Source organism: Electrophorus electricus, chromosome 25 (assembly GCF_041902795.1).
Source record: "Electrophorus electricus isolate QZ-2024a chromosome 25, ASM4190279v1, whole genome shotgun sequence".
Classification (NCBI taxonomy): Eukaryota; Metazoa; Chordata; class Actinopteri; order Gymnotiformes; family Gymnotidae; genus Electrophorus; species Electrophorus electricus.
The window spans coordinates 308,549-369,496 of NC_137521.1; the positions used below are offsets into that span (position 1 = coordinate 308,549).

The 60,948-nt window shown below is 39.4% G+C and overlaps 4 protein-coding genes across 15 annotated transcripts; 2 read left to right on the forward strand and 2 right to left on the reverse strand.

Moving 5' to 3' along the window:
- Positions 1–6,097: 6,097 nt before the first annotated feature.
- Positions 6,098–19,638, reverse strand: znf335 (zinc finger protein 335). Of its 10 annotated transcripts, none has more exons than XM_026995521.3 (28): positions 19,184–19,638; positions 16,745–16,976; positions 16,285–16,555; positions 16,037–16,114; positions 14,902–15,825; positions 14,518–14,661; positions 14,208–14,372; positions 13,167–13,422; positions 12,879–13,056; positions 12,572–12,684; positions 12,378–12,396; positions 11,968–12,105; positions 11,669–11,745; positions 11,378–11,538; positions 10,847–11,064; positions 10,598–10,694; positions 10,420–10,508; positions 9,956–10,263; positions 9,587–9,728; positions 9,196–9,402; positions 8,973–9,115; positions 8,643–8,782; positions 8,339–8,439; positions 7,978–8,064; positions 7,483–7,566; positions 7,192–7,293; positions 6,961–7,066; positions 6,098–6,710 (listed from the first exon to the last, which is right to left on the reverse strand). In XM_026995521.3, the coding sequence occupies exons 2-28, from the start codon at positions 16,934–16,936 to the stop codon at positions 6,586–6,588; spliced, it is 4,665 nt and encodes a 1,554-aa protein (XP_026851322.3). In that variant the 5' UTR covers positions 16,937–16,976; positions 19,184–19,638; the 3' UTR covers positions 6,098–6,585. The 10 variants fall into 10 exon arrangements, with proteins under 10 accessions (XP_026851322.3, XP_026851323.3, XP_026851321.3 ...); XM_026995522.3 differs by having other exon boundaries at positions 11,968–12,084; positions 13,167–13,425; positions 19,184–19,637; XM_026995520.3 differs by having other exon boundaries at positions 9,587–9,725; positions 13,167–13,425; positions 19,184–19,637.
- A 1,521-nt stretch (positions 19,639–21,159) lies between these two features.
- Positions 21,160–26,067, reverse strand: mmp9 (matrix metallopeptidase 9). The gene is made up of 13 exons (XM_026995530.3): positions 25,764–26,067; positions 25,284–25,522; positions 24,698–24,846; positions 24,244–24,372; positions 23,870–24,043; positions 23,597–23,770; positions 23,263–23,436; positions 22,990–23,145; positions 22,587–22,791; positions 22,295–22,434; positions 22,061–22,211; positions 21,817–21,920; positions 21,160–21,661 (listed from the first exon to the last, which is right to left on the reverse strand). Exons 1-13 carry the CDS (start codon positions 25,902–25,904, stop codon positions 21,552–21,554), a joined length of 2,046 nt encoding a protein of 681 aa, XP_026851331.1. The 5' UTR covers positions 25,905–26,067; the 3' UTR covers positions 21,160–21,551.
- A 13,594-nt stretch (positions 26,068–39,661) lies between these two features.
- Positions 39,662–40,840, forward strand: LOC113567495 (arrestin domain-containing protein 3). The gene is given in 5 exon segments (XM_081707990.1): positions 39,662–39,790; positions 39,942–40,051; positions 40,235–40,330; positions 40,332–40,485; positions 40,730–40,840. Coding segments are annotated over 5 exon segments (600 nt in total).
- A 4,709-nt stretch (positions 40,841–45,549) lies between these two features.
- On the forward strand, positions 45,550–60,209 carry LOC113568542 (TOG array regulator of axonemal microtubules protein 1-like). Of its 3 annotated transcripts, none has more exons than XM_081707891.1 (19): positions 45,550–46,986; positions 48,874–48,937; positions 50,208–50,339; positions 50,590–50,847; positions 51,418–51,602; positions 52,178–52,410; positions 52,915–53,000; positions 53,131–53,286; positions 53,564–53,629; positions 53,859–54,028; positions 54,313–54,478; positions 54,574–54,795; positions 56,338–56,455; positions 56,674–56,779; positions 57,054–57,289; positions 57,673–57,831; positions 58,158–58,284; positions 58,749–58,819; positions 59,042–60,209. In XM_081707891.1, exons 1-19 carry the CDS (start codon positions 45,952–45,954, stop codon positions 59,208–59,210), a joined length of 3,759 nt encoding a protein of 1,252 aa, XP_081564017.1. In that variant the 5' UTR covers positions 45,550–45,951; the 3' UTR covers positions 59,211–60,209. The 3 variants fall into 3 exon arrangements, with proteins under 3 accessions (XP_081564017.1, XP_081564018.1, XP_081564019.1); XM_081707892.1 differs by having other exon boundaries at positions 50,214–50,339; XM_081707893.1 differs by lacking the exon at positions 50,590–50,847.
- The last annotated feature ends 739 nt before the right edge of the window (positions 60,210–60,948 follow it).

The window sequence follows — 60,948 nt, forward strand, 5'->3', positions numbered from 1 at the left end:
TTGCACAGAAAGACTGAACTAGCATCTTATAAAAACTCATCAAACCTGAGCAAGCATATACTGTATGGTCTATGAACTTATGTTGGAAAATTATATCCCATTGTCCCGCTCCCACTGTTAAAAAGGTAATAAAAGTAACTTTTACTCTGAGTAATTTTTAAACGAGCTACTTTTTACCTTTACTTGACTAGATTTTTAGACAATTGATTTTTACTTGTACTTAAGTAAAATTTCATCAAAGTAATAGTACTTTTACTTGAGTAGAATATTTTAGTACACTTTCCACCTCTGAGAGCTCCTGACCAATGATGCAAATTTATGTTAAACTAAATCACATAGGGTGGCTAAATGTTTGTTCTTATATTCAGACATGGGCTATTTGCATTGAGCATACGTGTCATGGTTTGGATTATAAAAGTATACTTAAAACACTAGTATGAAAACCAGGATATGGATTCTGGCTCCACTAATCTGCAGAAGCCTTTTGTGTACTGCTCAACTCAGACTTGACATAAGTATTGATTTGGGTTTATGAGACAATGAGACAGCAGTTATATAGTGTTAAACGTCTTGTGAATGAGTGACTAAAGATCTTTCCACAAACCCTCTAAGATTCTGGGTTAGCTAATATATCTGTCTTTATATACGTGGCACACAAAAACAAGTCAAATTTTTGTTTTCTTTAGATGACCATCTTCAGTTCAGCCCACAGTAGTCCAGCACTTCATAGAGCACTAATGAGGCTCTCTCCATTCAGTATGACACTGGCAGAATGACTGGACTCCTGGGTTATGACACTACGGTGGTAATTACCCAAATTAGAATTGTCCTTCTTTGACAAATTTGATATGTACAACATAATATTCAGTGAAATTTCTGGAGTACAACAAATGAAGTTTAGCGTTTTTCCTAAGCATAAATATTTGTATTAAGTGTAGGACTCATAAACTCGTGGATTTAAGCTTGAAAGTTGCTGTCCAAAGCTTTACACAGAAAGCCTGTGTGGAGGTCTTTGTCTTAGACATTTTCTGTAGGATAGTAATCACTGCTTGGTCACTTGCTTGCTGTAATCTAAATTCTTTTTTTGTCTCCTATTTGACAAGAGGATTTCCACAAATTAAAAAACTTAAATGCCTTTTACATTTTCATTATCTTCCAACTCTTTATGAATCTTACACTTACTAAAATATACTAGACAAGACTGATTTGATTAAAGTAACCCAGATTAAATCATGCTTTGTACATGGAGATTGACTGGAGAGGTTTGCTTACATTGAAAAATATAACTTTGGGAGATGCTCCTTTTGTACTATAGGTTGCTAAATTTAGTGCTAAATTAGATATTTGGACTGAGCCAGACTGAGACACCCTTCATATCCACCATGTCTCCCAATGGAAACCTTGGTCTGGCCTACCAAGCTGTTTTGGTATCTCCCATTACTGTATCCACTGTGAAAACACGATGAGCCAGGGCTTGGTCTGCCATGATATCTGAGCAGTGAGTAATGTGGCCCCTTAAAGTTATCTTCTGTCTGTTAGTATTTAGTGAAAATGCAATGCTTAGTAAAATCCTAGTAACAGCAAAGTAGGTACCAGTCCAGTTTAACATTGTTCAGCTCCATGTAGCTTTTATAGGTTTGTGCATTTCCACATGTAGATTTAGTGGAAAGCAAGGTTTGGTTTACTATGAGAAACTTAAGTCTGTTGAACCTTTTTGGTGCAGGTCAGCATGTTATTCTTGCATCTTATTCCTGGGTCATCTGTCTGGCGCCAGTGGCAACTGCGTGGCTTTTGTTTATGTCATCTCTTTTGATTCCTGTGTTTTGTTTTAGTTTTGTGCTTTGCCCCACAAAGATGGCATGTGTTCCCATCTCATTCACCACGCTAACTGTGTCATTATTTCTTTATTATTTCCTTTAAAACCTCTTTTTGTTTTAACTGCTGTGTCAGTTATAATGCTACTTTGGGTTTTGTTCATTTTTGTTTGTGCACTGGTTTCTGCAGTATGGGGACATTCCTTACCTCTCCTTTCCTCTTCCTCCTAAACTCCTGGGCCAACCCCAAACATGGGCCTTTAATGGAAAATTTTGAACACCCACACATGTGTTTGTTTTAATTTCATATCAAAAACATTTAAATATTTTCAAGATGTAAATTAATTTTCCTGTTTCCATGCCCACCCCCCTCACACACACACACACACACACACACACACACACACACACACACACACACACACACACACACACACACAAAGTTAACTGCAGCAAAGAGTAATGGCAAGCAAGAGGTGTCTCAAGAGAGCAATTTTTAGTTCTTGTTAATTTTTTGACCAGTGATTTGTTGTTAAGACCATTAAATTTACTTTTGGGTTGGGCCCATTTTGTTGCCCAGGAGTAAACATAACTCTACATCAATGGTTATATCTGTCCTTTGAGGGTCCCCAGCCAGGTCACATATTTACTCTGCTCCATCTGCCAACACACCTAAGCCTACAGCTCTATAGCCCATAACTTAAGTCCCACGTGGAGTTCTGGTGTGTAAGGAGCTGGAGTAAACCAAAATCTGGACTGGATCAGGGTTCCCTGAGGACTGTATTGAAAAGTCCTCACTCTAAACTGTTTTTATTCTTTCCTTTCCTCCTTACAGGCTTTTGGAAATCAAAATGTTCTGGAAGATTTTAAGGAGGTTGCTTGCTTTTGGTAATTGTCAAGCAATTGGTGATACTGATACTTCCGTTATTATATTTCCAAATTGTTACATCAGCAATCTGAATGCCATCAGCCAAAATTTAAGGAGTCCAGAATTTACTTTATTGGCAAACCCCAAAATGATCCCACAAATTGATCAGTCATTATAAATCATCACTTCATACAGTCCATTGTTAACTCTAGCCGTTAACATGCCCTCCATTACCTACATCAGCATTTATGCCTTCTTCTTCTGTCCTTCATCCTTCAGAAGAAAGGGTGATTCATTAACTCTTGCAGCAACAATATGCATGTGAATGAACTGTTTAACCCACTGTTCCACTTTCAAAGGTACTATGGCTGCCAAACAGGATTTTTGACACAACTTTGGGAGCAGCTTATCCCGGATCCTGTGTGATGTTTTCAGGAACTGGTACATCAACTTTCACATGGAAAACAAGAGTGTGTTTCAGGCAGTGAAGATTGCTTTCAGGTGGAAAGACCAAAACAGCTCTCTTTGATTATCAATAGAATTTCCTGCTTGAAGAATAAACAGAAATTTGATTATGCATATGCATAAGATATTCTATACAAATATACTGAAATAACAACAAAATAAGATCATTTTGTGTAGTTTATTATGAACTGTAAAGGCTATTAAAAATTTGTGCAAATATATCTTAGGTTTAGCTTTTAACTTTATTATATTGTATATCAGACAAAATATTCATATTACACTCATTTACATGAGTGTAATCCTCTACCCTCTGAAAGCAACATAATACCATCCAGATAACAATGGAATCCACTATTCATATGAGACTGTTCAGTTGTCCTCTGATTTAACTTTTCATAGGTGGTGAGAAAAATCTATAATCAATTGCTTATATAACATTTCAAATGATTAATATTAAATCGATTTAATGGAAATGCATTGATCATCACAGTCAACATCTCAGATGTTTAGCCTACAATTCTGGCTACAGTAGAGTATTCCACATTCTCCTGTTTCTTCAAAGTGATACCTGAATCAGATCTGACAGCTCCTAAGTTGTAGCTGTACAAGTTGGCGTATAGTTCAGATGCTTCTTCATAGGGCTTGAAATCCACCGTAGTGTAGATAACGCTGTTGACCTCTTCATGAGGCTGTTTGGACAATGGGAACAATATTAGTGGTGAATAATGTGATGATTTGTGACCTATGTGAGATCTACACTCCTGAGCCAAATCCAAAATTGCAAAATATTAAGCTTTTAAAGGTTTCAACAGCAAGTATTTGGGGAAAAAAATGAACACACAGACATGTGAACACAAACATTAAATCTTTTCATGGTTTTATGTTTGTGTACAAGAAGAATATACAAGTGAATTTCCTTGTTTGGCATTTTTTTGGCCCAGGAGTGTATATATGTAGTAGGATTTAGTGAAAGACACCAGAAATGGGATGAATTAAACTTTTTTATAACAGGACTTTAAAAGTCTCACATCTTTATAAGGTTTTTTTTAAATAATAGAAAGTGGTATGAACGTTGGGTTAAGAATGTTGCCAAACATCCATGTGTAATGTTTCCACTGTGAGATGTTTCCAAACAACATGCAGTTGCATCAAGCATGTGAGCATGAGTCAAATGAGGAAGAACTTACTTGCATGATATCGGGTGCACTGGAACAGCTTCCACATTTTCCTGTGGAACCAAAATCATGCTAGCAAATGGTGGTACAGGTCTCCGGAGTGTATGTTTTTTTGTTTTTGTTTTTTTTTAAGCTCTTTCATTTTCTGACCATTGATTTGTTGTTGGGTCCATTAAATTTAGTTTTTTTTGTTTGTTTTTTTTTAACCAAGGAGTGTATTCTGGTACTGGTTACTACACAACAATTGCACGAACACTTTGAGGATATTATCTGTCTTATTTATAGAAAATCTAATCCACCCCTTACCTTCGGCTTTCTTTTTTGTGGAAGATCATTCCCAGTATGACTGAGATAATGATTATAACAGCAGACATTGTTCCCAATGTGAGTTTCAAGCGCCATGTTTTACTGCTTGAACAAAATAGATAGAGTAAAATAGAGATAGAGTGATAGAGTAAAACTGGATTTAATGAAATAGGTTTTGAAGCACTGTATTCCCATGTACTGTAGTTAAGAGCAATTTGATTTATTATAGAAAATCTTGAAACCATACTTAAATTGAATCACTTTTAAAATACCATGCCTTATATGGCAAATAGACATGCTAAGTGTTTGTGGGAATTAACCTGTTCTCTTCATTGTCTTTCTTTAAGAGGTGATGCACTGATGTAACTGATGTTGAGAGAGTGGATTTTAAAATGGGCAACAGTGGCTTCAACTCAGTGCTTCTGTCTGCAACAAAATGCAACACAACAAGGTCATGCTGGAAAGGTGAAGAAAACATTCAGCATTAATCAGCCTTAAAAATATTAAAATGCTAGCATTCTGATATTTCTTCTGCACACAAACAGTAAAGCAATTTGCTCAAAGTATTGAAAGAGGCTACAGCATATACATATGTAATTGTCAAAGACTGATATAAGTGAAATGTGATAATGTGATTATTAAGACCTTATCAGCTACATTTACCAAAAAATCTTTGTAGATGGGGTATTGTGACCCTTGGCTTGCACATCTGTATAGTCCAGTATCCGTTAGGTGCAGATTCCAGATTCTTATATCCAACCTTCCAGAGTATTCCTGACTTTCTATTCTTCCTTTGTAGGCATCATGAGCATATCCTTTGTTGTTCACAAAGATTAGGCATTCAGACAGAATAAACTTACAGCAATACTTGACAAATGTATTGACATATGGGTAAAACTCAAATGTCAGAAGCACTTCACTTGACAGCTGCACATTTAGTTGTCCTTTTGTTGGATTCATACCTGAAAAGTGTAGGAACACATTAGGGTTTTTGGAAGTGTTCCTTTAGCAAAATCCACTGAAGTGTACACAAACTCACCACTCTTGAGAAGGACAATGAAAAAGAAAAAAAGCTTCATATTGGCTTCTCGTCTCTGAGAAATAAGTCTCCTGTACAGGATTACTCAGTCACTGAAATGAGGAATCAAACAGAAGGAGCAAAACTGCTGGGGTGGAAAAAAATAGCATATTTTTAAACTTTTTTCAGTAATTTTTACTTCCTCTCATTGTGGTTCCTTGAGCTTAAACAATTCATTGCTATATTATTAATACATTCCCACATTTTGAAAGTTTCTTACCAAAGCAGTACAGACATTTATGAATGAATGTTTGCTGATCACCTAGTTACCACTAGAGCTATGCCAGTCAACATTTACAAGTAATGCATTATCATTCTAATGAGAATATCATAATTTTGAGTGAAAATGTTGAAAATTATCACTTGCAAAAAAGGCAGTTACTCAGACATCTTAGGTAAAGCAGCTGTAATTTATTTGGTTATAGCTTTATGAGTGCCAAAGCAAAATTGTCTTGGAAAACTACTCCATCAGAGCTTAGAATTTTGGAACCTTATCATAAAATAAAGCCCAAACATTTTATTCTAAATTTATTCAGCCCCATACAGAGAATCAGTACCTTGTCATTATGCTCTACCATTCCCTACAGCATACCAAAGAAACATAGATAATTAATTAAATACAGAAACTTTAGTCACCTTTTGATACTTCTTTTTACATAGCAGAACAGTGGAGGCACAGTGAGATGAATAAATTGTTACAGATCTGGCATCCATTACTGTATGACTCCACTGATTCTGTAAATGTACTATACAGAATATACAAAAAAGAAAGTCTTTTGCACATTTCCCCTTATCCCATGAGGACAGTAACAGCAGGCTGCTGATTTCCACCGCAACCCATATGAGCGTGTGAGACTGCAGGCGTCGGGTGTATGATCTCTATTCCTCTGTGAAGGTGATGACATCATACTGGATGCCCTGCTGCTGCATCTGCTCCAGCTGTTCCGGGGTGGCCTCTGTGGCATAAACCGCCTGAGCCTGGGCCATGGCTGCATCAGCTACAGCTGGACACATACACCCACGCTCGTGTGTCGCATTTCCCAATGACAGACACTTCACTGTCTTTTTGTAACGACTCAAATGGCAATGATTATACTATCTACTTTTGCCTAGTCTGCAGTTTTACCATGGCTGAGTAAGCTAGGCTACATCAAATGACATATGTGGATTGGTGGGGTGAATCTCTATTCGCCTCTTTACACCCAAAAATAAGGGCATTCATGGAAAACAGTGAAGATAAGACAAATGTCATACCAGTGACAGCGGAGTGGGCAGCAGCCTCTAAGTCCTCTGGGTTAACTATCTGCTGCTCAGTGCTGATGGGGAAATACTGAATTTGTCCATCGTGACTTAGAGCAATCTGCGGACATAAACAATAACGTTAGTTAATAGTAAGCTATCAGTAAGCCTGTTTAACACACTGAAGAACAACAGTGTACTCTGCGTTAGTTTTCGTTTGTAGAAGAGTCTTCTCCTATTCCTTACCTGCTGTTCCTGCAGGAACGAACCATCATGCTCATACTGAATATGAGCTATCTGGCCATCCTCCATCTGAGAAAGAACGTAAACCTCTTCAGAGCTTTTTCTCTGAAAATGCACCAACCTCATTTTCAAAGACTTCCAGACATGTAGGACAATAAGAGTTTGTTCATGGGCGGAACACTGCTTTTCTGACCCATCCAAACATAAATTTGTATTTAGATTTCAACCTTGCTGACATAAGAACAAATGCAGAAGTAGAAGTTGATCACATCTTGTTTTAAAGTGCAAGCTGACCTGAATGTGGTTACTATTGGACACCACTACGTATTCCTGTGGGATCAAGTGCTGAACGCCATCCTGTGATATGATATACTGGACCTGATTGACAGAAGAAAGAGGAAGAATCAGCATTCTCATACACACATCAGACATTTAAAACCTTGCCCTGTCCTTGAGATGACTTAGAGAAGCTGATTTCTTCCCAAAGCTGGGCTGCAGAGCTGACACCACAAGAGAAAGAAAACCTATATAGCTTACATAGGAAATCAACAAGAAAACCAACTTTCCTTATTACTTTAGTCCGATAATCTTATTTACACATCACTTACATTTTGCATTCTGTTTGCTGTAAAAGAAAGCTCCGTGAGTGATACAAATCTTGGCTGAAGAGGAAAGCATTTAAAGTTTCATAATTTTAGCAGTTTTGCACCACTGCCTACAAATACAGCCTGTACCAGAGTGCAAGATTCTGATCCTGCCCATCTCTGGCCGATGAAGAGAGAGCCATACCTCTGTAACCTGATTATCTGCTGTCATCAAGTGCTGCACAGTCTGGCCGTCCACTGTAGTGATTTGCTGAATGTACGTAGCCTCCTCCTGAGGGAGCACACATTTATTAAGGAGTCATGAAGAAACGAACATGACATTTAGTGCCAGAAACCTTGTGAATATGAAAAGTCAGGAATTTTTAGATTAATTATAATATATATGGGCAGTCATGTGCTCTTCTTGCCTGATGATAGTCTAACAAAACCATTAAAGTAGATTACATTAATGGTCCTCCAAACATTTACTGGCTGAACACCTATTTAACCCCTGACAGACCACATGCTCGTTGTAATAGTACTAAAAGGAGTGTGGTTGGCTGTACCTGGTCAGACAAAGCCTGCTCCTGTGCCACTATTATGTGCTCCTGGCCCAATGCCTGCTGCAGTCGTTCTGGACTGATCACTGTCTGACCTGCCTGCAAGGCTGTAACGCACATGCATTCACACGCGCACACACACACCACACCCATACACACACACACCAAATCAACATCTAAGTCAACACAATTTCGTGGAGATCTAACTTGAGCAGTGGCTCCTCCTGATAAAGGAACACTGAAACCCTTGTCAGGCAGAAAGCAGTGTCCCGAGCGTCCAGCTGCAGGTGAGCTGGAGGCGTGGACTCACTCTGCAGCGTGGCTAGGGCTTCCTCATCACTGTTCACTATGATGGTCTGCTGGGAGGTGCCGGCTCGGGCCTTGCGAGGGGGAGGGTCCTGTGTGTGCAGCCTCTCCATGTGAAACTTCAGGTGGCCATTCCGATTAAACCTGATTGAAATACACGTATATGAGAGGCTAAGAAAAATGTATGGCACACCACTGACTTATCAGTATAACATCAGTATAACACAGCCAATCAGTTGTGCTTGTTCACACAGAAGAAAGACAGACTTGGTCCTATTCCTACTTAGTAATACTAGCCAAATAGTAAATAAACTGAATATGAGGGTTCCATCACCTCTGGCCACAGACTTCACATGAGAAAGGTTTCTCATTAGTGTGCGTCATCATATGGCGTCGCAGGTCTTTTTTGTTCTTGGAAGCGAAGCTGCAGTGTGGGCATTTGTGAGGTCGCAGGTATGCGTGCATGGCCATGTGAGCCTGGAACGTACAATCAAAGCAACCACATTACTACTGATGGCTACTCTTATACTTAATAAGGAGAGGAGTCATATTCATACTTTGACTTCAGGCCAAGAGGGAGCAGTGAAATCACAGTCAGGACATTTGAACGTGTTGGGGTCCACGTGCGCCCTCTTGTGGTTCTCCATGTCTGAGCGGCCGTGGAAGGACTCCATGCAGACGCGGCAGGAGAAGCGCTTGGGGTTGGGCTGCTGGGGCTGGGAGGAGGAGCTCTGTGTCGGGGAGCCTGGGCTCTCACTGCTTAGCTACAGAATTTCATCATTACAAGCAGATTTAGGGGTACTGTTAAGAATAGAGTACACATACACTGTCTACTTTGTGTCCTAATAATACAGAAATAAGGGTTTCATTAGGACTATGAGTGTCCATCCTTAATGCTTCCATTTAAATGCAGTGCAGCTAAGCTTGTGAATAGTGTGAGGCTCTCACCTCCACTTGCTGCAGCACTCCGTCGGCCAAGCTGGAGCTAAGGAAGAACTTGTCTTTGTGATTTTTCGGTGGGGTGGGGACAGCTGAAGAATCGCCGCTCCCCTCCACGGCTGGAGGATCTGCAGAGTTTTCCTCCATGCTGCTGACAAACACACGCAGACACACAGGTATCGATGTAAAGTGTAAACACCAGACCTCTAGTGGAAAAGTTTACCAAACGTCACAATTTACAGAGATAATTTAAAAGAATTCACATGCAGGTCTAAATTTGAGACTATACCGCATAGTTTTTTTTTTTTTTTTTTAATATGTACTGCCCAACGCTGAACCATCAGTGCTGGTGGTGTTGGGAGTGGGAATCAGCAGTACCTATATGCAGTGCCTGTGCAGTGGATGCCCTCAACAGCCTGCTCCACCACACTGAACTCGCCAGTGCTCTCATAGGCGCTGATGGCAATCTGTGTGAACTCCTGGCCGCCTTCGCCACCCACCCCCTCCTCTGCTGCTGCTCCCTCCACTGTCTCAAACGCCTCCTGCACAAGAGTTGTTTCTCCATTCTCTGACACATGGAACGTGACTACCTTCTGCGGCTGCGTGGACGAGCCCTGCGTCCCCTGTCCTGTGGTGGGCCACGAGCCAGCCTCCAGGGTCTCGCCATCCGACTTTAACACAGCCACCTGGAAAGAATGATGGTTAAATGTGAAATACCATTTGGAGTTGGGTGTTCCTCTCTGGAAGTTTCATTTTCTCAAAGCTGGGACAAAATGATTCTTAATCATTTGGGAGAAATATCACCCAGCACTTTTTCTGTGTCAGATATCTGCAGTGCATACCTGGACCGAGTTTCCCACTAACTCTCGGGCATTGCTCACATTCAGGAGCAAGTCCAATGCATTCTGAGCAGACAGATCTGATGACTGGGCTACAGAATGGAATATAAAAATTGAATTAACAATAAGTTTACAATATGGAGTAAACCATTCTGTGCACAACACCAAGTGCTCTCCAAACCTTGCTCATAGATGATGGTGGTGTTTCCCAATGCATCCTGGGACACGGAGGCATTGCCCAAGGACTCGATGGTTTGTAGGTCCAATGGTTCTGAGACCTATGGAATGAAACCTGGATGATCCACTGATACATGCGCCATTGCAGAACCAATTCCCAACACCAACTACCACCATGACCACCAAAAATCAACCTTCTCTGCGAATGAATCTTCCTGGACACGCAAGCTTGCCGCTCAGTCAGGGCACTCACGATGGCGCTCGGCAGGGCCTGGCTCTCGTGCTGCTGCTTGAGCTCCTCGATCTGCTGCAGGGTGAAAAAGGGCCTCCGGCGGCGCCTCACGGGCTCTTCGGGATGTGCCTGGCTCCACTCCTCAAAGGCGTCCGGGTGGCGACACTGCATGTGCAGCCGCAGATTCTTCCTGTGCTTGGTCATGAAGTGGCACATGTCGCAGGAGAAGGGCTTCTCCCCTAAAGGAACACACCAAGACGGTGAGATGGGCTTTCTATCGGTGTTAGGCATCACACTCCTATGGCTCTACAAGTTTCGACGAGTGTCAAAAATGTGTACATATTGTGTATGGTGTATTTTGGCTGTATAGCGAGTGGATGCACGCTAAAAAAGATTCAGCATTAACAACAACAAGCTTCAAGGCAGTCAGAAAATTCAAAGTAAAGAATCAGAGTGCAACTTGAAACACTAAAGCACAAAAAACAAAAGAATTTCCTCCAGGATCAAATTTTACAAAAATACAAGTATTCTATATAGATATCTTCATCTCACCAGTGTGTTTGATTGCTATGTGAGACACCAGGAAATCCTCTTTGCTTGTAGAGTACTTGCAGTAGTCACATTTAAATGGCTTGTCATTGGTGTGGGATAGTTGATGGTTTAGGAGTTGCTTCTTATCACTGCATGTGATCTCACAGAACTCACACTTAAACCTGAATCCCCGCCCAAAAAGGCAGTGTTATTACAGTACTGTAAACAATTTCAGTGTAAAATCTATAAGAAATAAAAATGAATAAGGAAAATAGAAATGAGTATAGAATAATGCTGACGAGACCAACTTACATGCTATTTCCACAGTTTTGGATATGTGTGAGAAGATGCATCTTGAAGGTGTAACGTTTCTTGAAGGACTTCCCACACTACAAAATGGAGATGATAAAAATTAGATTCCTGATACAAGTTTTCTGTGAGTTCCCTTACTGAGTGGCTTCCAACATTTTCTTATAGGAATGGACTGGATATTCTTATAGGAATGGACACAGAGTTCATGATAACTAATTTTAAAACTCTTTATGCTACTCAACTGAGTAGTGCTAGGTGAACTGACCAGCAGCACTGCAGGACTCTACTTGTGTGCGCACCTTATCACACATGTGAGGCTTTTCTGTGCTGTGTGTCTTCAAGTGCTGCGTGAGGCGCTTCTGCATGGGGTAGACACGGTGGCAGATCGGGCACGGGAACTCGGACACTTTCGGAATCTGCGGAGCACCATCACAAGACTGCCATCGCATGAAAAGCTGACACGTGTCCGCCTCATGCAGCTTCAACGGTATATAAACTTATGTGACCAACATTTGACTAAAGGACATGTGATGCTGTGATTCTTTTTATGTATCTATTCAGTGCAGACACTGGGAGCCTGATATTCTGGGGACTGATGAGGACTGCACTGAGTTCAGCTGAATTTGAATTGGTGTGTTAGTACCATGCATTATTACACAATGATGAACTGGTATGGACTGGATAAAAATTGAAAAAAAGCAAATCTTACCACATCGGACTTCCTTCTCCTGAGGTGAAAAGGGAAAATGGAAGAACATCAAAAAACACTGTTTTTGTAACTTGTAACTAAAACTTGTCGTCCAGTTACATAGTTAAGTTACATAGTAAGTTCAATTGACATTATATCTTGAAGCTTTTAGAATTTGCAAAAATAATGTTGATGCTCCATTTTTGGAATCTTACTTGTCTTTGTTGTGAACAGCAGAATGTCGGATCACATCCTTCCTGTAGACACTCGAGTAATCACAGATTTCACACTTATACGGCTTGGTGCCCTGGTGGTTGAACATATGCTCCTACAATGCAAAGCATAGGGGCTGGGTTATACCTCAGTAGAAGACTCAAAGTCTTTGAGTCTTTCTAAATGCCTCTCTCTTGGAAAAGCTACACATTTATCTGTTTTCAAACTATCACAAAGATAACATGGAATGATCATGGCTAAGTAGAAGATGTTTATGGGAAAAGACAAAAACCTTTTAGACCTGCTTACCTTGAGAGAAGACCAACGTTTGCAACGGTAGCTGCACTTCAGGCACTTAAAACGTTCTGGATCATTGCCTTCATGAGAATCCACATGGAATCTGAGGTCTTCTTGAGACAGGAAACGTGAGCCACAGATCCAGCAGTTATGAGGTCTCAGCAGAGGCTTGAGGGATTTGTAGTACTTGCTTTAAAAACAAGGAAGAAGACGTGGTAAATGAAAGCTTTTATTGGTCAGGAAACTGAGGAATCAACTGAGGAAATACAGTTTAGACATGAAAAGTACAAATGAACTTACTTCCGATTTAGGAACTTTTTATACTTTTTGCGTAGGAACCTCTTTGATGGTCGTCCCCTCTTCCTTGGAAAAAACTCATCATCATCTGGGCCTGTGTTTGAAGAGGGGTCTTTGTTCTCCGAATCTGATTGGCTGACACCTGGTTCCGCAGCACACCCATTGGATAATGAAACGGTTCCACTCTCCTGCCCAGAGGAAGTGGCCTCTTCAGGAGCCTGAGAATCCATTGTATTGCTCATCTGAGACACAGGCGTCACTGCTGATTCAAATTAAGATTAAGAAGTTTTTATTGTCATCATATTTGTGTATAATTAAATTTTGTATTTATTACTTAAACATGTAGATTTCGGTTAGGATTAGCACAATAATGGAAAATTTAAGAAAAGAACTCGTCAAACTTTCACTAAACTTGTTTCAGAAATGGCATGTAAATTTGCATTGAAAACTTACTGACTGGATTATTAGAGCTGATTATCATTGCATTTGTGTGAACTAAAGAGCTGTTTGTTTTTTTTGCAAGCGTGGCCAATCAATTTAAAGGCTTCTGCCATGAGTCTTGTATTGAACTTTATTTTTTATTGTGATGACATGGACAGCAGACTCAAAGTAAACTACACAGCCATGCTAAGCTACTTTCAATAAGGCACACATGGAGGCATTTAACCAGACTACTCCCAGTCCCTAATATATACTGTCAAAAACAGTCAAGACGTTTAGTGTTTCTAGGTCAAAAGATGGTTGAGAATCACATTAATATCACCTTTGCAAGCTACACTATCAGTATGAGCAAGAGTCATCTAGGAAGTTGTCAACTTCATATATGGACTGTGTATTTTTAGCCTGAGGTGCTGGGTGCTTCAGAATCAAATTTTTTTTTCAGGTTTCAAGTACAAGTAACTTTATACTTGAGTTTCATGAACTCATTTTTTCCTGTAAACAGATGTACAAGGAACAAAGAATGTCTTTGAACAAGTAGTATTGATACTGAGATACAGAAAAGCATTAGAAAACATTGCAAAAATGTGCTGTGGTATGACTGACCTGTGTAACTCTGGGGATAAAGAAATTTGCGGGGTGGGCCCACCATCCGGCGAGGCCGTTTTCGTGAGGTAGCGGAGGAAGAGGAAGAGCAGGAGGGAGGGGCTGGCCGATGTGCAGATGCTCTGGGCCTCAGCTGCTCATCCGCTGGGTTATAATCACTGTCCTCTAAAACAGGAAACAGAAGTACAGTGTTAGAAGTAAAATAGTCTAAATGCAATCAACTGTGTACAGTTCTCTCTGTAAATACATGAGTACTCAACTATGAAATGAGGACAAGTTCAGCCAGATACTAAGCAAAGGCATCACACACCTTCAGGATCATCGATGGCACCCGCATCCATGATGTCATCTTCTTCTTCTTCTTGTGGCTCTTCTTTCTTCACTTCGGCTAGCTGTCGGGCCAGCGTTTCTGATTTTCTAGGCCGTCCCCGCCCTCGCTTTTTTGGGGGTTCACCTGGGAGACATGCAACACAGCCAGTGATAAAAACATTTAGCAACTGAAGGAACCAAAGTGTGGTTGGTACAGTTTCTCCACTAGCTCCCCAAAGGTCTTACTGCGGATCTGTATAAACTGAATATATCTTCTTAGGCATAGAGGAATGTCACAGCACCCAAACAGTATTTCTTAAAGATACCCCCCGAACCCCTTTCTAGCAATTCAATTTACAATTAAGGGATTTTCAGTACTTCTTACCTGCAGGTTTAAAGTGCTTGTCTCTCATGTGGTTAATAAGTGTGTCTTTTGACACACTTTTATATGGGCACATCTTGCATTTGAACTGCTGTACAATGACCACCTCCATCATCTCTTCGAGCTCAGCCAGGTCTGGTGCTCTTTCCCCAGGCCCTGCTGCCACTCCGGACTCCACCACGACTGCATCATCCTCCCTGGGCCCTGCCGACCCACCTGACTCAGGTGACCAGCGCTCCGCCGCCTCAGGCTCAGGGTTCGCAGAGTAGGTGCCACTGCTGCTGATGTATGGCCCCGTCTGGCTCTCGCTGCACTCCATCTGGTCAGGCAGGTGGGAGTTGCTGGCATCTGCCAGCCCCTCCCCCATGCTGCCTGCCCGCTCCGAGGCAGAGACACGGCTGGGCTCACCATCGTCCACGCTACTGTCGATGTAACGTGAGTGGCGGGGCTCTGCGAGGCAGCCGTCGCTGCATTCCACGAGGTAGTGTGGGTGGGGACTGTGGGCTGTGCCGCTACACTCAGCCGCATAGCCACGTAGAGACTCCCCTGGGTCGTCGTCTGTGTAGCTGGTGAAGCGGGACTGGCGCGGTGCCTGGTCTGGCTCCGCTCCGGGGAACTCGATGCAGTGTGCCTCGCCTGTCTGGTCGGGGTCGTCCCCCCCTCCACTGCACTCCACATAGCGTGAATGCTCTGGCTGGTCGGGGCGGCTACTGCTGCTGCTACTGCTGCTGCTGCTGCTCCCGTCCTCGTGCTCCGGATAGCCGGAGTGGCCTGGCTGGTCGGGCTGGTCGGGCTCCAGACTGCCCTGCAGGCTCTCCGATAGGTCTGCCTGATCCAGGCAGGTGGAGGTGGGCCCATCGGCCAAGGTCTCGATGGCAATGCGGCTAGACAGTGCTGAGGAAGACATCTGAGCAACCATGGGAGCTCCTGTGTACAGAAAGGACAATGATATTCGTGTGCCACACATTTTTTTCAAAATAATTATACTCTGTTCTTTAACTAAAATGCAAACTGGACTTTGGGATAGAAAAGAGTTTCAGAAAAGATAAAGATTTTATTGCGGAGAAGTTGGATGGTTCAACTGAGAAAGTGAGATACAAGTAAAGATACAAGTAAACATGGCTCCAAAGTGGCTCACCATCATCTGGTCCCTGCAGGATCAAATACTGTGTGGTCTCTGCATTGTCATCTTCTGCACTTGTAACTGCAATACACCCTGTAAAACATTGGGAAAGGGTTCAAGTTTATCTATGTTTGCAGAATACATACACAAAATTGTCAGGGTAATTACACAGAAGAGTACATTATCAAACTCCCACTTAACTCCTATATATCCACACTATCCTACTTAATTGTTAATACAATTGAAAAGTAAGATTTTCCCACCATTCATTATGTCAGGCCCAATGGTGGACTCAATTATCTTGTCAATGGCAGAGCCTAGGTCTGAAGAGGTGGAGGCTGTTGAGTCAGAAACAATCATCCCTCCCTCAGACACAGCACTGGAGTGCACTAGAACCTGAGCAGACTCTGACACCAAGACTGACTGGGTCACTGTGGAGACACTGGAGACACTGGTTGACTGGGCAACAGAGGAGGAATCTGGAAGGTGGATCCCACGCACATCTGTACTGGAGCTTGTTTCGGGAATAAAGACCTATGGCCACAGTAATAAATAATTATAAGGTTGAAAAGAGTTTGATACAGTTTACTTGACAAAAGTTAGTATGACTACATTTGTTTTAATTACCATCAATCAATCTTGTTTTTGCACACACATACACACACATACACACACACGCACACACACACACACACACACACAGAGAGAGCCAACTTTTTCTACCACAAGGCCCTCTGAGCTCTGTCCAACGTGGCAGTCAGACTCTGGGGCCTGGGCTGGGAGTGTTGCTGTGTCACTGCTGTCGGCAGACATGGCCTCTGATGACTCCATGCCCATGCCACTCTCAGATGGCTCCTCCATCCCTGAATGACCCACATCACTGCTGCTCTCCACTTCAATCTCCTCTGAATCCATCTCAGCTCAAGGGGTGAAGTTGTTCTTGCTTGGCCAATCTCTATACAACAGTTTAAATATTTAGTATCGCCACAAAGCAAAAGGACATAAAGGAGTGTAGACAAGTACAGTTGTTTATAATTGTGATATATTAACGTGGAATGGAACTGACAATATTCCAATTATACATTTTTATCTTATCTCTTATCTCTACTTTTTATGATGCACATATGTAGCTATCCAGCAAGCTGCCAGTTTAATAAGTACATGCTCCCTATAGCTGTACCTACAGGCCACATATCATTTTTAGTTGACTAGGGGTGACTTGTCTTGTTGTCTGCTCAATAATGCGATGCTTCCAATAACCTCTTTCATTAATTAATATAACCTTAATATAATAAGCTTATTTGTGAAGGACAAGCCAAGTGATATCTAGACACACCACTTAGATTTAACTAAGCAAATAGGTAAGAGCCTCCCATTGCATAATGACTGCATGGGTGGTTATGTTTCAGGGCCCAACAAATTATTTAAACCTAACTGATGCAGAGTAGCTTCTCATTTGTTAAACAACCATGTCGAAAGACACATCCTGTGGTCATGGAAAATATGTTACTCTGTTTCAGAAGGGTCAGATTATTGGCATGCATCAAGTAGAGAAAACATCTATGGAGATTGCTGTAACTATGATCTGGGGTTGCTGCAGTTGGTCAGGACTAGGTTCAGTAATTTTATGTGCCCGAAGAATGAGGTCAGCTGACTACCTGAATATACTGAACAATCAGGTTATTCCATAAATTGATGTTTTCTTCCCTGATGGGAAGCATATTTCAAGATGACAATGCCAGGATTCATTGAGCTCCAATTGTGAAAGAATAGTTCAGGGAGTATGAAACGTCATTTTCACACATGGATTGGCCAGCACAGAGTCCAGACCTGAACCCCATTGAAAATCTTTGGGACGTGCTGGAGAAGACTTTGCGCAGTGGTCCAAATCTCCCATCAATACAGGATCTTGGGGGAAAAAATTAATGCAACTCTGGACAGAAATAAATGTTGTGACATTGCAGCTTGTGGAAACGATGCCACAGCAAATGCGTGCCGTAATCAAAAAGGTGGTCCAACAAAATATTAGTGTGACTTTTTTTTGGCCAGGCAGTGTATTCTGTCCATCATGTGAAATTCCTGTCTTAATGTTTTGGTATGTAAGAGACAGAGAGATTCAGAATTGTAGTAAAATAAAGCTCACAGTGAAACAGAACGTTTTGGACAGAAGTCCTCAGTATTCAATATTCAACTGAAAGCATGAAAACATGCTGGCTTGAATTATCACTTTTACTCAGGACCTTTAACAATCACCAGTCGGGTCATGATAGACACAAAATATGCTGATGAGATGAGTCAAATAACTTGTCATTTAATTAATCAATTAAAAAGTCTGATTAGGTCAATACGATAGAATTGCACCCAGATTTATTTGTAAACAGGTCAGAATGTCGTAATCACAAAACACAAAGAACTAATAAAAACATATTTTTATGCCAATGCATTACGTCCCTAAACAGACCTGCACTAAGAGAATGTTCCTCAAAGACTGTTAGCTGCCTACCTAGCTAACTAAACTGCTTTGTTTGGATCAGTTCAGGAAAAAAAAGTAACTATGGTTAGCTAGCTAACTACGATGCTAACCTGACTTCGTCTTCGCATTAGCTCACTAGCTACCCAGAACTAACCCAACTGCTTAAATATCTAGCTAGCTAACACTACTGAATTATACCAGCACGGGGTAATTCCATACATGGCGTAAGTCTGTTTTAGGTTCATATGACGACTGTCTAAAACTGACATATAATGGTTTCGGCCTCACATTATGTCGCTGGGTAGCAAGAAGATCAGCATGTGAGAGCTTTTTTGCTTGGCACGGCGAATTGTACAAGGGTAACCAGAAGGCCACATTATGTCTTAATACCCTTGCAAGACGCTCGTCGAACCGTTAAAATGTTTTTTATTTTAACGTGCCACACACAGTTCACTCCAACCAGTACCAACGGACGCGTGTCCTAATTTGAACAAGACGAGCTGCCCTCCCTCCTGCCTGCCGCGTAACGCCATTTTCGTGCCTTGCCATAATTTTCCACTCAGGCAATGTGAAAAACTGCTTAGGGACCTCGAGGGCCTGCACACCGAGACCGACCGCCCGAATTTCGTCCCTGAGAAAAATAAAAGTAAACATTTAGACAAACGGTTTACTCAAAATATTTTTCTTACCGCGAACACCTTTATGGTTTGTTTTCTTTGTGGTCGATGCGCTGATATAAATACGTATTTGTAACCGATACTTGCTAATGCTTTCTAGTCGGGCGCCATCAATATCTCCTCGCTTCCTGTTTCATCAGACCGGATCCCATTTATTTGAGGGAGAGATGATCGAAACAGTGTAGTCTTCAGTGCTTTCGTATTTGAGCTTAAACATGTTTATTCGTCTACAATAAATAAAAATTAGACTCAGTTAACGAAATATTAAGTGATAAGAATGGACTAAAATAAAAATAATGTTAAATGATATGTTAAACTGAAGGACTATTATTCTCCAAAGATGATATTCTTTTTGGCGGATTAATATGAGTGTAAAGGTAAACGGATAGCTGGGTAAAATCATACTGTATAACGACAGATCTGTACCTGGTGTTATTACGCAGCCGAGCTAGTGACAAGTCAGTTTTAGCATATTTCTTACATATGCAGTTTCCAGCCGTCCAGTTGTATTTAATCGTTATTTAATATATGAAGCAACCGAGTTGGCACTACAGTGCTGGCTAACCACTTGCAAGAACTCGACGACTTAAACTATAACTTTACATTTCAACTAAACAGCGTTAGCTAGTGGTTAGCTGGGTCTGTGTGAAAAAAATTAAATTACAGAATCTGGCACATGGGAAAGCCCCAAATAAAAAGATGATCAAAGCAAAGATCGAAAACAACTAGTTGCTGTGAATATTTATTAACTTAAATCTGGAATATCTGCTGCGTACATGTTCTGAGCATTTCATAGACGGCACCTTGCATTTCATTCACCAGCTAAGCCTTCTTTATTAGAAACACCGGTGTATGGTTTAAAATCCCCATCTGATGCCGTGCACAGTTTGTTAGCCCTTCACCAGTTAGTTTCTGCCCACAAGGCTACTGTTGGCTGTTTTAGGATGGAAAACCACTCAACACCAAAGTAACAGAAAGACCAGCCCACACTGCTGAGCCTGATAAACTTGCACTAGCTCCAGCTATGTCGGGAAGGGTTTGTCACTCTGCAGTGGTTCTGTGGTCAGAAACTGTACAGTGTGGATGTGGCTGATAAATTGTTCATGCCCAACAGATGGGCTGCGGTCTGTAATGCATCCATAAAATGCATCTATAAATAGGTAAGATATGTGTAACTACTAGAGTGGCCAGTGAATGGAAGTAAGCCAGCTAGTTAGCTATCTTAGCCTGCTACGGTTGCAATGAAGTGTTTGGTGATAGTACATAAACAAATGTATAAATATGTTTATCTGTTGTTGACAGCTAATTCATTGCTTGTCTTTAACAGTCAGATTTTCACTCTAAAATAAAATTTAATTTTGACAATTTACTACACAGTGTGTAAAGTAGGCTGAATAAACAAGGTAAATCTTTATAAATCATTAATTTGAATATGTGTGAAAGTCAACAACTTTCTGTTCAATGCCTTAATGGTGTGGTTCAGATGATTAATGATCTGAACATGATTAGTGCAAAAATACCAACTCTACTCACAACCATAAGTTTTCAAGTGATGTTTGGGGTATATATATTGATTTGATGTTTAAGATTTTATTAATGGAACAAAATAAATTTGTTAATTTTGAAGGGTAGTTTGGGAGATATTATCTTAAGACTGTTGAACCTCATAAACTAATCTCTGAACACATGCATTGGATAGTATCATGTTAAAATGAAGGAAAAAAATGTAAATCTTATGTACAAGCCAAGAAAATGCTGTATGTGAAATTAAAGAGAGCAAGGTCTAGGTTATGTGATTTTGTAGTGCAGTAGTTGGGTAATTGTGCTCTTGGTGTAGCAGATATTGTGTATGGTTTTGAGTGATCAGTATAAGGATCAAAGATTTATATATCAAACATTTTTAGTCATAGTTCAAACTTAATTTGAAACACTAAACATTTTCACAAATTATGTGTGACACATAAAAAAGTTCACTTAATCATCCATGATGAAATACAAATTATTTTATTATTCATATGACAAAAAACTAATGATTTATACAAATAAATTAAACAACTGGGAAACATTCACATGTGCAAATTTTGGCTATAAGGCAATGAAAATACAAACACAAACATTTTCACATCATACATTAAATGATTATAACCTTATTTGATGAGTTATCTTTTGCTCCAGGCAAAAAAAAAAAAATCTATTAATTACAGGGAAACAAGTTTGTCTGTTAATTTTACTTAAGTTAATGTTCAAATATACATTTTATTAACTGCACAATACTGTAACTTCTTATCTCAAAGACAAATACATATATATCTGGGACAGATTTGCAGTCCCAGTCAAATATACTGTCCTGTTGTAATATCTAATTCTAAAGGGCACAGATTCAGTAGTCAGAACAAGTCAGGAGGTCATATTTCACGTATCCAACTCTGTCCATCTGCCGTCTGCTGTTCATTCTCCAGTAGAACCTTTCTCGGCAGAAGTAGTAGTGCCCTGAAATTATATCAATAATCAATGAGTAGAAGCCTTCAGCCTTTAGTGACCAATAAAAAGAGTGACAGATTGTAAGTAATTCGGAGTCTGATATTTAATTATTGCTTGTGAAAAGGAGCACGTTGGCCAGACTATTTAACTGAAAAGAATCATACCCTTGTAGAGGAACACATCATGGGAATCCACTGGAACCCCACCAAAGACTTGATCAGTGAAGCGAGGGTATCCCTTATCTATCTGCTGAGTTGTCATATCCAGCCTAAGAGGACAAGGGGCATGAGTAAATAGGTTTATTTTTCTAGTCAACGTAAGAAAATGATAAAGCTGAAAACTGTGTTATTTTTGTTGATACTATTTGTTTGTAAATAGATTTTCTAAATATCTTTGGAAAGAGCTTACCTCCAGAAATTTTCCCCACTAAAGAGGAGCACCTTGCTTTTTCCTTTTTGCACGGCTCCCTCCACATTCTGCACGTTGCTAGGCAAGCCAAGTTTCTGGATTTTTCGTGGCCCTATAACTTTCTTTCCACTATGCACCCAGAACTGAGTGTCTAAGGATAAGAGACAAATAGAAGCTGTGAATTTGAATCTTGCAATTATGCGTTTATAACAAATTATCTGACAGACCTTTTACCTGCAAAGAAGTAAATATTTTTGGAAAATTTGTCCTCAAAAGCAGTGTCAATCTTGGCTGGCAGTGCAGGCCATCTCTCAGAGACCAGGAAAGGGCCTTTGTGTTTCTTGTCAGCATTATTTGATGACTGCCAGTAGTACCTAAAAATGAAGTTATTTGTTTTGTTACGATATAATTGATTAATTTTTAGTGACTAAAGATTAGGCATTAGGAACACTTCATATACATTTGCAACTGTACCCAAACTCAGCAACTATTGTACATTAGTAATATACAAGCTACTTGTACTTACCCATCTTTGAAGAAATGAAGAACTCCCTGGATCTCAGTGATTGTGTCAAATTTGTCCACTTGGCATGCATCCACTGAGGGGTCCACAGGTGTAATCACAGGGTCAGTGGGCTCTGGTATTTGTTCTGTTGGTTCAGGAGTAAAAACTGGGGAAGATGTAGTGGTTGTGGACTTGGGAGGAGTGGGATCGGGGCCCGTTTTGGGTCCTGCATGGGGCAAAAGAGGTAAATATTTAATACGTAAACATGGCTCTTCATTATCTTAAGATTTTTGCAATTCTCAAAAAATTTTTTTTTATAAAAATATAACATTTTCTCCTTGATGTGATCTCCTTTAAATCTAAAATGAAGTCATAATACATTTACATATCTTATTAATCAATAATCCTGACTCTGATATCATACCATAAAGATACTGGATGCCTTCAATATCATCTTGATTCAGAGAGAAGTCTGCTTCATATTTGTACATGGGAAACATCAAGGCATCCTGAATGTTGGAGTGATCCAGACCAAGAGCATGTCCAAACTCATGGGCTGCCACCAAGAACAGACTGTATCCTGTAAGATAATGGGGATACAAATAATGGGTACACACAGGTATACAATATTTGTGCCCAACTATGTAAGCTGTACTGTCAAGAGGTTAAAAAAAGTGGCAAAGACCAATGTAATTACCCTGATCTGGGCAAAATCCCCACTTTTTGTCTGTGTCAAAGTTGCTGGTTGTAGCACACCACAGTTTTCCATCATTGCGGCCATCACTTGTGCAGGAAGTATATGTGTTCCCCATGAAGTTGAAAGGGAACCGACATGGCTCACCCTCAGAGTTTCCACCAATCACAGCAGTATCTGTGGGCAATGATACTCTGAACATCAGCTGGATGCTGGAGCCATTGCTTTGAGAAAGTTTACTTAATATATGATTGATTAAGCTGATTTGGCATGTCTGATGCATACAGATCTGAATTAAAGAAATGGCACTGGTACTGAAAGGATTAAAGGCCCTCACCTCGGGTAGGACAGAATCCATATTTTTTGTCGGTGTCAAAGTTGGCAGTAGTAGCGCACCAGCGATACCCATCAGTGCGTCCTACAGTGGTGCAGCTGTTATATGTTTCCCCATCAAACACGAAAGGGAACACACATTCTGCACCATCACTGTTCCCATCGAATGTGAACAAAACTGTGGAGACAGACAGACAAGCTCAGTAACTTCACCTATCTAATGTACACTTAAAAGAGTGCTTCAGATCTTTGTAGCACGGAAGGACAGTGAACTTACGCTCACTAGGACAGAAACCAAATTTCTTGTCTTTGTCATAGTTGGCAGTGGTGGCACACCATGGCAGGCCATCAGTGCGGCCTTCAGTGATGCAGGTGGAGTAGGACTTCCCATCAAACCAGAAAGGGAAGTGACACATGGCTCCCTCTGCATTGCCATAATGAGTCTTAACAGCTGAAAGAAAAATATGAACCATGTTAACATGAAACTTGTCAATTTTACAGTTCTGTGCATATATTCATATATAATCAAACCTCTAGAGGGAGCAGTTACTCTAGCTTTTGCCATTTCTGCAATGCATGCTGCATGACCACCATGGCATAACTTAATTGCTTTTGAAAGTAAGAGAGAAAATACTCATGAGTCACTCTTACCTGGTCCTTTGCCAAGGGTCCAGTATTCATCATCATCAAAGTGGGCATCCCCCTGGATCCCCTCGCCTGGGGGATAAGCATGAGCCAGCAGACCGTCTTTCCCATCAAATGGATAGGGGTCTCCATGATCTGGAAGAGACACACCTAATTTTAACAATTTTTCTTAAAGTATTCCAGGTATCATGCCATCACAGGACTACCTATCTAGTCCAGGGCAAATAGGGAATCTGCATGCATTCAAAGCTAAAGGGTGCTTGACTGTATACCCATCAAAAATGAATTTGCTCCTGTACTATATAGATGGTCTAAACATTTTAAACTGTAAAATTTAAAGTGTACAGATCAATTGGAATGGGACACATTTGGACAAGAAATCAGAAGGACCCGTTTGGAAAAGAGGTATGAGTTTTGGGTATTTGTTAGAAATATTCACCTTGTTATGATCATAACTCACCTGCTTTTCCAAATGAGATCATGATGTCAGCGGTGCCTTCATAGAGACGGGTAAAAGTTAGAGGGGTCACATCACTCCATACCTTGAAGGCTCTAGCAAAGGCATCATCGATAAGGGAAGCTCCCATGTCTGGAGAGTAATTCAGAATCCTACACAGAAAAACAGTACAGACAAAACAGCTCATGGTTTGCCTTTGTATTGCCTTTAACTGAAAACTGCTGATGTGGGGGATGATGCTGTGAGCGCTCATTTCATATCTTTCTTAGAATAACTCTCTTCTGCAACTACTGGCCTCACATCACAATATTCTTCTTGCAGCAATGAAAAGACAATAGTGAACAATACTGGTTTACTCATGGTCTGCTATTACTTTTTAAAACATCACTGTTGCTGTTCATAAATGATAGTTTATGGTTACAGGTGTCAGTGACTAAGTAGAAACTTCCTCCAACCGCAGAACATGTCCAAGTAATGAAATATGAGTTTTCAAATTTTGATACCAAGTGGAAAAACACAAAAAATGTTGGCACTAAAAATATATTCATAAATAAAACTTAAAAAAACCTAGGCATAAAACTGTTCTTACCTGTATGTAACATCATTGTGATCCCACTTTAGGTCTCCTGCGAAGGTCTGGAAGTTGCGGATGTCGGGTACCCCGCAGCGAGGCTGCTTCATGGCACTGATTGTGGCTTGATCCAGCGTCCCAGTCTCCTCCAAACCGAATTGTCTCTGCAGCCTCTTCAGAGCTTTGGAGGTGGATACTACTGACTGCAGTCCACTTTTATCCTGAGTCTCCATATAACCATAGCGCTTCAGGTAGTCCTGGAGACAGAAAACAAGAAGTTAAATAGGCTCTGGTAGTTTGGAGTGTGCTGTAGTGGATAACACTGAACCTGTGCATAGTGTGGACATAAGCATAGATTAATGTTAATGGATTTTATTTCATAGAATCCACCTTTACACGAGATAAAAATAATAAATGAGCAACAACATGTTTATGATGAGCTGGGAGGTGTTCAGAAAAAAATGGCAAAACACATGAAAGAAGATGAAAAATACTTACTTTAGCCAACTCTGTGTCTGTCATGTTTCTGATTACATCCCCAGGGAAGGTCACAGAGACAAAACCTTTTGCAATTGCTCGGCACCATACACTTAAAGCACAGGTCCCAAGGACCACAAGGGCTACCACACTAGTTCTCATAGTGAGAACTTTAAAAGACTCAAAAACTTTAAAACTGCTGCTCTGTGAAGATCTATGCAATCTCCTTGTGAAGCTGCTGTACTATCAGGCAAGAAGCTATAGCAGTATTTTCTTCAGGCCTTTTCTTTTGGCTGTTCTTGCTTCTTGCTCTTTGTCTTGTCTACCCTTGGGTTTCTGCTGCCTTCATTTATAGCCCAAAAAAGGATTAGATCACTTTGCCTCGCCCCCTATCTGTCATTTACTTTAGCCCTCCCACATACAGTGGAGTGTGTGTGTGGGGGGGTGTTTGTGAGTGTGTGAGAGAGAGAGAGAGAGAGAGAGAGAGAGAGACAGATAGAAAGAGAGAAAGAGACACAGAAAGAGAGATAGAGAGGGAGAGAGAGATAGAGAGAGGAAGAGAGATAGAGAGAATGTGAATCTGTTTGTGTGTTTTAAACATTCTTCCATTTATAGCAAGAATGGGGAATTCGATAGAATGCATTCATACATTACAATATTGTTTTACAGCTTTTTTAATGATCAATCAAACATTAACTCTATCATTGGACAATAAGGTAGTCATTATTATCTTTGTAAGTTCTAATTCTAATAAATAATGTGCAGATTCAAATTTTTATTAATAACAAGTATTACATATATGGGAGGAATTGTGAACATGACAAAAATGTATCAACACAACAAAAAACTTGGGAAAACATGTGGGAGGCAATAAACCCTATTGAAAAATCAAACAAACAAACAAACAAAAAAACCAAAACGGACATTCAGCAATATGGTATAGTTCTCTAAAATGAATAAAGAAACTCACAGCATCTTAGTCATTGGTGTTCAGGACAATTACCACAGAACCTTCTGGCTTTGATTGTGAAACCCAGTATTTTCTTGTCTCACTATTTTTCTCAGACATGTTTTGGCCTGGCAGGTAGTTATAGGAAACTATATCAGCATACCTGTATAACATAATCCACATTTCCCCCATTCTGAATATATGTAAACTGTGAACCAGTGTTTTGGAATATGTTCAGGAGTTGTAGTGAAATTCTGAAATATGCACATATTCTAGTCGCATACTGAATGGCATACTGTGAATGATCCTTGTTTCAGTTTAACAATGAACAGTAGTGGGTGACTCTTGAAACTGCTCACTGCAGTATCAAATGAAGATGCAATTTACTAGAACATATTTACAGAAATATATTAGAAAGATCCTTTTCCACACTAGAATTTATTCTTTTTCTCTTGTAAATGACATGGATTAAAAACAAAGACTTTATTACATATCACAATATAGACATTATAACTATAACATGAAAAATCCACTTCTACTAATGCTAATTCTGTTACTCACTGGATCACCAACAGATCTAGAGCAACTTTATGGATAAAATAAATAAATAAATAAATAATAAATAAATAATAATATAAAAAATTAAATAAATAAATATATATATATATATATATATATATATATATTAGTATTCTCCAGCCACATGTTCCCTTACAATTGATGTAACATCCAGCAGTGTCACACTATACTGCTTATTTCATAATCATCCTCCACTGCGGTTATTTTTCATAAAAAAAAAAGAAAAGAAAACATACAAAAAACCCCACTCATCCCAAATTTCATCTCTAAGTATTAGTCACAAAATTTAGCTTTAATATAGACTCAGATTTTGCAATGGGAACAAATTTTGATATACTGAAGTACCCAAACTATAGATGTAAATACCTGATGTAAACTTTTTAATAGTGGGCATCTGATACATACAACAAGGAAATGTATGTCTTTTAAACAGCATGCCAGTTTAATTATTCTAATGACTAGATATTTGATATATATTATACCAGCTTGTTAACAGGATTGTTACACTTTGCTTAGATTTGCCACTTAAATGGAGATTTGACAGATCAGGAAATAAAACAGTTGCCAACAAGCTCTGAATCATTTTGTCAGTCCCTATTGCCTCCAGCTATGTGGATGGCTACATAATATGCCCCTACATGCTATAATTATGTGTGCTTTGTACTACACCTATAACTGTAACACTGTACCAATCTATACATGGCTGATGGCGTAAGCACAGGAAGCTATACTGAAGACAGATGTGGTAAGTCTGAATGTGATGTTGGTGTGCGTGTGTGTTTATTCAGAGGAAGAAGGGTGACAGGCTCTTGCTGTAGTAATGCTGTGAAACGGGATGTTGACTAAGATGTTGCCACCACATTCAAACCTAAATAAGACAAAAATTACCAAACTGGGACTTTTTCCTCCATTTGCACAAATGTAACTACATAAACCAGATCTCTACATCCTGTTTATTGCTATCCCTTTCCAGGCATCTGTAGTAACTGAGTCTGTGCCAGATTGAACAGGATCAGATTTCCAGTCATCCAAACTAAAACCCATATTAAGGAGGTTTTTGTATATCATTTAATACAGAGGAATTCTCACCAGATCCTAGGGAGTCACTCATTTGCATTTTGTTCAGATATACTAACCTAAACTGAGTGTAATCTGATATATTGAATTAGGCATATCATAGAAGTGGAAATACTAACTATATGGTGTTCTGGAACTGACACTCAGAAGTAATGTTGTAGCAGATGGCAGGAAAGTAATATACTGTAACACTGAAAATGTCATTTGACTGTTAATAAGCATGAAAAGTTTTATTGTGATGTTTTAGGATTTGTTTCATCACTATTAGGTATTTTGCACACAAGAAGTCCCTTGGGGATCCAAACAATTTTAATAATGGTGCAACTGCACAATCTGTCTTCAGCTTTAATTTTACATTTCCCTCAAAGCTGGAATTCTAACAAGGAAACTATATGATGTCTGTTAAATATCTATGCATGATGCTGTGTGTTAAAGGTGTTATACATTGTGTGTTGGGTTACAGATACTAATTTAGGGGAAAACACACTTCACCAATTAAGACACAAGGGCGTGAATCTGTACATGTGTAACTTCTGCTGATGTTTATCAATTTTAAAATTGCTATTTTGGCTTTCAGGTGGAAACTTAGTTCCTCAACAGAAGTATACATATAAATATGCTTTCAACACAACACCCTATTCAAGTCAGTGTCAAACGTTTTACAACACAAAGACATTTTGGTTTTAACAAGTGTAACAACAATGTGCACACCATTTCATAGGCCACATCCAGACACCGACAAAAGTGATTAAAAACCTTTGTTTTATGACTCACCAAACTGAGCTAGAGGTTTGGCATTGTTATTGTGGGAAGAATGTGACGTCAGTAGATAAATCACAATGTTTGTAAACAAGACCTTTATATGTACCATTTGGCATATGAAACGTTTTTTTATTTAATGCTGATTAAAGTTGATTTATAAATTAGTTCGTATATTTCATCATAAGCCATCGTATACTAACAATGCTGATTTTGTAACTTGATCATTTAAGCACAACCATACTGTACATGTTGTGTTCTATTTTTACCTTTCACATTTCCAAATCCGAAAGAAAATATTAAAAAAAACCAAAACAAAACATCTGTTGTTGTTTAAGCACGGCGTCATCTATTTAACGAACATGGTTCTGAGTCTGCTTCTCACGTCACATTGGTTTTGCTGCCCAGCTACGAACGCCGGCACAACGCCAAAGAAAGCATCCACAGCTGTAAACAGATCACATCTTTTAGTGGCAGTAAAACCGCCCCCTCACTTGGCAGCAGCGTTTCACATGTCGTATGTTACCAGAGGGGAGTAAACTGGACTGAAACGGGCATTCGGTCGACCGCACTGTTAATGATATAAACTCCATGGGCTTTTTTCCCTTTTGCTTGCAGCACGAAGGCGCCGCGTGATTGCCTTCACCCCGCCGCTGCTCACCCCACTTCAGATCAGACGTTTCGGGTGAGGCTGCGAGAGCCAAACATATCGTTCGCAGCTGATCTCTTTTACAAGTTGTTGATTGCTGCATTAAATGAGTAAGCTTTAAATGCTGCAGGCAGAGAAGCCTGGCAGTAAAAGGAACAGAAACAACACTAGAAACTGCCCGGCCCTTCTCTCCCAGTCCAGCACCACTCAAACTGTGAACCGACTTTTGGCTTCGGCACTCAGAGAGCTGTGTGAATTTTATAGCAAAATAATACTCACATAAGACTTGCATTTGGCACATGAGCTTGATATTATGAAATGGCTGCAAAACCAAATTAAAATGCAAAATGCATTTCACAAGAATTTGAATTGGCCATTAGGATATATAAGAGAAGTGTGTCTAGACCCTTATTTTGAGCCCTAATGCTATTTCTGTATTCTTTTCCTATGTCTCAAAATGAAAAATATATACACTAAGCTAGTATGCAAATAGTATGCAATTTATTATGCAGAACAGGATGTGGTATAGTATATTTCTTTCATTTATGTTCAACAGCAGACATCTTATAGTGGATTACTTGCATTTCCAGTTGGAACATTCCTTATTTTGTACATCTGCGGTATTGTGTGTAAAAATGATTGTAGTGTTTGACACTGAAACTAGACCAAGTTAAGACCAAGACCAACACAGGTACATGACTATGATGAGATGGGGTGAATCTGAGACGTCAAGACCAGAAAAAAATTCAAGTTAAATTAAAATCCTTGAATATAAATTCAACTTAGATCTTTAGATCCTCAGCTTAGTGAGATTAGTCAAATCAGAGCATTTATTACAGTAGAGTGACATAGCAATACTAATGTATGGCAGAATTCTTATGAGAGAAGTTGTGATTCATATGCTAAATAGTCAACGGATAAAAATATATTTGTATCATTATTTTACAGCAGAAACTCAGTGTCCTAAATGGAAGCTACAGCCATGGTCATACCAATAACAACATGCTAATTTATTTTTAAAAGTCCTACTATTTTTGTGCATGTATGAGATACTCTATGACACTAGCTGGTCTCAGAAAGAAATGATAAGTGGTCAAGACCAACTCAAAACAGAGTAAAAAAGTGCCTGAATATGAAACAAAAGTGCAAACATTAATAAGTCATCAAGTAAAAAAAACTTAATGAAAAGTGTTACTAAACATGGTCATTGAGCATCATATCATAATCTATATTTAAATGACAACAAATCTATATTGCTTGACGCATGGCCAAGAGGGTGTTGGGAGATTTTTCTGAACAACAGCCATATAAATGAGAATACTTTGATACAGGGCTATTTTTTCCTGACTTCACACTTACCGTATGACTAGTGGTCAGAAATGCATACCCGCAGCTTCCTTTGAATGGCTATCTCAGCTGTGTGGTTTGCATGAGTGGGCCTGTATGTAACCAGCATGTAGAAAATTGCTGAATATCTGACAACAGGGTTGTAATCAACTGCAACCTTCAGCATGGCAGGGGTGCATGTGTGTAGTCAACTTCTACCAGGAACCTAAGAGTGATGATTTCCAGCATTCTGTTGAATAAATAGTAGCATGAATGACAGGCTCGCTCGCTCGCGCGCTCTCTCTCTCTCTCTCTCTCTCTCTCTCTCTCTCTCTCTCTCTCTCTCTCTCTCTCTCTCTGTGTGTGTGTGTGTGTGTGTGATTAGAAAAAACTGGAGAATTATGCACATTCATTGTCACAAATGTGCTCATTTACAAACATAACTGGAAGCAGATGTGAGAAATCCTTGCTGTTTTTTAATGTGTCATAAACCTTAGAGTGTAGAAAAAGGAGTATAGTGGTTCTGTTATGTCAGTGATTCCTGTACAGAAATGTGGAAATTTTGATAGAGGATATGACATCACCAAGTGTGTTCTGTTCTTTTCTACATCACTTTCCTGTCACAACAAATTGAACAGATCATGTGGGTAACAATTAAATAAATATCATACATTATCTTTAAAAGCCAAATGTGTAGGAATGCATAAGTAGCCTAAATAAAACTAAAACTAAAATAAAACTGCTGTGTCTGATGACACTGGAAAAATGAGTCAAAGATCTTGAGTTGGTGGCCCTCAAATGACTACACAGTCTGGCCAGAAAGAGGTTCTGCTAAATCTTTTCATAGAGCAACCAAATGCATATATTCATATATGTGCGTTGTGTGTGTATTTGGTGTGCGCATGTGTGTGTATGGTGTATGGTGCATGTGAATGTAGGTGTCTGCATATTTCTGCAAACATCAAGCCAAATGTAATGCTTTCCTCTTTGATTAATAAAAAAAAAACAAAAAAAACATCTCTATGAAGGTCAGAATTGTGCATACCTGCATTGAGCCGCTGCTGTAGCTGGCAAACTTGGTGGAGTTCATATGGATGTGTTCTGGGCACATTGTTAATTCACACTGGGTCACATTGTTAATGGTTAGGGCCTCTCTGTCCTTCTGCTTATTCTAAGGAGTCACTTAGATGTTATATAATATTCTTAGGGAAGTTGCAGATTAAAACTTCTCCAAAAGCACTATAGTATTGTGTAACTTGTTGGTTAATTCTGTGAAAATGTGGTAAGAAACATATGTACTCCTGTAGAAGCATAAGATCCATGTTGTCCAACTTCATTCATCTATGGTTTTGTTCCAGTAACTCACTTACCATCAAATTGTCCTGGTTCCTCAACATTCAACGCATACCTTGTTAATCCAGGCAACATCTGAGCAGGCATGACTCTTTTTTGTGCACTCATGTTTCAGAAGTAAGTGAACTGTAGCATTAGGAGTCCTTCCCCAGGACTCTTTTTGGCATTTGTACTGATTTGCCTGACACAAGGATCAAACCCAGGTCAGTTGAGACAGATTGTGGAAGGTTAATATCAAGGTTGTCCCAGTTGTGATAGGAGGACTTGGGTCTGTGACCCCTAAAATGGATGAGTGACTCCAACAGATCCCAGGAATGACAACATTACTCTCAATCCAGAAGAGCGCAATCTCACCGACAGCAAAAATACTATGCTGCTAATTAGGAGAAGAGAAAAAATACATATATAAAATAATGAAACTTTAACAGTAGAATCAACAGCAGTTCTGAGTAGGGATCCAGACATTTCTGTAAAAAAAAAAAAAGAAACAAGAAAAAAAAAAAAAACTAATGTAAGTGCAAAACCACAGAGTAACCCAAAGCCAAAGGAAATAAGTCTGGTTACCCATCTGCTTGCCAGGATGAGGAATAGAAAGTCCCCAAGAAGCAGTTTGGCTCTCAGACTGGCTGAAAGGCCAGAGCCTGCAGCCTGTCTCACCTCTGCCTTCAGCCACTTCCACACGGCCTTGGTGACAGGTACTAGCTGCACACAACTTTCAGCATGATCAGTTGTAGAAGGTAGAGAAACCCTGAAAAACACACCAGAGAGCTTTCAACAAGAATGTTTAAAAGCAATTATGGATGGTGGAGACAGACATAGAAATAGCATTGAAACAAAGGTGGTTAGCAGTAAACACTTGCAGCCAAAAAAAAAACCAGTCCAAATGAATGAAAGGTTTTGTGGCTTTGTGCACTAGACAATCAAGAGTAGGGAAGGGACTCAGTGAGGATGCTTCGAGATGGGATGGGGAAAGTGTTGTGGTTTGTCACCCAGTGCCACAGAGCAAAGCATAGAGTGCTGATGATACCACAGGCTTTAATTACTAAGGACATAATTACTGTTTATTTAACATGGTGGTGCACACAGCACTATGCGTCCAGATCATTTTTTTGACTGTAGTTTTTTCTGGGTCAGCACAGTCTGAGACAGAAATACAGATCTTCCTTTGATACCCTATAAAACTATAATAAAAACAAAGAAAGTACGTGTAAGTAATATCAGCTAGTAGTGTGTAAGTAAGATCATCCACAAGTGTGTAAGATCAGCCAGCAGTGTGTATGTAATATCAGCCAGTAGTGTATAAGTAAGATCAACCTGCAGTGTGTAATATCAGCCAGTAATGTATGTGTAAGATCAGCCAGTAGTGAGCACTATATAAAAGTAAATAAATGGCCCAGTAATTACCTAGTATTTGCCCAGTAATCCATACAGAGCTCTACACTACCCTATAGTCAAGTTTTTAAAGTCATTAATAAAAGCCTGACTTTGAAGTCATATGTAAGCACTTGATACTTGTCTGGTGTAAATAAAATCCTATCACAAGAAATGTATGTTTAACATAAACTATGGCCTAAATGGCTGGGAGAATATCCAGGTGCTTTGAAACATGAAGCAGTCGTCCGGTGGAATTTCTCAGGTATGACACATCACACCTACATCAACAACAGCATTTGCTCACATGGACTCATCTTTGTGTAGTGACGATTTCCTACATCCCATTCATTACAACTTTGAAAATGTGACATGCCAAGCAGTTAGTCATCATTTTCTAGACCCAGAGCACAGTAGCACTACACAATTTTAATTAATCAGCTAATTATCAGTTTGCTTTAGCTGAGTCATCTTGGTTGTGGAAGTGCAGGGAAAGCAGTATGTTGTGGACCTTCAGCAGTGGAATTGCCTAAAATTGCTCTCCAGTGCCTTCAAATCATTCAAGTCCTTGTTTGGATTTATTCATGTACCACAGTGTATATATACACATCATACATATTACATGTAGACTTCGCTAATCAATATATGATGAGTAAATCTGAGTCCAAGCCCTCATCACCTCCATTTGCTTCCAAAAGAAATAAATACCTTTTGGAGAACATGTGGGGAATACACACACACACACACACACACACACACACACACACACACACACACACACACACACACACACACACACACACACACCCTTTCCACCATCTCTGCTCTGTGGCTCCTCAAAAAACCCCTTCACAATGGACTGAAAAACAAACATTTATATGGCAAACTCCTGCTTTAGAAGGGGAACTAGGGAGCAGGGAAATTCCTGCCAGATCTAGACAGAGGTGAGTAAGGGTCCAAAATCAGCTCAGTCAGCCGTGTAAACAAGCCTAGACTCAATGAAGTGAGCAATCAGCATTTGAATGTGCAGTTGTCTGTGTGTGTTTCTCTTTGGGGGTGGGTGGAATGCATGTTTTTGTGTGTGTGTGTGTGTGTGTGTGTGTGTGTGTGTGTGTGTGTGTGTGTGTGTGTGTGTGTGTGTGTGTGTGTGTGTGTGTGTGTGTTTCTTTGGAGAGGGTGGTATGTGTGTATGTGAGCATGTGTGCATTTGAAGGCAGGGCACATAGTCTTGTATTCACTACTTTGAAAACAGGCTTTTTAACTGAAATGCAGCAACAGCCGAGCAGCTGTTCCACAGATACTCATGTCGCCACAGGCCACTAAGCAGTTAGACAGACCTTGTTTCCCTACTGCTCATCTCTACTACGTATACTTACATAGACAATAAAAGTACATTCCTAGCCTAAGAGAGTATCATTAGTACAGTATTGAGTTGGAGCTCTGGATGTCAGCAAATCTTTGGATATCCATGAGCAGCAAGGTGGCTTGGTAGCTACCATGTTTGCCCCTCAGTGCTAGGGTCTCAGGTTTGTGTCACTATCTGGATGGGGTTTCCATCTTCTCCCTGTATCTCTAGTTTCTTCCCAAAGTCCAAAAATGTAGGTTAGGTCAATTGGTTACTTTAAATTGTCCTGTTGTGAATGAGAATGCGAATGTGTGAATGTGTAAGCATGCCCCTGATGGGTGGTGCTGTTTTGTGTGTTTTCCTCCCTCCCTTTCCTGGTGCCCAGTGCAGGCCCTGAGGGCTGTAGTTTCTGAACGAGAGTATTCTCTATGTGATTGGCTGCTGCCTCTCACTAGTGTATCCTTTAAAACAGAATGCTGATTGTAAAGTGTCACTGGGTATGAGAAATGTACTATAAGAGAAATGTACTATAAGTGTAACTAATAATCAGTTCAAATGTATATTAAGAATGACAGGCTAAAGTGTCCCTTACATTTTGCTTTTGGGATAGGCACTTTGGAAGCCAAGAGAACAACTATAGTTTTGACAAACAACTTTCATTTAATATTTCTAAATTATTTATGGACATGTATAAGGTTTATAAACATTTTTATAGTACTCACCAATCACATTCAAATACCAGTAAAAGTGTCTTTAAATACTTTATTGAAAAAGTATTACCTTTTTTCTTTAAGGCTAGTGAAAAAGAAAAAAAAAAGATTATTATTATTGATTTGGAATTACAATGCTGGAGAGAAAAACTCAGCACATATTGCATTAATATGTTAACCTCTTCCAATACAGCTTTTGTTTCCATTTATTGAATGTTGGCCTTTTATAATTTTGGATTTCATGTGTAATATACGTTCATCCAGTAGAGGGAACTATGTCCATTAAATATGACTATTACATTACTGTTTGAAAAATGATATTCATGTATAAAAATCACACAGAACTAAACACAGATTTTAAAAAATAGATTTCTTTATGTTTGTGCCAAGGCATAGTTTATAGGATTATGCCTAGTTATCAGTTTTGTCTGTGTGTGTTTTTGTGTGCTTGCGTGTGTTTGGTCTAATGACACACTGATTATAGCAACACTTTACTTCACTGGAACCAGACACTGCAATCATTATCTTGGAAGCAAGTTGTTTCACTAGAATACAGCAACACACACTGCATTACAAGCATGTCATCCTGACAATAATGTCAACACCAATAACTAAGTAGTAAATTAATGGAAAACTTACTTCCCTTCCTGTTTATCAATAGCCCAGCTGTTGCTATGCACTATTTGTTCTAGCCATGTTCTAGCCCTTCATCAGTGATCATTTTCTTGTGGAAGGATGTGTATGACCACTCAAACCCCAGCAGTGACACTGACATGTGAAAGTTCCAGTAACTCTGTTGACCCTGGTTAACTTATTCCAGGTTAATATCCACGACTATGTCACTATCATGACAATGTTAATGCCATGCTGAGAATGCTCAGCCTGAAGTGGTCCTGAGGTTGGAAACTGGTATATGAAGAATAGGACAGAGGTGAAGAAGAGTGCATGCCCCAAGGTGGATTACAGTTTGTAATTGTACCCTTCTAAGCCACACCTATATGAAACTGCACCTATTGGTGCAAGTTAGATGAATTAGGCTAGTAAGTATATGTCACTTTTTCAACATTGCGCCTTTCAGGATGAATCAGGCCATCAGTGCATTCATTTTACAGTCCATTTATGTAAGAAAAAGATGGGGTTTGAGAGGGGCTCAGGTGGGGGAGAATGGCCTCAGACTTTTTACATTGCCCCAGGGTATCATTTCTGGGTATCATTAACCTGTCGATCATGACTAACCTTTGCTATAACCAAGGCTGATGCATTTCACAACAGTCTTGCAGAATTGCAGTCTGGTACTCTCCCTGACGTTTTCTGCATCAATATCAATCAAAGTCAGTGTCTTCATTTTTATTTCTAATTTTGATTCTTTTACTTTTCAGCTAAATGTTTTTGCCAATAGTATCTGAAAAGAAATCAGATCAACAGACAGAACAGGGCAATACAACATATGGCATTTGGCATACTGCAGTCCAATATTCAATGTAGTTTGATGCAAGATACAAAAACCATGAGTATAGGAGGTAAATCAAATGGAACATACAGAACATTTTTTTGCATAATAGTATACTGAGTGTTGTTGAACTGGTGTAACAGGTAATACGTTGAACAGTGATATGAAAAAGATAGTAGCACCTAGCCACTAGCAGTCTAGTACATGCGTAGCTTAAAATGTTGCTTCCTTTTTTGGCTGTAGGCACATCTGATACTGTCATTTTCAATTTATGGGGCTCATCACTGGACATCAGGTACTGTTTTAGAAGATATTCTAATTCTGTGTGCGTCAATAGGGAAAGGCAGTCTATGGTCTAGGTTGTCAAAATCTTCACACTTTCATTCAATTTCTTTGTTGAGCCTGGGTAAGGTAACTGAGAAACCTTTCTTTTGTACAAGAATGACCGAATGACATGGCACTGAAATTATATCTGGTTGTTGGATCACGGGTGGAAGCCTGGGACTTGTGTGGTGCTCACAGCCCACCATGTGGCCTGCCTGTCCTGGGCTGTGGGCCTGTCATAGCAGGCTGTGGTTTTGTTTGAGAGAGTATTCTGTTATACTTTCATCTATATGCCTTATCACATAGACAACTGCTCTGCAATCCATGGATAAAACAGAAAAGGAAATCCACACTACCCTTGTTGTTGTCTGATGAGAACTACATTTAAAATCTCTGTAGACACAGATTATCTCTGCTCAGCAAATTTTCTACTCATTCATTTTCTACTTATCTTAAATATGCTATATGAGGCTGATTCCTGTTATATATTCAATGACTGCTTGTTGTTAAAGTAAGTAGTTAGCTCTCTTGGGTCCAGAGTTACTTATTGTTGTAGTAGTTAATACATATAGTAGTTATTATATATTCTATTAAAGTATATTCTATTTTAATATAGTATTACAATATCATTTTAATGTTACAAGGAACATTTTAGCTCTTAGAAGCTATAGCCACTAGCAAACCAGCAGTTGTGCTCAGTTCCTTTTCTAAGGTCAACCTCAGTATACGTGTTCAGTATGAAAACCCTGGATTACTAAGAAGAGCACAAGATCCCAGACTGCTGTGCTTCCCCTCAAATTGTCCATGCTGTGCGTCAATGCTGGGGAGAGAGGCAGCATGCTGGAGACTAGAAGAGGTTTACTATGGGTGAATATGCAGGAATTTATATTTGTATTTGCTATTCCTTTACATCTAAAATCTGGGATCTTGACTATTTGTTTGTTGTCTTTTCAGGGCATAATAACATATGATTTTGGTTTAAGTATAGAAAACTTATGTCACCTCTTATGTACCAAAACTGAAAGAATGAAAATTGTAAGCATAATAATGTGTAAGTTAAATTCTAGAATTATTCATTAAATCTGAACTTTGTACTTAATGTTACATATTCTTAATGAAGTTGGAAAAAAAATGGAAATCTGAATTCTAATATTATTTATTTGAGCTGTGGCAAATACATAAGACATATGCATAAATAATCAACTAATAAAGACATTTGCTAACATTCCTGAAAAATATAATGTTGGCTACAAATGACTGAATTTGAAAATTAAATAGCAGTAGCTCCCTCCATAGGATGCGGTGAAAAAAACAACACTAAGGGCAGTGGATGACCATTAATAAATGACTTCTGAATTCCATGATTTGACACCAGAAGCCTCAAGGAAAATTACCATATACTCATTACAGTGTAATGAGGTGTAATGTAATGTGCTGCCTGCAGTGTGTCTCCACCTGGAGCAGTCCACTTTCCTTCATGTCCAGTGACCCAGAACTGTGCTAGAGTAGGCCACCTCTCCATTATTGATGAGAGTAAATGCCTGCATTGGAAGTCATGGCAATTTTCATGCAGGGATGCTTTTCAGGAGGCTGCTCAGCATGGGCCAAAGCCTCTGATCTAGTTTAAAAAAAAACAAAACAAAAAACAAAAAAAAACAGGAATGGTGCATAAAGGGGCCAGGTCTGAGGAGGAACCCTTCTGGTCAGTGCATGTCCCAGATGAGTGCTGGCTAACTGAAGACTGTCCCCTGCAGCAGGGCACATTATTGCTGCAGTGAAAGCCACATGGTTTATTCATATGCTAGCAGCTAAATATTAGAATTTACAAGCATTCACACCTGAAAAGCAAAGGCAAGGGACTGGAAGCTTGTGTAGATCTTAATTTTAATCTATATTTTAGTCTTAATGTAATCTATAGTTTGAAGTAAAATCAAACTAATCCTTCAGTCCTAAATAATTCATTTGAAAAAAAAAAAAAAGACTGTGAATCATAACATACATAAAGAAATGTGGCGGTAACATTAGTAATGCATTCTTTCTCATTTGTTTACTACATCCTGGTAGCCCAGCTAAGAAGATCTATGCATATGATGAAAAAAGCTAGAACAAAATTTGCGTTTGTTTCACGTACTAATGTGCTCCAACCTGAAGTTATGGTATTAACGGCATCACTGTGTTAATTAGATTTATCAAACAGTGTGCCTATATAATCTAAATCCCTGACATAGTGAGTTATTCTATCTTTATGAGATTAACATGCTTGGTGCTTTACAGTTTTTTTGTTCAGTAGGGGTATCATTCTTTCAGTCACCACAATATGGCACTAAAGAGAGGGATGTTATATTTTTTGCCTCTGGGAAAATCTCTATGAACATCTTTCTGGAGAAAACAGGTTACCAGCTAGGTATACATCATTTGTAGATACATTGATTGATTTGTGTGACTAATGCAGTGACTTTCAGAATATGATGAATTGCCATCAGTTTAAAACTATAATTATCTCTCAGTTATGTCCAGCTAAAAAATTCAGGATTTTGACTATTAGCCAAAATGGCCTTAGAGTTTAAGCAAGCCGAGTGATGTTTATGTTTCCAAACAAGAGAAGATTTAGTCGTTAGAGGTCAAATTGTCAACAGCTCAACCAGAAAGATTGTTCCCAAATATGTTATCTATCAGAAGAGAAGCTTCTTTGCCCAAGAGGCACATCCATACCTCAAATATTCTGAAAGAGAAAGACACTCCTTTATCCTCCTCCACTAGGCAGACTGTGTCTAAAGTACTGAATGCTCCCTCAGGAGTCACTCCTTCCATCCTCAACTGTCGCATCCTGAAAGTGGAGTACAGACTGAAGGTATGTGGTCATGATATGTGATAATAGCGTGAGGAAAGATGTAACGGTTGAGGGCAGTAGAAAAACATGCTTCCCCTGGTTCATTGAGAGTACTATAAAGCAAGGAATAGTTAGAATGTGAGAAAATACATACACTTAAATGGCAAGTGTCTATGCCCCTCCCAGTGATGGTTGGGATGATGGTGCATGAAGTGATTTCCTTAATCTACATTCCTTGAAACTGAGTTCATGTTCAGTTCTGCAGGTCATCCTTGATGTGTCCTTTCCCCAAAACCCAGACATTAAACTTCCACTGATTTTCCTCCCTACCTGTGATGGAGAGCTAGAGGCATGTCAACACCACAGACACAGTTAAACCAAATAAAGCAAACCAAAGGACCCCAATATTATGTATAAAAGCTACATATTTGCTTTATGCTGTGTGAGTATGCTTCATGCCAATATTATTGCAAGATTTATATTGGTAATACATTTCCTTTATTTACATTTGCTTTGTTATATGTGAAATCCAAAAACTATGCACTTAGGTATAAAGCTTTTTCCACCAGTCAGCAGAAGGATATTAATTAAATCCTAAAGTAACTTGCCTTCACTGGCTCAGAGCTACAGCTCCATCTGCTGCTGGAACAGCCCCTTTAATGCTGCAATTGCCATTATGCACAGCTTATAAAGATCACGTCACAGCTTAAACAGCCTAAGCACCTGCAAGACATATTATTTCAGTGTGTATAATGACCTTTTTGGGTTTTGTTATGTCCAAGTATAACTGTATTCTTTTATAATTGGTAAAAAAAAAAAAAAAAAAAAAAAAAATCTTGCTTGAATTTTGAAGCACTAAAATCATATAACTAAATCTTTGACTGTTCATTTAAATATTCTAATAGTAAAATTATATTTTTTACAAGAAAGTATTGGCTGCATGGTCGATCATTTGGATATATTATGGCAGCTCATGTCTTGCATCACACATGGCTTTGTAAAGCACATTTATTTCCCTGACATGTGCCTCTAACCAACCCCATACAGTTTATGAACTGTTGAGAGTAGGTTCCATGAGATTTCAATTTTTTTCTGTCTGCTGTCACTACTGATGCGGTGCTATATCTAAATAGCAAGGCAAGCTATTTTGCTACAGCATTGTAGCATTCATTAGTTCATCAGTGATTACAACAATCCCTTTGCGACAGCCAATTTCTTAGGAAACCCCTCCCAAAGAAGCCAAACTATTATTTTCATAATCAATCATGCAGTGGAAGCACTGGCTTTAGTGTTCTTGATGAGTTAATATGTGCTGCACTCTCAGCTGCTGTCTGTACTCTGCTTCCCCCTCTTCCAATGGAATTATCTCAGTTGATTACACCCTAGGGAGGGAACAAGGTTCCACTGACATTTCCTAGTGGATATTAGGAGAAAGCCATTAAAATTGCATTAGGACACTGCTTTCTAGAACTTGATGCATAGAAGATCACAGTGGAGGGAGACTCTAATTCTCTACCTGCAGGGCAGCAGACTTGACAGCATGATGTCCAGTGAAGAGCAGAGCCTCTCCATGTAGTCCTTTTAAAGTGCAACCACAAAGACTTCGCCTCAAATTGTCCATGCTGTGCGTCAATGCTGGGGAGAGAGGCAGCATGCTGGAGACTAGAAGAGGTTTACTATGGGTGAATATGCAGGAATTTATATTTGTATTTGCTATTCCTTTACATCTGAGATCTGGGATCTTGACTATTTGTTTGTTGTCTTTTCAGGGCATAATAACATATGATTTTGGTTTAAGTATAGAAAACTTATGTCACCTCTTATGTACCAAAACTGAAAGAATGAAAATTGTAAGCATAATAATGTGTAAGTTCAATTCTAGAATTATTCATTAAATCTGAACTTTGTACTTAATGTTACATATTCTTAATGAAGTCGGAAAAAAAATGGAAATCTGAATTCTAATATTATTTATTTGAGCTGTGGCAAATACATAAGACATATGCATAAATAATCAACTAATAAAGACATTTGCTAACATTCCTGAAAAATATAATACATAATGTTGGCTACAAATGACTGAATTTGAAAATTAAATAGCAGTAGCTCCCTCCATAGGATGCGGTGATACCCATAGCCATTTTACTTCAGGTGTTCCTTCCTTAGCTAGTTATGGAATGTGTTGCTGTCTTTATGGTGTGCTTTTCTGTTTAATAAACATTCCATGTTTTCACCCCGATTCACAAGTTCCCCTTCTGCTTGTTTTTGCTCTGTGTGAGTCTTATTAAAGGCTTTGCTGTAGCAATAAAATGGTTTTACTTGGACAGAAATGTCTTCTTTTGACTCTTCTGCACCAATGCTACATTTTAACCTGCACTTCCAATTACAGTGACTTGATGCTAAGTCTTAGGTCTATCAAATTGCAATGCCTTATTAGTCAGCAAAATATGAGAACTGACATTTGAGGAAGATTGATCATGTACCGAGATGGGAGTTTGGGTGAAGTATAATAAACATGCAATATTGTGATCTGTCTTTAGCCCATGTTTTAATGGAGAAACGTGACTACTATGCTCAAATGGAAACTGATAGCTTGTGTGTGCATGTGTGTGTGTGTGTGTGTGTGTGTGTATGTGTATGTGTGTGTGTGTGTGTGTGTGAGAGAGATAGAGAGAGAGAGAGAGAGAGAGAGAGAGAGAGAGAGAGAGAACTGAGATTAAGCTAGACAGAGCTAGCCAGGCAGGGCTGTTGGAACATCTAATTATATACAACATTTAGACCTTATTTAAGTTAGGCACAAGTGTCATGTTCATCAGACACTAATGAGACAGCTATGGTGTTTTTTTAAACAAACAGCCTTATTGAAGTGTTTAATTTAAATTTGATGGAAACCAAATATCTGCTGAAAGCTCAGTAGAACCCACAAAGTAATAAAACCTGTACTCTACTGATGATGATCTCAGATCATTGGGAAAAGGATATTCATTTTTCTTTTTTTTATATACATAAAAAAGCCGTCTATTGTACAGCGGGGAATATGGGTGGCATTTGGACTTTGTTGTCTGAAAGGGATCACATAAAATACATTCAGCAATCATCCATACTCTACCAAAGTAAGACAACTGTTTAAGTGATGAACAGAACAATCCACACATGAATATAAATCGAACATCAGTGGGATCAAACAATCACCTTTAATGTGCCAATGTGGCTGTATTATTTCAATGGTCTGTGTAGGATCCGTCATCTGTGTTCATTGCCTTGTGTGTAAGTTAAGTTTATCTGGGGAAAGTTATTTAGCTTATGTACATGAGGGCATTCAGAATAAATGCAGGATTTTTTTTGTCTTTTTTTTTTGTTTTTTTTTGTTTTTTGTTTTTTGTTTTTTTACGAAAGATATATACATAGGGTACTTAACCAATGTGGTAACAAATTAGAATAGTCCAAGGGAACAGAAAGAGAGGGCCATCTGTTGTGGCTGTTTTGAGATGCCTAGCATCTGCTGCTTCCAGCAAAGACAATAACAGACTGCTTTGTTTTTCATCATGGTGTTGCATCAAATCATAGCTATTCGAACAATTCTTTATGTGAATTGCAAGTTTTCTGTGCTGACTGTTATTAGCCTAGTAATAATTGGATTAGTATTAGGCATCATACAGTAAGAGGTCATCACTATTAGGGAATGTAACTAATATAATCTACACCATCTGTTGCCAAGATTCCATCTAACATGCCATCTATATCTGCTAGTCATCTGTAACTGCTCTTTTACAGGGGCAGACAGCCAAGGATGTAGCCATCAGATATCCTTGAGAGAATTCAGTGCGTCTTACATAATTTTCACTGTGCAGTGGCACCTTTCAATACTAATATCATCATATGAATCATGTAATGTGTTACGCCACACTGTCATATGGACAAGCCCACAACTACACATCACTACAAATCCCAAGAATGCCCACACTCCCCACCTACGTCACACACACACCTCCCATTCAGATACCGGTCACCTTACTATGAATACTAACACGTTACATCTGCCACCACTTTACACATGCACATTTAAACCCCTCTTTAAACCCCTCTTCACACGTAGGTTTTGTGCCTACGATTTTCCATTTCTCTCCAGTGATAATCCCCTTCATTCTCTGTTCTATTTTTTAGGAGTGTCTGCTAGGGGATTTGTTCTTTTGTATTTTTTCTTTTGATTGGTTTCACCCAATCTAGTTTTGTTCATTAATAAAGGTCTTTTGTGTTGACTCAAGATGTTAATCTTCTGGAGATGTCACACCATGATAATGTAATGTTTAGGCCAAGGTTCCAGAAACCTACCCCAAGTAACAAAAACAAAAGACAACATATTAAAAAAAAAAATTAAAAAAAAATTATTGAATAAATATAGTGGAGGGGCAGCTTTCTGCCATTAAATTTGCCATTTCATCTTGGCCTCTTCTTATCACTTTTGCTCTGGCAATCAGCTCAGCCATGTCAGAGACACTCACCCATCATGAATTAAAGACCATCAAAAGCAGCTGTGTTTTTGGCACTACATAGCTAAACTAAAAATATATTTCTTTAACTTCACTTGGGATTCTCTGAACCTATGTAGACCCAGAACTAATGTATGCATCTGGTGTCTACAAAAAAGCTACAGTTCAGAATTACAAAATAACTCTATTTAATACCAAACATAGTTTGGAATCTGGAGGGTTCCATACACCCTGGAACATAACATTGTTTTAGTGTGGATGCAAAAGATGCAAAATATTTGAAATTACCCACAAACCACGGGCATACGGGTGAAATTTAGAAAACCTGCTGAGCTTTTTTTTAGAGTACAGACATCCATTGGGATTTTATACCATCTAAATGTCCTTAAACAGAGATATGGATGCAGAATAACGTTATTGTGAACAGCTACACATAAGAAGAGTTGTTGTATTGTTATAGGCCATTTTAATTAACATAATTTATGGTCCAATACGGTCAAGCATATTTGGTCACAATTCCCATATTTTCACGCGCGAGTTCGAATCTTCGCGGTTACGAGAACTCGCGTCACCATGGAAGCAGTTGTTTTTTGACATAGTGCGCTATTTTGATTCAAGACGCCAGGGTGTCGAGGCGATGAACTGTGGTCTGAGAAGAAAATTCCGAGCAAGTCTGTGTTTACATACACCCAACTTTCAACATCTTACTGGAATTCAAAAGAGGAAAGTGCTTTTTATTCTTGTTCTTGTTGGAGAACACAGTCTTTGTAAATATCCTAATTGTCAACAATACTGGATAGTGTTGCTTGAACTAGCATTACTGCGATTGCGATTGCTAACCTAGGTTAACTAGCTTAGCTAGTTAGCTAACGGATTCTTTCCAAGTTGAGCTCCTGACAAACTGACTTGGTGATATAGCACGCTGCTGAAATGCGCTAGCTAGCCAACTGGCTATATTGCTTTTCCAAATCAGTGATTGGATCAATGAGTCTGATCAATGATGATTTATGCGCTAATATCGCCGGAGTTACACGAACAACTCCTTGATCACGAGAACTACCAGAATCGAACAAATGGGGTAGAAGAGCTGAAGAACATTATTTCAGAGGTGGACTTGAAAACCGTTTCCTCTGACAGTATTGTGGAATTCATCAATTTTTTACGTAGACTTCTGGATGATACAAACTTCAAAGTCTTGTATGGCACTTTACAGGTTATCAGCCTCCTGGTTCAAAACCTGGACTACGCTGTGGACAGACATTATAAACAGATTGTATGTGTGGCCCTCAAAACTTTGGGGGACGCACGGACTGTTCCCCGGAATGAGTACATGAATATTTTTCGTCACCTCATGAGGATTGTAGGTCCACAGAAAGTTTTGGAACTTGTAATAGGACACCTAAGGCACAAAAATTCCAGAGTCAGAGAAGATGTCATCAACATCATCACAGCTGCTATGCTCACACACCCCAGAAAAGACTTCAATATCCCCAATCTGTGTTCTGTAGTGGCTCCTTATCTTGCAGACAATAAAAAGAGGGTCCGACATGCTGCTCTGGAGCTCTTTGCTGTTTTTGACTGCTGTCTTGACACAGGAAAAAAACAGCCACTCATGAAGGCCATTGACAGGTTGGACTTCACTGGAGATGTGGAGGGACTTATGGCTGCAGTACAGGCACGAAGAGCCAGACATATTCTCCCCCGATTGTCTGCAGATGGTATGGTGGAATACGCACTGGTCATCCCCAAGCCTGGTCAACGGCGAATGCCTCAGTTTGGCTCTGGAGCTGACCTGAACTGGGTTATTAATGGAGGGAAAGTTAACAGTCCACAGAGCCACCACACAGAACCAGATTCGGATCGACTGAGTGGCTACGGCAGCTTTGGTTCTCTTACAGATGACCTCCAGTCACACAAGAGAGTAGTTAGTGCTAGGAAGGCAAAAAACAAGCTACCCTGGGAGAGGTCTTGCCTCCCATGTTTAGTAAACAAGCAGCCTTGCAGTGCATCAAATACAAAGTTATCTGATAAGGTGGGTGATTACCTCATGAAGTTAATTTTACATGCACACACAGAATTACAAAAAAGGAAAAATAAGGTTAAAAATTAGAGAATGTACTATTTTGAATGCAGCTCCAAACTCAACAAGTTAATTTACCTTTTTTTTCTTTATGTAGCTGTGAATCTTATTTATTTGTGTTAGGCTACAAGTTGTTTTCTATTCCATATTCCAATTTCCATCAATATATTGTATTTGTGTGAAACCACCAAATTGATAAATCTTGGTATAGCCTACTGTCTTCTCCCATAGCTGTATTGGAAGGATTTAAAAATGAAAGAACCTGAAATACTAAATTGCAGTTGAATAAAACAACCTAACCTAAACTTTGTATTCTTTTAGACAGGATTAATGTACTGTCAGGTGTTTTAGCTTCAAACTCAAGTCTTCACCATATCCAGATTCCCCCCTGATTTAACAGACTGGTCAGAGAGTAGGACCTAACAAATAGAAATAGAAAGGATTCACTAGAAAGGGTCGGTTCTCAGAGAAAAGAGAGACAGGGTGCTGATCTGGTTACAACCTCCCACAAAGCAGAAAGGGACCAGTGGGTTAAAAGGGTGTGACATATCTTGTTCACCTGAAAGTAATTCATGACATGTGCTGACCCCAAAACTCTTTGGTAAACTGCACAACATGGGGCATTATAGTAGATATAACAGGGAAGATAAAAACACTTTTAAAATCGCAGACACAGATGTAATCAAACGCCTAATGTTCCAAGCATTAGTGCAAGATGTTTAAAATATATTTTACATACAGCTAATTGGTAAAGCTAGGTATCTATCTTAGATTAATTTTCTTGCATGGTGTAGCTAACATTATAACATTGACTCACACTAAAATGATCTTTAAAATATCTACAAAGTGTTTGTAACACTACATGTTTCTTGGCAACATATCTACAACTTTTAGTTTCCATTGTTAGAAAGGTTGTCTGTTGTTTGGCGTTAAGAGATAATTTATCATATTCCCAAAGCAGACATTGTGATAAAGGTCTCACTGTTCCCTGTGCCTGCATGTGAAGTTTGTCTTAATTAAGCTGTTGAAACCTTATGGAACTGTTTCTTCCTTGCCACTAAAAATCACCTTGCGTGTTTACTTCAAGCTCAGCGAGGCAATGGCATCCTGTTGACTTATTTCTCTTTTGTAAGCATGCAAACAGTAAAAAGGTGGGGTTTTGTGCAAAACATATGTAACTGTTTTTAATAATCTGGGGTCAGTGTGTGCTTTTCTAGAGTTGTTTGACAAGTATTTTAGTGAAAAATATATTCAAACTGAATTCCATCCAATCTATCTCTCTAATGTCTCTAATAATAGGGCCGTGTGGTTTTGCTTATGGAAACCAGGCAGTTAGACAGTGTGTTGAATGTTTAATGAAGGGAGAAGATTATGAAGTCTTGGGTAATGTTATCACTGTGGAATTAGACACCCATCTTGTTTTTATACCTCTTGGTGAAAAAAATGACCCCTGAGAAGTTCTGATCAAAGGAATCTAGAAATTTTATAGACAAAATGTAAGATATAACCAAAGATGAAAGTTACAGCCTTACATTTCTTACATTACTGCCCTTCTGCAGACCTGAACTGTTTTGCCTAATGTGTAAGTTTTGAGTCACTTCATTTTTATAACATGACCCCCATTATTTTTCATGCTGAACTGTTTCAGTACTATTTTCATTGTAATTTAGTTGCATAAAATTGCACAATGTCCTGTACATTTTTGTTAAGAAAGCATTGTGTACTGAGCTACAACAGAACAGATGTCTATTTAAAAAAAAAAGGAATATCATGGTTAGCTACATGCTTACTTATAAATGTTCAATAATAAGGGACTGTTTTTTGTTGTTGCTGCTTTAGTTTAGTGTGGAAGATCTCACTACCTCCTTGAGGCTGAATCAGGAAAACTGTGGCACAAACTCTGGTAAGTAAATGTCTCTTTGTTTTCTCTCTGTGTCCACTATTTTAGATTTGTCCTATTTTCTTACTAGGTTTTCAACATACAACCTATAAATACATGTTGATTTGTATTCCCATGTCTCTTGTGTCTCTTTTACTGTTTCTGCCTTTACTCATGCTTTCATTTTCACACCTTAAATTAGCAGTCCTTGAACATGCCACCCAGACTTGTAACATGTAGGTCAAGACATGAAATGAAAATGTTAACTCATTGTTTAGTTTTAAATGTGTATGAGTACATGGAATACATTGAAGTGGGTTTCTATCAGTATTCAGACTGCTGCTATTAATATGGGCGTTCTTCAGTACTTTTCAATATTCCTGTACTTTATGGGAAAAAAAAATTGGCATCATGAAAAATATCCTAAAATCCACACCGAAGCATTAACACAATGTAGCAGTGTGTGGATTATGAAACATGGGAGTAGTATTTATTAGAAACACTAGAGGAAGTCTGAATTTGAGTGTATTTCATGCTCCAGTAATAATTTTAGCAGTGATATGTTTGTAGATGACTGAGTAGAGCACACTAGAGTGGGCACCATGACCACCCACATGCAGGGTGGGTTTATGGTGAAACACATTATTTGTTGGGCAGTTTTGTTTAGCCTAGGATGATAATGCTTCCTACCATTGATATAGAAGCTTAGTATAATGCTGGCTATACATGTATATTGATTATAGTTGTCACTTTGTTATTTTTTTAACCCGCCCCAACAAACAAACAAAACATTGTCATGTTGCTTTGCTGGCTTCTGATACCACATCTAGATGGCTGCAAACGCAATCATCTATATAACATAGCTTCTTTAATATACTGGGTGAAACAAGGCCAGTGTTGAGCTCTGGTGTGCTGCAGCGGTCTGTGTGATGTAAGGAATTTGTGATTTTTACCAAGTCCTATTTTAGTTGGCATTGACAATATAAGACTGCAGGCAAGACTAGACTTGAATCTTTTATTGCAGTCTGTTGATAAAAGATCCCTCCTGCACTGTTCAAATCCAAGAAGAGCCTACAGAGCTCTCCTGTAAACAATGTAACCATATGATTAAGTTTTCTTAAAATTATGTTAAAGTCTTTAGTTATAAAATCTAAATTGCTATTGCTCACTTTTTGTTTACCGCTTAGTTGTTTTTTGGTATGCATTTGTAGTCTGATGTGTGCCTATTAGTTACATATGCTGAGCTGATGCTTCAAATTGTCCTCAAGTTTCCTGTTTCTGTTTCATTCTCCAGGTTCAGTAGAGCCTTTCCAGCCCGATGCTCCAGGATGGAAAAGAGAGACAGTGGGTAGACTTTGTCGAAGCGGTAGCCTTGGCGCGGACCCAGATATTTTAAAAGCAGCTAACCTCAGTGATTCTGACAGAGGTGACTTGTTGATGTTGATTTTACTTTATTTATATATACAAAATGTAGAAAATAGAACATTTGCATAATTTTTGCAATAGATTTGTTTTGTTGTAAAATATTGCTAAATAGAATAATTGGAATCAAGGCATCACTTGACCATAAACTTCACTCACTGAGTGTCAAATGAAAGGAGCTACTGAACATTATTTGCTGCCAAATGAATAGTCATGGAAGATTCTCTTGAGAATAGATGCTCTTTTCCATACAGGTTTGCCCAAAGCCAACCGCTTGCTGTCTGGTAACCCCAGTGTAGAGCGCACCTTTTCAGTTCCTTCCAATCCACCCCCCCCCGGGTCTTTTCTGCTGCCCTCCTACCCTCTGGCCACTCTTCCGGGAGTGCAGCTGACTCCCACCCTGCCTCGTAGATGCCATGCAAACTCCTCACTGTCCATGTCCAATACATGGCCCAACAAGCGAGATACGATCCCTCGTCACAGGGACCCCAGCTCATGGGCGGACGAAACAGGTGAGGGCATAGCTACATTGCTTAGAAAATGTGTCTTTTTTCTTCAGTGGGAAACTGCCAAAGCATTTTTGGCTCTTCAGTATTTAGCAGTGTCAGAATTAAAAATGAATCATACTGAAATATCAAATTGTATTGAAATGTAAGATTTCAGGATTCAATTAAAAAAAAAGAAGAAACTGAATCATTGTTGGGTCACACATTTACATGAGCTCTACTTAATCTGGAATGGATGTCTTGCTTTCAGTTATTCTTCGTTCGATAATACTTTATTGCACTGCCATTAATTAAGCTTTGGCAAGATACATATGAGATGATGTCCCTTTTTGGTCTAGTTTGAATCATGTTTCATTGGCACTTTCAGGGCTTTATCTCTTTTCTAGATAGGAAAACATCAGCAGTGTACTTTGCTGAGGCAATGAAATGTTATAGTAACTTTTCTGCTAATGATTTCTGATGGGTTGCCTTATTTTACAGGCTTAGATGGCACTGTTAAATTTACATACTTGATGGCTTTGTATTCGGTTACCCTGTATATTGAAGTGAATACATTGCCCATCACACTCCCTGCAGGTGAAGTTGGATCCAACAGGTGTTCCCCACTGCCTGCGTGTACTTTGTGGGCGAGCACCATCTCATCACCATCTCATCATCCACCCACCTCCCCAGTCATACGGCAATCCTCGCAGGATACCTTGCAGCAAGAGCTGCCTGGTAGGAATTCCCACCAAGATGAGGAGCCAGTGGACAGGGAGGAGGTCAGTAGTGAAATGTGTTGCGTATACATAGGTGGAGTTCCCCAGTTTCTTGTTTCAGATGCTGTAACTTAACTGATACTGCAGCACTTTTTTTTTGTTGCTGCCTGCAAATGTTTTACTTTGGAACCATTAAATACTTGGTGACCAGAAAAATAGAAAAGCCTGGATTTTAGTGCATTAACTCATGTTTGGTTCTAATAAAAGCTGGCAAACATTATGGCAGTCACATAATAATGCTGCTTTAGCATCCCTGTGTTAAAGCTGAACATGAAGGCATCATGTTTTACTTAGCTGCCCTTCAGCAGTGATTTCTGTGATGATTCCTTCTGATAGGTCATTTGAGTTTATCTCAGTTGTTCAGTGAGGATGATATCAGGAAGTGGTGGTGGTGGTGGCGGCCAGGTCATTAATAATTTTTCACCTGAATGTTCTTCCAAACACATCTGGATGATTCTCACACTATATGCATACAGTAGTATTGCTTTATGTACTTGAACTTGACCGATAAACCAAACAGTTTGCATTTGCATTTCTGTCAAATGCATTTGGGTTAATAGACTCTGGTTATGTTGCAGATGATGAACTCCCTTCGCTGCTTGCGTAATCATGCGGCTAAGAAGCGAGCCAAGGTAAGCGCGAGTGGCTCTGACCCAGAACCCGACAGCCCGGACTCTGCTGTGAAGCTGGAGCCGAGTACAGACTCCCCCTCTCACACCTCACCATCTTTGACCAGCCCTCTGAGCGAGAGCAGCCTGTCCAGCCTCTATTCACCCCCAACTTCCACCATCACCAATGGCACCAAGATCAGGTAGATGACTGGTCTTGCTCTTACATACATATATGAATTAATCTATGATAATGGTTCAGCATTGAGTTAATCAGCCATTCACTTAGAATTGGAAGTCTGTCTGAAATGTGGTCCATGCAGACCTATACTGGCTTCTGCAATTAGGAACCAGGGACACATCACTGGGGTCGTTGGTTTATTTATATATAAAGAGAGAGAGAGAGATGTCAGGCCCCAAAAATGTGTTTCGGAAATAAAAGAAGACAGACACAAGCTCTATGCTTACTGTACCTTCCTGCTTTAAGGAGTATTTTTGTTCTCTCCATTACTGGATTCATTTTATTTCCTTTATGAGGGAAGCAGGCCAACAAGCTGATTGTTTGGTAGCAAAGTCAAGCAATGAACAGCAATCACATACAGCAACACCAATTTTGAAAAGTTTGTAAATCCTTTATTTTATGCTGTGCATTGTGCTGGAATTTGATATGCACTCAAATAAATGTCATGTTGCTGAAATCATTGTAGCCCTAGGGACTCAGCAGCAAAAACTATTGCTAGAGTACCATCAGGAAGACAGAAAACTTCTTCCTCCATGGAAGCAGGTGCTCAAGGTGTGTGTACTTTCACTGAGTATTTCTTTTAGCCCAGTGACTACACCCCAAAAAATGGTTTTATACCTCATATATGTGGAGGAGTTAAGTCAGAATGCATTTACAGATTTGAATGTGAATTGCATTGCAGATGTCCAACAGCAAGAAAAGGTTCTTTCTGATTTGAGCGTAAACGTAGTAGGTCAGAGAGTAGCATACTGTAATGGACCAGCAGAGAAAGCAATGTCGCCTCCACAAACCAGGCCTGCTGGTCGAGAGCCTCTCCGTGCCCTCAGGCCTGTCAAAGGTGAGATCACCCTTGCTCTTCTGGAAATGATCTTAAGTCAGATGAAACATTGCTAAAACAACAACAACAACAAAAACCTAACCCCATATTACATGAGTAAAAATTGCTTTGGAAGCTCTGTGCTACAAACAATTAGTCCCCTGCCCATCGCTATGCCTGTACCCACAGACATGTTTTTTCTGCCTCATAAAGCAACCAGTATAAATTCAGCTGTTGTATTTGGAGTTATTACATTTTTCATGAAGATGTATAGGTCAGCATGTATTGTGTTTTTCAGGATCTCAAATGCATAGCATCAGGGCTTCCCCTGCTGGTGACGTGTCGGAGGGAGTAGTTGGCAGAGGTTGGAATTTATCTGTTTTTTGTGCTATCTTTGTGATATCTAATCACATTTTGAGTAAGAACTTGATAGTTGGTAACAAGGATGCCAATTACAGGATGAAAATGTAAACTGTTTACTGTGATTGTAATGCAGCTGCCTTCACTTTTGACTGGTGTGTTTCTCCATATGTGAAGTACAAAGAGGTTGATGTGGCTTTGCCTTAAACTGACACTTTTTACCACCATGACAGGAGTTTTTGGCTTCACTGGTGCTCCCTGCTACCCTGGAGTGACTCTGTCCCCAGAACAGGAGGAGTTGGTAAGAAAATCCCCCAGGGAGCCACTGATTGGGGTGTATGGCCATGCTGTTTCAGCTGGCCATATGGATTCGGAAGAAAGCACTGAGCCAGAAAAAGCAGCGGTGAGACAATGTTTATTTTGTTTTATTGAACAATCTGCTAATATTTATTGATTCCCTTTACTTTAATCTTTCCTAACTTCAGCAGTGGTTTTTGAATGTGCTGTTGATATGGAATGATTTTGTTGCCAGTTTGACAGTAAAATTTTGATAAAAGAAAGATTTGATAAGATTTTAATGCAAAATGACTCCTACGTTGCATAATTTCAGTCCGGTCCTCCAGGTTCTGATTGACAGTCTTGAATAGAAATGCTATGTGGTTATTCATGTATGTGTATTTGTTGGAGAGGGTAAAGCTGTCTAGGTTTGCAAGGGATAAGATGCATCAACATCGTCTGGAGCAGCAAGAAGTTCCGCCTATACAGGGGGAGTGGCAGAACATGCAACGATTGAAGCAGAACTTTAGACACGTTGCATGTGACGTGGGCTCAGACGACACGGCATCTCTGAAAGGTAACGGTTGACCTCAATGAATGCTCCTCCTCATGCTTACTGAGACTCATGGAAGCTCTGTAGTCACCATAGCCTGTTAATCTCCTTCCCATCAGATTTGCAGCGCAACGGTAGTGTTCTAGCATCCACGAAGGCTGAACTCCTGGATGATTTGCCCTCGAGCCCCAACAGCACACACGCACCCAGAAGCCTGGTCAAAGGTTTGAGTCCCCCCATTCATCCCAGCCCTCCCACGGCTCCTTCCAGACGCATGCTGCCACGACGCCAACAAGCCCCCAGTCTGAACAGAGCATGTCCACCCCTTTCAAACTGCTCTGGTGAGTGTCACCTGTTATTCTGCGCTTCATGCATGGTCACTGCTCTTGAGTAAATAGATTTGCTCTAAACACTGTATCACACAATTGTGTTTTAAAGGCCCTGCACAGTTGTTTTTTTAAAAATGCAACAAAACCAAAAAAAACCAAACATATATATTTCAAAGAATGTTAAATATTCCAGTCACCTTCCTACTATCATTTTTTTTAACCATAAAACGAAATTAAAAAGATTATTGTCCTTTTACCATTCTGCTGTTTGGGTGTGGACCTCAGAGGATTCATTGACAGCCTCTGTGTCAAGCATAACCACCCCAGTCAGTATGGTGCTGGGTGGAAGTCGGTTCGCATCAAGACGGCTTTACTTGCCTGAACCCGAAGAGGTGAAAAGCTATTAGGGGTCTTGGTCAACAGCAGAATCCTTGCTGTGTTTAAATAGACTAATCAATTAGAGGACACCACAGTTTGTATTTTAAGAATACATTTATAGCAACATCATCTGTGCATTTATTACATATTGATCATGTTTACATTAAAGCTATTAAGGAACGTTAGCTAACTAGCGTATATTCGGCTGGTTAATCAGGTCTAGCTAACAGGCTTTGACTACGCATGGAGAGAGCTAAACATGGGACAGGCAGAGACTGGTGGCAATTTCAAATAGTGTTGGTGTATCATAACGTTATAAAAAATACATTTGTTGACCCAAATTGCACAAAATTAGCAAACGTTTGCATGTACTAACGTTTTGTTATATTTTCCATTACTTGCTACGGTATTGAATAAAGTGTCGAATGAAAACAATGGCTGTTAATTAATATCAAAGACTTACTAACTTATCAATATTACCTCCAGTAAGTGTGGGGAAAGGTGTTGTGTTTCAGTTATAGTCGGCAGGCAAATCTAGAGCTGTATTGAGCTCAGTTTGCAAATTATTTCACAGTAAAATGCTTGCTACAAACTCTTGTATTGGGTGTCACTTAGACCCCAGAAAGCAATTTGAGCAACCTTGATTTGGTCTTGTTTTCTGGAATAAAATGTAGAGTAACCCTTTTCCCGTTTGTATACAAAAACTGAGCATTTGTATGTACATGTCATCTCTGTTCCTTGAGAAGAGCTATGTGCAGTGATTGAAGTGTAGTAGGGTCAGTTGATTTCACAGTTCATATATATGCAATATTACATAGCTTATGATTCACTATAGTCAATTAGTGTTATCTGTGACATCAAAGATAACACCACATAAAGTGTAAGTCCTAAATAGAAGTTAGGCGGTATACAAAAAATAAAACATTTAGAGGTTGTTTTATGCACTCTACAATGCCCAATAACTACTGAACTGAAGCAGAAGTATGAAGATAATCACATGCTTCCAGCTAATACAACATTTTGAGTAAGGAGAAAAAATACTGTGCAAGGCCATTAAATGTAGTTGGCCATCTTGAATAATGTTATGTTTTGCAGTCAAGTTGATTTGGAACAAAGTTGAACTGGTAGCCCTAAAATAAGTAGTCAGTTTGTTTTTGTTGCGGTATTCCTCTTTAGATGAACTCACACCAGGAACCCCCAGGAAGAATCCCCATGAGCAGCTGGTTTTGCGGCCGTTCTCTAAACCGGACCTTGCTTTCACTCAGAGCTTCAAACTGCTTAGCTCTGATGACTGGTAAATCTCATACCTGTAAAATTATGAAGCATTTGGCTAGGGTCAAGTAAAACAGTTTAGTAATTTATGATTTTCTGCATATATGATACATATGCTTAGAAATTAGTAAAGTGATTTTATTGCTATCACTTTTTTCCTTTTGTCCCCTCTTTCATAACCTTTTTTCAGTTATGATAGCCTACTTTTACAGTTTGTGTTTGTCCAATATTTTCATACAGGGAGAAGAAGATTGATGGCCTGATACTCATGCGTAGTTTAGCACGGTATCACTCTGATGTGCTTAGTAGTAGGCTTCATGATGTCTGCCTTGTTCTTAATCAAGAGGTAAGTGACTATATCTGCTCACTATTGCGTCTGACTCCTTGTAACTTCCTGTGAATCTGTCTGATTCCTAAAATTAACCTATAATACCATTTAATTTTTTGTCATACACCATCAGTATATGTTATTGAGACATTGCTGCCAAAAACTACACAGATCTTTCAGTAAAGTTAGTATAATGCTTGAAATTATTATAAAAACAATTTTCATCTAACGGCATTTTAGATAACACATAACACAACACAAGCATAACACAAGCTGGAATGTCTTCCCCCAGGTTCAGAACTTACGCTCTGGAGTGTCGCGCGTGGCGCTGGTGACCTTGGGAGAGTTGTACTCTGGCCTGCAGAAAGGTATGGACCAGGAGGTGGAAGCTACTGCCAAGGTCCTCCTCCACAAAGCAGGAGAGTCCAATGCTTTTATTAGGCAGGATGTGGACACAGCCCTGGACTGCATGGTGCAGAACTGCACCCCCACCCGAAGCATGAACGCTCTTCTCGCTGGAGGACTCAGGTCAGTTAACTTGCAGCTAGCTTCCAGCTATAGCTTTCATCTAGCTGCAGCAGTCAAGAGGCCAACAAATGAGAGCGCTTTGGCTGCTGTTTGCTATTATTTTCACTTATCCTTTGGTGTTTCGAAATGTTTTTTGGCATTGGACAGTATTTTTGTTGATTTATCCTCTTAAAGATTTTTTTTTAAAGCCATCAAATAGAATAGGATAATTTGATTATGCCTTTAGTTCATAGATAAGTGTATTAAGTTACTTTAAAGATGAAAGAGTTAAACATTGCACTGTATACATTGACTAGATTACTACATATTTGTTATTATGTCATTCTTTTTTGAGTGCCTTTAAATATTTCCTTCTCTTTTCTCGTTTGTGTTCTCCTCAAAAGTCATTTGAATGCTGCAGTAAGAAAGTGCACTTCTCAGCATTTGGCTACTTTGATAGAAAAGATTGGCGCTGACCACTTATTGTCTGGGACAAAAGGTGTGACTAATCGAATTCTACCTGCAGTCTCCAAATTGGCGCAAGACTCTTCCCAAGAAACCAGGTTGGTACCAGGATCAGATGGAAAACTATCAAAGCTTTTCACATGCCCAGATAGTAATCTTTTGGTTTATTCTTTTAGTCTCCCAACTATGACACTCTGAAGTCAGCAAATGCAGCTAAATTGTAGAGTAATAGAAGATTTTTAGACACAGAGTGTCTTGGCAACTGGAATTGTGTCCTGGTAAAATAAATATACTAATAAATATTGGACTCCGCTTAATTGTAGTAAATGTAGTAGACTGGTACAATTTGTTGGTGTGCTGTGAGTCACCCTTAAGTTCCTCCCTCATGGTTCTCTCATGGGAACGGGGCTGTTATTTGTCTCAGGTACTTTGGTCGCCGCATGCTACTGTTCCTGTCGTCTCATCACGACTTTGATAAGATGGTGGAAAAGTACATCCCTACCAAAGACCTGGCCACCATCAGGGCCACTGTCCTCACTCTGAAATCCAAGGTGACAATTCAGCACAGTGTCTATTTGTATATATGATTAGGATTTTTAATTCCATTCAGCCACTATGCTGTAAGCTTACTCACTAAACAAAGCTTATTCACTAAACTTATTCACAGTATTAGTGAAACCCACCTCAGAGCTGACAAATGTTTTAAACAAATACTAAAGTACAGAGCAGTGCAAGGCACCACACATTGTACACAGCAGTATGTATATACAACAAATATATTAAGCCAAAATCATATATTAAAGATGACAGTGTACAAAAAGATGAGGCAATACAGTTGTCTCCTAGTAAATAGTTTGTGATCTCCCATTATAATAGTTCAAATACTGTATTTACAGTAAGGTATAGATATTGCACAGTGCAGTCCCAGACCCAGTAGTTAGAAACAAAGTATGAAAGAACATTTGGTCTTCATTATCTGGAGAGTCATCACCCAGTGATGCTGATGTGGATTTAGGTCCCGGGTGAGAAGCCTCAGGATACCCCTTCAGCTCGAGGCAGGCACTATATCCCTTGCGGTGGAATGAGGTATGCCTCCTCTCTAAACCGTCAACCTCAGATTGTCAGCAGGTGAATTTTTAAACAATCAAAGCAAAAAACATGAGTTCCTATTGAAACTGCTTTAATCTTTCTAATTTTTGATGGTGATTATGTTGTTGTTGTTGTTTTAAATTTATTGTAACCACATTCAATTTCTTTTTATTACAATAAACCAATCCTTACATTTTCTCTCTTGTTGTGTGTGTTCAGCAAAGATGCCAGCAAAGCACAGGTCCACAGCATTGCAGACAAGACCAAGTACATCAAACAGCTTAAATACACAGACAGGACAAGGTCTAGGTGTGTGCAAGCGTGGCCACAAGTGAGGATCCTCCCAACTGTACGTGGCGGGCCAAACCACATGACTCGCGGGAGATGAGCGTTCTGTGACACTTATTGCCAAGGTTCTATTTAAACAGACTGTGAGCACACAAGGGGTCACTGACTTATGGCATGAAGCTGAACTCAGAATCAGAACAGAATGACCTCAGCAGCACTCTAGGAAGCCAATCTGATATATTCAACACTTGCTGTCTGCAGAGATGCTGAGAAGTGCTTTGCCAATTCTGTTTGATGTGTTATGAGTTATGCTTAGAGTTATGATGCCCACAAGCTGCTGTCATTTGAGGTGCATTAGTGCTGGAGGACAGGTGGAGTTTAGCAAGTAAATATGGTTGTAGCCATATTATCAACAAGGTTAATGGAGTTGAGTCTGTGCAGATTCTATCAGACTTTGCTAAGATGTTGTGTATACATTTGGCTGTCAGCTGGGCCATGCACTGGACTGACCAAGTATTTTTTCTTTAACTGGAATAAAAAAATGTAAATGTTTTCAAGAATAACACACTTGATGTGATGTTTTATGGTTTATTGTTTAACAAATTAATGATATAGAAGTCTATTTTGGTCATGACATCAGTATGGTAAAAAATTAAATACTGGAATTAAATTAAAAAATTAAATACATGGAACAGGATAATCACAACATGATTATACAACAAATTTAATTTATATATCCAAAATGTATTAATTTTATGAGATACAATCTAGTAGTACCTTTCTGTGATAGGAAAAATATTTTGTAAAAGGGTGCTATGTGTTGTAGTTACTGATTCTTATTTTCACTTCTTATATATATTCCTGTTAGATTATATAGAAAATTGGTCATTGTTAGTATGGCATACTCCCTTGTGTAACCCTTTTCTTTGACACGCCACCCAGCACAATATCCTTAGATTCAGCCTTAACCTTTAGGTCCTTATATGTATTGACACCCACAGTATAAGCTGTGCAATGACTGATAAATTATTTTTGCTTTATACACACTACTCCAGTGTGACATTTACTTCTGTGTTCCTTTCAATAAAAAATAATCACATAATTGTGGTACAAAGTTTCTTCAACAAAATTCCCTTGCTAAACAAGAGAATTCATTCTAAAAATGTGGATGTTGGCAGCTGTCCCTAAACATTGACAATTCACATCAGAGTGTAACTGGCAAACTGTCAAGACTACTGCAGCTACACATTCTTCTGTTTGGCGCTAGTGCAAATGGCACTATTGGCGCAGCCAATGGCACATGCGCGGGGCCCACCATAGAACAGCGCCCTCTCATCATCACGGAGAGTGACGTGAGGAGAGTGTTTAAAAGGGTGAATACCAGGAAGGCGATGGGACCAGACGGTATCTGCGGGAGGGTCCTTAAAGCCTGCGCAGATCAGCTAGCCCCGGTATTCACCGACATCTTCAATCTCTCCCTGACGCTCGGTATTGTCCCGTCCAGCTTCAAGCGGTCCACCATCGTCCCCGTCCCGAAGAAACCTCGACCCTCCGACCTCAATGACTACCGCCCTGTCGCCCTCACATCAGTCGTGATGAAGTGCTTTGAAAAGCTAGTTAGAGACTTCATCACATCTTCACTGCCAGCCTCCACGGACCCACTGCAGTTTGCATACCGCCACAACCGCTCCACTGACGATGCGATTGCACATCTGCTCCACACTACACTGACTCACCTGGACGAAGGGAGGGGAAATTATGTTAAAATGCTATTTGTCGACTACCGTTCAGCATTTAACAGTATCATTCCCTCCCTACTCACTACTAAGTTGGGAGAT

Coding starts and splice junctions, on each gene's coding strand:
- mmp9 (XM_026995530.3), bottom strand. CDS start 25,904: ATGAGAACTAGTGTGGTAGCCCTTGTGGTCCTTGGGACCTGTGCTTTA. Junction 23,437..23,596: donor TGGATTCTGTCCTACCCGAG/GTGAGGGCCTTT, acceptor CATTGCCCACAG/ATACTGCTGTGATTGGTGGA. Junction 22,212..22,294: donor AAATATTTACTTCTTTGCAG/GTAAAAGGTCTG, acceptor TCTTATCCTTAG/ACACTCAGTTCTGGGTGCAT.
- znf335 (XM_026995519.3), bottom strand. CDS start 16,936: ATGGATTCAGAGGAGATTGAAGTGGAGAGCAGCAGTGATGTGGGTCAT. Junction 10,264..10,419: donor TAGTGGGAAACTCGGTCCAG/GTATGCACTGCA, acceptor CATTCTTTCCAG/GTGGCTGTGTTAAAGTCGGA. Junction 8,783..8,972: donor TGTGAAGTCTGTGGCCAGAG/GTGATGGAACCC, acceptor TATTTCAATCAG/GTTTAATCGGAATGGCCACC.
- LOC113568542 (XM_081707891.1), top strand. CDS start 45,952: ATGATGATTTATGCGCTAATATCGCCGGAGTTACACGAACAACTCCTT. Junction 54,479..54,573: donor CGACACGGCATCTCTGAAAG/GTAACGGTTGAC, acceptor CCTTCCCATCAG/ATTTGCAGCGCAACGGTAGT. Junction 54,796..56,337: donor ACCCCTTTCAAACTGCTCTG/GTGAGTGTCACC, acceptor ATTCCTCTTTAG/ATGAACTCACACCAGGAACC.